The sequence below is a fragment of the Onychomys torridus genome, chromosome 19, assembly GCF_903995425.1.
Source record: "Onychomys torridus chromosome 19, mOncTor1.1, whole genome shotgun sequence".
NCBI classification, from domain to species: domain Eukaryota; kingdom Metazoa; phylum Chordata; class Mammalia; order Rodentia; family Cricetidae; genus Onychomys; species Onychomys torridus.
In genome coordinates, this window is record NC_050461.1 from 64,763,579 (window position 1) to 64,835,667 (window position 72,089).

At 43.8% G+C, this 72,089-nt stretch overlaps 1 protein-coding gene and 1 long non-coding RNA gene across 2 annotated transcripts; one reads left to right on the forward strand and one right to left on the reverse strand.

Annotated features, from left to right (window-relative positions):
• Positions 1–18,304: 18,304 nt before the first annotated feature.
• On the reverse strand, positions 18,305–26,388 carry LOC118570409. The gene is made up of 3 exons (XR_004943189.1): positions 26,208–26,388; positions 20,368–20,424; positions 18,305–18,463 (listed from the first exon to the last, which is right to left on the reverse strand). It is a non-coding gene; the product is annotated as an uncharacterized LOC118570409 (long non-coding RNA).
• Positions 26,389–26,672: 284 nt separating this feature from the next.
• On the forward strand, positions 26,673–47,946 carry Ppp2r1a (protein phosphatase 2 scaffold subunit Aalpha). The gene is made up of 15 exons (XM_036168872.1): positions 26,673–26,866; positions 32,480–32,570; positions 35,582–35,682; positions 36,711–36,943; positions 37,691–37,838; positions 37,943–38,098; positions 39,596–39,710; positions 39,816–39,886; positions 40,330–40,464; positions 42,009–42,182; positions 42,509–42,569; positions 43,239–43,393; positions 44,247–44,389; positions 47,704–47,795; positions 47,922–47,946. Exons 1-15 carry the CDS (start codon positions 26,789–26,791, stop codon positions 47,936–47,938), a joined length of 1,770 nt encoding a protein of 589 aa, XP_036024765.1. The 5' UTR covers positions 26,673–26,788; the 3' UTR covers positions 47,939–47,946.
• The last annotated feature ends 24,143 nt before the right edge of the window (positions 47,947–72,089 follow it).

Below are 72,089 nucleotides of genomic sequence, written 5' to 3' on the forward strand. Positions count from 1 at the left end.
AGAAGCGAACTTCTCCCATCCAGGGTGCTGTGGATATCGCTCTGTGTAAATAAAGTTCTGATTGGCCAGTGGCCAGACAGGAAGTATAGGCAGGACAAGGGAGAAGAGAATTCTGGGAAGTAAAAGGTTAGAGAGAGACACCGCCTACCGCCGCCATGAAAAGCAACATGTAAAGACACTGGTAAGCCACAAGCCATGTGGCAAAGTATAGACTAACAAAAATGGGTTAATTTAAGATAAAAAGGGTAGATAACAAGCAGCCTGCCATGGCCATACAGTTTATAAGCAATATAAGTTTTTGTGTGTTTTCTTGGTTGGGTCTGAGAGACTGTGGGACTGGCGGGTAAGAGAGATTTGTCCTGACTGGGCCAGGCAGGAAGAACAACAACTTGTTTAAAATGTTTTACATTGATATAGACTTTAGTTAATTAACTTAAAGTTAATTTTGTTATACTGTGTGCATATTTCTACTCATGTTTAAGGTATTATGTTTGTATAGCTCATTTTAAATTGTAATAGATAATTAAAAATAGATTAATAATTAGTCATCTAGGATAATCATACTTGTACCCATGTTAGTTAAGTCTTCTAGGTATACAAGAGATATTTCAGATAGATAGGTAATCTTCAAATACTTCAAAGACCTACAAAATATGGCATTTAAAGTACTTTTAAAATTTAGACTTTCGGGACAGTGAGACATGTCTGCTCCTGACAGCACCATTTTACTTCAGAGAGGAGGATGGGCATTAAAGACACTTCATATGGAGTTTATCTTCACCTTGGCAAAAATAGCCATTTGGGCAAGAAACTGTTCTTGCCTGTACTGCTTGATCGACTGGACATGCAGGACCCATAAAAAGATGACCACTAAACTTTACTTGACAAAATGGTCCTTCAGGTTCCTGCTTCACAGAGGAAACTGCCAGACATTCTATAGGACACTGAGAGAAGTGACCAAGAGACTCTAGCCCTGTGGGCTAAAGACAAATGCCCCAACTCTACAAAAGAACATTAGGTGACTGTCCAGGCTGCCAGCTGTCTCTGTCTACTCTTATAAGGCTCCTAAAAAATGCTTACATCCTTCTCCCGGTTCTCAGGTAATATTATATCCTTCTGAGGTCTTTGATGTGATTGAAGACTAGATAGTTATAATTTCCTCAGTTATGATACAAGATAAGTTAGATATAAAACTTTAGACTCACAAATATAAGATAGATAGGATATCTTCTTTAATATTGTAACTATAATTCTTGCTTGATAATTGTTTTGTTATATGTAATTGTACTATGTAAAAGTTAAAACCTTCCTTAAAAAAAAAAAGAAAAGGGGAAGTGCTGTGGATATCGCTCTGTGTAAATAAAGTTCTGATTGGCCAGTGGCCAGGCAGGAAGTATAGGCAGGACAAGGGAGAAGAGAATTCTGGGAAGTAAAAGGTTGGAGAGAGACACCGCCTACCACCGCCATGAAAAGCAACATGTAAAGACACTGGTAAGCCACAAGCCATGTGGCAAAGTATAGACTAACAGAAATGGGTTAATTTAAGATAAAAAAAAAAAGGTAGATAACAAGCAGCCTGCCATGGCCATACAGTTTGTAAGCAATATAAGTTTTTGTGTGCTTTCTTGGTTGGGTCTGAGAGACTGTGGGACTGGCGGGTAAGAGAGATTTGTCCTGACTGGGCCAGGCAGAAAAACTCTAACTACACCGGGGTTCTCCAATTGTGCTATATGCCTGTATTTAAGACCTCCTTCCTCCTTCAATAAACGGCATTTGGCATTCAAAAAAAAAAAAGAAGAAGAAGAAAACAAGAAGAAGAAGAAGAACAAAAACAACAACAACTAGGAGAAGAAGTTGAGGGGGTCAAGATCATGATGGGGAAACCCACAGAGATAGCTGACTGGTGCTAGTTGGAGCTCACAGACTCTGGACTCACAGCTCGGGAACCTGCATGGGACCAAACTAGGCCTGCTGAATGTGGGTGACAGTTGTGTGGCTTGATCTGTTTGTGGGGTCCCTGGCAGCAGGTCCAGGTCTTATCCCAGGTGCATGAACTGACTTTTTGGAACCCATTTCCTGTGGTGGGATACCTTGCTCAGCCTTGATACATGGGGAGGGGCTAGGCTCTCCTTCAACTTGGTATTCTAGACTTTGTTGACTACCATGGGAGGCCTTACCCACTCTGAGGAGTGGATAGGGGTTGACTGGGAGGGAGGTGAGGAGGTGGGAGAAGGGGAGTGAGGGGGACCTGGGGTTGGTATGTAAAATGAAAAAAAAAAAAAAAAATAAAAAAAAACTAAAACAAAACTAACATACAAAAACAGAACAACAAAAAAGTCTCGGCATGGAAGCCATGGTATGACAGAGTCACACAGTATACCCTTTGTTCCTTATGTATTTACTTGTAAGTGTTCTTTTTGTTTGTTTGTTTTGTTTTGTTTTGTTCTGTTTTTCGAGACAGGGTTTCTCTGTGTAGTTTTGGTGCCTTTCCTGGATCTCACTCTGTAGACCAGGCTGGCTTCGAACTCATGGAGATACACCTGGCTCTGGCCCCTACCACCACCACCCCCCCTCCACAAACACACCCCAGTGCTGGGATTATGCCCGGTAAGTGTTCATTTTAATGAGTCATTGGTCTGGTTTGAGGCCTCTGGCTTCTGCTACACTCTGGATACTAGGCCCTCACTGGGACTTCTCTTAGATAATCTTGTTGTTGCCTTGTGTTACAGATCCTGCAGCTTTGGATCTGCAGGTTCAGCACCTTCACATGCTCCAGCAGTTCATAGATGAGGTAGATATAGGAGTGGGTCATGATAGGGATTCACATTACGCCCCCATGGTTGCGCATGCCTGATGGACCTAGACACTTCCACCTAGCCATTTCCAGGTCAATATAGCCATTTCTTGGTCAAAATGTCTTCTGTGATAAGGACCCCTGGGCTTTGTGTGGTTTCATAAAGCACGCAGTGCAACCATGTGATCTACTTGCATTCATGGAATAGCCACATAGGTCTGTGCATGCAGGCGCGGCCCAGCCTTTATTAGCTGGTGCCATATTCCTGGCTCCATCTCTATTCATGTGTGTTTTTGCAAGCCTGTCATGTCTGTCTATCTTTCCTATCTTAATAAAACTCTTGTTAGTGGATTCTGTTGTGTTTTGTGACATTTCCTCCAAGGGTAAGAGTGCAGCAAATAACTAACAGGTCAACTTAATAGCCTTGGTACTGGGCCTGTGTGGTAACTGGGTTGCCAGAGTTCCCTCATCAGCACCACCAGAGCAAGCTCTCTAGCATTGCCCTGGCTAAGTCACCCACTGCAACAGGCAGCAAGGAGTGGTGTCAGTTTTCCTGCTCTCATACTCTCAGGGCTAGCTCTCCTGCACCCACCCACACTACCAAGGCCAGCTCTACTGTTTTGCTCAGGCAAGGTTCAGGGCCTGCTCTCCTGGGTGCTGCAGTTAGTGAGCTGTAAGGCCACTCTGCTGTTCTTGTGCCCTTAAGGGCCAATCTCCTGTCCCAGGTGACAAGGGGTAAGACGGGGTCGGGCAGGGAAAGCATCTTTCTTTCACCCATGCCACCACATGGCAGACGAGGAATGGTGTGAGGTCAGCTCTCCTGCTCTTATACCCTCATGGCCAGCTCATCTGTGCCACTCAAATTGCCTCCTCCCACGCCCATCCCACCAATAGTGTCAGCTCTACTGTGTTGCACAGAGGAGGTGCAGTGCTGAATCTCAATAGTACTGTAGCCTCAATGCTGTGAAATGGCGTATTATACCTGGAACAAGGTTGAGGTCTTGGCTAGGGATCAATGAATTCCTCCAGCTGGAAAGTCAATAGAAGCCAGAGTCACAAGCAGGCTATGCCATTTTACCTTATCACAATCCCACTCCAACTTACCTGAGTTGAAGTGTCTTTGAAAGCAAACACTTGTCCAGTAGAGGAACTACAGAAAAACCCACCTGTTAGGCACTAGGTGATGAAGAATGACCTAGAGGATGCCCAAAGCTATCCCCTGATAATTTTCTCTTATCCATGTAGTAAGCAGGTGAAAATAACAATTCTTATTTCTCTGCTTGTTCTGGTTAGAACTTGCTTTGCATAAATATTTCTGTTCACAGGATCTTCAAATACATCACCAATACTCATTGCTACGGTGGGGTGTTCAGAGCAATGACAGAGGGTTGTACCTCTCTGTGAGATGTCAGAGTGAGAAGGTATCTCAGGGAATCAGGTAAGAGGAGGCCTAAGGTTGTGTGCAGAGAGAAGTGGTCAAACAAGAAGGGAAACAACCTAAAGAGAGGAAGTGTATCACATGTGTTCATGGAGTTCAACATGACACCTGTTTAAGTGAGGAGGGCAGGGAAGAACCGTAAGGATAATAAATTCAGGGAGTTGCAGCCACAAGAGGATAATACACAGTTAAAGTGTACAGATTATGAGATAATGTAAAGCATGGCATAAAGTCTGTGGTAGAGAAAAAGAATCCGTAAGTGCAGATACATATCAAATAATCGTCTTCCCCAGGCATTTTTTTTTTTTTTTGAAACAGGATTTCTCTGGGTAGCTTTGAAGCCTGTCCTGGAACTCACTCAGTAACCAGGCTAGCCTCGAACTCACAGAGATTCACCTGCCTCTGTCTCCCAAGTGCTGAGATTAAAGGAGTGCTCTGCCACTACCATGCAAACTCCCCCAGGTTGATGAAAGATTGAACATAGGTAAATGAGGTTAATATTATTGAAAGCTCTCATTGATTAGAAAATGATAGGGTTTAGCTTTTCTTTCACTAAAATAAGCTGCTGGGGAATTTGACTCTGATGGACAGCTGTGAGACCTTGTTCTAGAGTCCTGAGGAGGAGCTGTCATCCAACAGGCTCCTTGAATATAGGAAGGACTGGCATTTAGTGTCTTGGATGCTTCAGTCATTTCACAGACATCTTGAGAACCTTCACCCCTGTTTCAAATGTCAAAGACAGTGGGGCTGCTGCTGAACACTCAGCATTCCCCTTCTCATTCAGGAGGTTCTCTCTATCAAATGCCTCGGGCTGCAGCAGAGTGGGACATATTGATTTGTCCATAATCACCTACTGATCCTGCCTGGAGTTGCTCCCACTCACTGTGCCTCAGCGTCTTTACAACTTGCCATAGCTGTCCTCTGCATGGTTGAGGAAGCAGAAGAACAACTACCCTCGTGATCCACCAAAATGTTTCTTTTCAAGGCTTGTGATTGGTTTTTACATAAAAGTCCTGCTAAAACTTTTTGGTATAACTGGGAGCCATTCATATGTAAGGATGTGATAATTGGTGCAATTACAATCACTATATAGCAGGTTAGGGCCTTTATAGCTATATATGATGCTCATCTCCATTTGCTTAATAAAGTTTTTTTTTTTCAAACATTCTCTTTACTTATGCTGTTTACACTGGATTTATAGGCTGAGTGTTTCCTGAAGGGATAGAAGAACTGGAGCCTTTGGCCACAGTAGCAGCAGTAATGCCAGGGGTGGCAAGCATTGTAGAGTTCCTGTTGAATAGCCACATAGCTGAGACTGTGTATGAGCGAAGATAACAAAGAGGTAACTCTTTAAACCCAGATCATTGAGGAAGGCAAAAAGAGCTCAAAGGAGTTAAAACTGAGGTTCTGTCACCAAGGACCTGTGTCTCATCATCTACTCCATCCATCAAGTCTCAAAGTCTAAATGTTTCACAACCTTCTATCAGTGCTATCAACAGGAAACCAATGGTTAAAAATATAAGTCTCTTTGGGGCATCTTCCTTTCTTTTCAGTAAATGAAGCGGGGTTTGTCAAGACCTGGGTAACATGGAAGTTGGGTGAACAAGCTATAGAGTCATGAGACATGGCTCAGATGTCTGAATTTAAGGGACCAGGTCATTCATTATTTTCACAAGTTCTTGAAGTACATGAAAGTTGAAAATCAAGGCTTTCAAGGTTGCTTGTCATAGAGGACACATGGCCTATTATGAATTGAGATATTTTAACTGGAGGCAGATACTGGGCAAGCAAAAGAAGACAGAAACAGTGCTTTCTGAACTTTGTGAGAGAGGGAGTAAAGACAGCAAGGGTCAAGACTGAAGTCTTTAGGATAGATAAAATGAAAAATTACCTCAGAGAGACGATAGCATTGAGGGGGCAGCACAGATGTGAATGGCCAAGGGGAAGTCAGAAATAGTGGAAGTATTTGGGTTTCTAAAAGTCACATGGTAATGAGATGGAGGATGATGTGGGTTGAACCATTTGTTCAATAGGAGCCTCATTCCATTGCACAGAGCATTTGCTAGGTTGCACATGTGAAGTTATCTAGTGAAGCAGTTTGTGGGATTCCAGCCTGATCATTCCATCTCTGACACAGATATATTAGGGCCTAGCAATAACTGTACTGATTTCTATCACTTATTAGGTTGTTATGGGTAGGCACACAAGATTTTAATCTTCTTGATGCAAAAGGTCAGTTAAGATCAGTGCCCCACAATGACATATTTTATTTCATAGAGTTACTACACTGTAATAAAAATGTCAACACGGTTTAGTTTCATGTATTGGCAGTATCTCCTTTCATAAACTGCAGGAATATGAAAGCCAATAGAAAAAGTAACATTAGATAGCCACAAATCATTCACTGATATGTGTTTCATATTGTGACATGCAGAGCTGCATGACCTCACACTGGCACTGAAGACTCTCAGAACTTTGGAATGAGTGAATATATCATCAGTTCACTCTCACAGATAGGTTAAAGAAGCACATACACCCAGCTCTGAGCTCTCCTAGGCTACTACTAAAATGCTCCATTCACTTCTGCTTATAGAGCTCAACCAAATTACCAGTCTCCCAATCTCACCACAATCATCATCAGTTTTTTCCACAACAACCATCCAATTTTTGCTATTAATGTCCTTATTAGTTACCATGATGAAAGGCAGATAATGTAGGTAATTTTGTGTGTCCAGGTCTATAGAGATGAGAGTCCTTCAAGCTGAGAGACAACCTCTTGAGCCACATGTACTAAATAGAGTAAAAACAATAAAATAAAATAAGCAAAAGTGGAAGTGAGGTGAGACTATGAACCCTGAAAAACTTACCCTGAGTGACAAACTTCCTTCAGGAAGGTTGCATTTCCCAAGATTCTCCAAACAACACAACCACCTGGGTATCAAATGTTCAAATGCCCAAGACTACGGGTGACATTTCTTAGTCAAACCAACACATATAGGTTATTCTGAAGTACTTTCAAACTTTAACACTGACAAAGCCTCCTGGCATGTGTGGTATTTAAACAAAAGGGTCTGGAGAAGTGAGATAGTAGTTTAGAGTGATGCTCTTCCATTAAGACCAGAATTGAATTGTAATACGAATCTTAAAAATGTCTTAATAAAAACAAACCCAGAGCCAGATATTGGGGTTAATGCTGGACGATCAGAGAAGCAAAACAAGCCACAGCTTCCTCACCTTGCCAATTCCTCAGCTGATCCTGTTTACTCAGACTGGAAGCCTCTGAGTCCTCATCCAAATGGATCTCAGCTGAACTGCTGCTCAAAAGCCTAAAAGCTTAACCAGCCAAAAGCTTCTAGTTCTGGTTTTCATGCCTTATTTACCTTTCTGCTTCCTGCCATCACTTCCTGGGATTAAAGGCGTGTGTCACCATGCCTGGCTATTTCCAGTGTGGCTTTGAACTCATAGAGATCCAGATGGATCTCTGCCTTCGAAATGTTAAGATTAAAGGTGCCACCATTTTCTGGCCTCTATATCTAGTGGCTGTTCTGTTCTCTGACCCCAGATAAATTTATTAGGGTGCATAATATTTTGGGGAACACAATACCATCACATTGAATTCTCAGAAATCACATGAGATCCTAAAATACCTGTAAACACCATTCCAGGAGATTTGACACCCTTTTCTGGCCCCTTCAGCACCAGCACAGAGGGGTACACACTTAAGCAGACATGTGCACACACATATAAACCAAAATCAAAATAAATGTGAAAAACCAAACAAAAGGACAGGTGCTTTATTTAATGAGAAATGGTTATGAACCTGTCTTCTAGGAACAAGGCTCTGTTCTGAATTTTATCTATGACTGAGATGATATTTGTAACTTTTCTTGGAATATTTGCATATAACTATTTCTCAGTTAACTTGCATTCAGTTGTATAAATGAGCACAGTCATGGTTAGCGTAGATTGTATCATGTTCCCTTTTACTCATACTTCAGTAGATGTCTGTTGAGACTTGTTTTGTATCTGTTTAAGTGGCAAAATTTGGAAAAAGTTCCATGAGGTGCTCATAAGAATCTATATTCTCTTTTTGTTTGGATGAAATATTCTGTAAACACCTGTTAGGCCCCTTGATTTATAGCATCAGTTAGTTCCAGGATTTCTGTTTCATTTTTATATGGATGACCTGTATATTAGAGAGAGTGGGATATTGATGTCTCCCCATTTCAGTGATGGGGGAAAGTGGATGTGATATAGTATGTGAGAACTTTAGAGAATTAAAGAGCTTGAAAGAAAAAAAGGGGGGGGGATGATAGATGGTAGAATGACATGTGACCAAGGGGTGAAAGTGAAGTTCCACCTTCAACATTAAAAAAAAGATCAAATGGAAAAGGAAGTAACAAAGGTGAGTACTATAGCTATGTAGGTTGTCAAAGTAGGGAAGCATAGCACAAAGACAATATTTTACATACACACACACACACACACACACACACACACACACACACATTCAAAGGAGAAAGTGTATAAAGAATCATTCAAAACAAGGGATAAATTCTGTGGTATAGTGTAAAGAGTTCCAGGTGAAATAGACACAAATTGTAAGTTGTCAAGTCTCCCATGGTGTTTATCAGGAAATCAGTACTTTTAACACTTTAGAAGCCTAAATCCCCCCCCCCCCCGCTGATGAATGGATAATAAAAGTGAGATACATACATACTGTGTAACACCGTTCAGCCATAAAGAGAAATCATGAAATTTACAGGAGTATCTCTAGCTGTCTCATTTGTCACTCTTTGCTGCTACAGATCAAATGGCAAGTGCATTTCTTATGGGAGGGTGGTTACAGAATCATATACCCATATCTCAGAGTCCAGTTAAGCCCTCCAACACACAGAATGCTGTCATGGCCCTGACATTCACTTTGAACCCACCATGAAGGAAATGGGCTGAAATCAGTTGGTGTCATCAGAGTCCATCATAGGTTTATATAATTGCTCATGCTGAAAAATGTGTGTGTGTGTGTTTCAGGTCTCCAGCTATACAAGCAACAGAAGGGACTGCTGCAGGAGTGACATGGGAAACAGAGGTAGGTTTCTACACCCCACACTGACCTGATTTAAAAGGCAGACTCTGCAATAACAATTGCACTTTGTAAATGAATCTCCTATTTGGTGTACCTACACAAATTACATTTGTAATGGTGAGGGCTGCAGAAGGAAGTCTAAAGTACTTCCATGCTTGGCATAAGAGAAGAAAGGCTCTACAGACAGTCCCTAGTCCTATGCAGAATTTGTGTGCTTATGTGCAGTCTTTTGTGTCTTCTAACTTTAGCGGATCACATGTAGAGTGGAGTCACTGTTTCATCATTGATTATGGAGAGATTGGTCCTTCTCAGCATCCAGAAAACAGCCAGCAAGGGCAGAATACAGGATAACTATGTGATTCAAGGGTTATCTCTCAGGCTCAGGGCATCTGCTGATATTTTCCTGCTTTAAAATATAAATCTGAGCTGGGTGGTAGTGGTGCACACCTTTAGTCCCAGCATTCAGGAGGCAGAGCCAGGTAGATCTCTGTGAGTTTGAAGCCAGCCTGGTCTACAGAGCAAGATCCAGGACAGGCATCAAAAGTACACAGAGAAACCCTGTCTCAAAACAAACAAACAATCTATAGCTATATCTATATATCTATATCTAATCTATATCTAGGTACCTAGATATAGATTAGATATAGATATATAGATATATAACATTCTGAGCTAAGCATTGTTGCAGCTGAATGGTCATAGCATATGGAAAGCTGAGGCAGAAGGCTCAAGAATTCCAGACCATCCTTGGCTACACAGTTCAAGTCCAGCTGGGTTACACAAGATCGTGTCATAATTTGCCTACCAATTATACACACACACACACACACACACACACACACACACACACACACTCAAATCCAATGACATGTTTTAATATAAAATCCTCCCAATTTTTGTCCTAACATTCCATTTTTCATATGTGCCCTTCACCTTGATTTCTTTCAAAAATTGTGCTTTATTTAAGCCAATAATTTTGGTTAATTAAAGCACTAATAGATACAGATATCAGTAACCGAGAGCTGGCAGGATGGCCACTGGGAGAGTGGTCTTGTTACAATAATCTGCATTCAGAATCATGGAGAACCTCTATCTCCTCCATCATTACTTCTTCCCATGTTTCACTGGGTACAAGTTGAAGAATACAGATCTGGCTGTGCAGTATCTCCACCATCATTTATTTCTAAAGGAATCACTCATACAGTGGCATTACTTGGATGGCAACTTGTCTTCGAGGATTTTGTATACAGATTCTCTTTATATTTTCTCATGGTGGGGAGAGGTGTGTCCAACAGTAGCACCTATCTGTTGAATGTCTGCCAGGCCATCGTCATCAACCCCAGAGACTCAGGTGGACACAGCGTAAAGTGATCACTCCCAGAGACTTGGGCATCTCTCTCTTTCTGCTGGATTCTACAAATGCTATGTAATGTCATTTTCTCTATGTATGTGTCTGGGAAACTGAGCAAGAAAACATCACAAATACCAAAGATTTTGGAGACTGCTCTGGTGTTCATCATGACAAAACCATGGTCATACCACATACAGTGTTGCTGTTATTGCCAGATGCTAGCTGTACAGGAATCATGCTGTGGCTCAGTGGCTACATGGTTTACTTACCATAGATATAAAACAGAGCAGACGAACATATGCAAGACTAAGGTATCCTCCAGATTCTCCCCTGAATCCAGAGCTATGAAAATGATCCTTCTCCTGGCTGGCACATTTGTCTACTTTGACACACTCTGCTCTATTGTTCAAGCTTGTATGTCTCTTCTTTATAATCCCAGCTGGGTTATGGTGAACATATCTACAGTAATGTCCCCATGATCATGATTGCTATCAATCAGTAATTCTGAGAAATTGTTTCAACATATTTTTTTTAAGTTCTACTTACATTGATGCATTATTTTGTTCTTTTCATTAAGCTTATTAAAAATGTGGAATTATTTTTATTAATCTAGTTATAATTTCTATTTTAGCTACATCTATTGACAAATCCAAATGAATACAATAAAGCTTTGTATTTGCCTTTAAATTTGTAATGATTATGAGGCTGGAGATAGCTCAGGGGTTTAGAGTACTAGCTGCTCTTCCAGACGATCCAGGTTCAGTTCTTAGCACCCACATGGCAGCTCACAACTGTCTGTAAATCTTGTCACAGGTGACCTGTCAACCTTTTTCTGTACTCCTTAGACACCATACACATAAGCAGTGCACAGATACACTTGCAGGCAAAACAGTCATGTACACAAAGTAAATATAAATGGATATTTTAAAATGTTAATGATTGAACAGAGTTGTATTTTCTATCCTACTCTGTAGTTTTTCTGGTACCTATTTGTTTTCTATTTTGATTTTTTTAAACCATCCTGGTTCATACATATTCTCCACACACTGTGCGTTTAGAAGTGCATTGGTCACAACTTAGAAACTGTCTTCCAAACTTAATGGTGTATAAAGTTTGGAATGGCCTTGTTCTTTATACAGACAACCTAAGGATCTCAGAATTTACTTACATACTGCAACTTAGTGTGTGTGTGTGTGTGTGTGTGTGTGTGTGTGTGTGTGTGTGTGTCTATGTGTGCCAAAGTCATGAGTGAATTGCTTGTAAAAATTTTATGAACTGGACATACCTCTGCATGCAAATTGTATGCCAAAAATCAGAATACTGTCACCCACAGATTCTTCTGTTCCCCTGCTGTCACTACCCCTGTGCCATGGCAGAGCATTTGAGATCAGAAAGAACCTGTGTACATACAATGGTAATTAATTTAGTCTTTCCACCCTCAGATGTTTATGTGAGTGGTTTCCCACTCAGTCCTAGCTTAGTAGGGCTACCCATGCCACAGTGCTATTTGGCAGTATTCTGTTGGGAGTGTATGTGTGCAGAGATGGAACTCGAGGGTCATAACATTTCTTGAATCGAGTTCTGAAGATGACACCAAGTTTTCCAAAAAGGATCATACAATTTTCACAGTCAGAAAGTTGTCTTACTCCTAATCCAGTGTCATTTGCACTGTCACCCCACTTTAAAGTTAATATTAATTTGTCTTTTAAAATGCTTTTCCCTGTAATAAAACGGAACTTATTTTCTTTTAAATACTATTTTGTGGCTTGCAAATGTACATCAACAGTCCATTCATTTGTCCACAGTGGGATGTGCTTTATTTTACTTTCAGAGACCTGTATGTATATTCCCATGTGTTCTGAAGCTGGCACCCATGGGTTTGCGTAAACTTGTTGTCACCTGTCATGCATCAGCCACATCAACATTATCTTATTCTCAGAGTTGTCTTTCCAGATCCTGTGGAGCCACATCTCACTGTTATCCCATTCTTCCTCTGGCTCTCTGGATTTTTTATATGCTCCATGGCTTGGGGGCGACCTGCTCTTATGCATAACTGCTTTTCTCCAGAGGTAGTTTTGTGGGTTTGGTGATAAAACAGACTCTGATGGGTTTTGCAAAGTCAAATTTTGCTACTTTTTATTAACTGTGCATTAGTTTTTGCTGACTTATTGTGTGGACCGCACAGAGACCATTGCTGTTGGCATTCTGGCCTACCCCTTGGGGACCTGCCCTGCGTCCTGACATAAAGTCCCCTTTAAAAAGAAAACTTCTCCTCCACCTGTAAGGATTCTGTCCTTAATTACATCATCAGCCTGCAACAGTGTCCAGGCTAAAAAGTGGGCGAGCCCTCTGTATGTCCCCTTTCCCTTTTCCACTCTCTCTCCTTCTGTCTGTTCTCTCTCTCTCTCTCTCTCTCTCTCTCTCTCTCTCTCTCTCTCTTCCCTCCCTCCCTCCCTCCCTCCCTCCCTCCCTCCCTCTCTCTCCCAATAAAGCTCTAGAAAGGTAACCACTGGCCAGGCGGTGGTGGTACACACCTTTAATCCCAGCACTCAGGAGGCAGAGGCAGGTGGATCTCTGTGGGTTTGAGGCCAGCCTGGTCTCCAAAGCGAGTTCCAGGAAAGGCGCAAAGCAAAACAGGGAAACCCTGTCTCAAAAAATAAATAAATAAATAAAAATAAAGTAACCATGGCTTATGATTCTTCTACCAACCAGCACTCTCCTCCATTGGCATGGCTGCTGCAGGCACCGCTTAACCAACATTTGGTGCTGTTCAGACTCAGATAGACCTGCTGACTGCTGCCGATTGTCGCCTCCTCCCACATCCAGCAAGACCCCAAGACTGTGAGCACATGAGTGTCCCTCGCCTCTGCTGGACCCCTACACAGCTACCACTACTGCTACCACCATGATTCTTCACCACAGTGAGTGAGTCTGTCTGAGCTATATTCTTTGCAACGGACACCTTGGGGGTTGTCCTCGGGCTGTGCTCGCAAAGTTAGGCACATTTTCGCTCCTGACAAGGGGGGGTCAATGCTGTCTAGAGTCCAACAGTGGACCAACTCCAGCGAAGCTGCAGCTCTTCCCATCCCTTGACAAAGAGGATGGGAACTTGAGCTGATTCTTAGATCTCTCTCCATTCTTTGGGGATGCCCAAGGTTGGAGTCTGATCCTTGTTTGTTATTTTAATTTTTTATTTTTCTCTCGGCTACAGCCATGGGACAAAGGGGCAGATACATTTACCACCTACATTGGTGGATGGGGAGGGCACTTGACTTCTGCCTGCAGTAGGCAGGCTCAAATTGGTGGGCTTGGGAAGTTTCTATGACTCTAGCCCTAACTCACCTTAACTCCATCCACTCATTCTCAAATCCCTTGAGAAACACAGACAGGTCTGGAAGCGACTAAGATCCATACAAATAAGTTTACAGTAGTCAGGATGGCTCCTAAGCCGAAAAATCAGCTTATAGCCTCAGATAAGTATTCCAAAAGGACAGGTTTATAGTCTGCCTACTGGTAGATCTTCCAAAAGCTGTCCTTAAACCACCAATCATGAGAAAGAAAAACAAAATTCAGGACATGGAGTAAAATCCGTCTCTTGTTCCCCACACCCTCCTGACTAAAACTTAAGCATCTGGAGAGCAAGGCACCTGACCCCACAGACAAAAGAGTCATCTATGGTGTTTAAGGTGTGCCAGGGAAGAGATAAAAGCCCGAAAACAAAACTGCCAAGTTCTGGCACTCCCAAAAGCTGTTGGGTCCGTTTTAAGTAAGAAAAAAGCCACGGGCTAGCAAATGCCCTGCAAGGCCATCAACAGCCTTGTTAAAAGTGCCTCCTAGAAAGACAACTAGTCAGCTAACTGACCCCAGGCACCAAGATGCATGGGTACACCAAGCTAAGACCTCCAACAGACCTAGGTTTGGCTACAGACATGGCAGGGAACCCAGAACGCAGCAGGGAAGTGATCCATTTCTTTCCTTCTGGACACCAGAGCCAGTGACTCAGTCCTGGGAATTTGGGGATGTCACTTCTCCTTTCTATTGTTGGGTACATAGGACAGCCTTACCCACCTCACCATATTTAATTGCACTTCCAGAGTTACTTAATAAAAAAGATTTCCAACTAAGATAAGAGCTCATTGTCTCACTTCAAAGTTATTGTCTGTGTTTCTCATGTGCATACTGATAAGGCCCTGATCTTTGCCTTGTCCCTAATTCCAAAAAAATAAGTTCTCATGTACCACAAGCTTTTCTCTTCCCAGTTCTCTGTTCTAACTCACTGTTCAGCTAATGGTACAGAATCACCACAGAACCAGAGTCCAAAGATCATCAAGTAAGAAACTGTAACAGCTAAAAGGTATTTATTACTGTGAGATGCTTTAACAATTGATCACCTGTCTCCTGGATGCAGAACTAGTAAAGGAAACAGGTACTTTAAAATAATCTGTCTCTGATAAAGCTTAACATGTTTCAAAATCCATCTGGACAGGCTAGATCTACCAACATAAAATAATAATGATTCTTTTCTCTCTAAGCTTTTTTCTGTGTCACCAGCATCTTGTCAAACAGAAAGTTCCCAGCCACAGTCAAGAGGGATACATGTCTCCAGAGCAAACGGGTGACAGACAGCATCCTACAATGCCTGCTACCTCGGAATACTCCCCTTCTCCATTCACCCAAGAGCCAACCAACGTCCAAAAGTCAGCTGGAAGCAGTTTTTGAGAAGACTGACACCCTTATTCCCATCTTCCTGCTTTTTTTTTTTAATAAGCGAAAGTCTGGGATGTAAGGACTCTGTCCTTAATTATGTCATCAGCCTGCGACGGTGTCCCAGCCTAAAAAGTGGGCGGGCCCTCTGTAGTCCCCTTTCCCTTTTACGCTCCCTCTCCTTCCGTCTGTCCTCTCTCTTTCCCTCTCTCTCCCAATAAAGCTCTAGAAAGGTAACCATGGCTGGTGATTCCTCCGCCAACCAGCACTCTCCTCCATTGCAGCTTAACCAACACCACCCTCTCTTCTTTCTCCTTTCCTCCACTCCCTCTCCCCTCCCCTCAAAATAAACTTCCATGCCGAGGCTGTGCCTGGGGTGTAACTTTCCACTGTGCTATGCTGCCCACTGCTGAGTCTGTGTGGTGTGTCTCCTTTATTCATCAGGGCACCTTGGACCAACCCGACAAGGCCTCCTGTGCAAATTGCTGCTTGACAAAGTTCCAGCATTTCAACATTGCAGACCACACTTCTCCAGCACCCTTTAAATTTCATTTTTAATGATTCTTAATATTAATGCCTTTTCCTTTGGAAAATTTTGTGTGTGCTTTGGTAAAGGACAAACATGTGTACAATGGTAGCCTCTCTAAACAAAATAATTCTTTGGAAAAAAAATCCTCAACACCATGGAACTAGTAATCCCATTTTGCCCTCCTATTTCACCAAGAACAGGTAAGTTAAAGATTTACTAGACACACCTGATCCCAAGGATTAAATGCCTATAATTCAGATCCAGAGCCTGAAGCCATTAAGGGCAAGAGTTCAGTTAATAAATATAGAGACATCATAATGGTACCATATAATGGGAAAAGAGTAAAACATCAGCACCTTCCCTTTTGGGAGCATTATGAGGGAACAGGCCCATACTACTAAGAAACTGCAGTACAGTGTCTGGTTTCCAGAAGTCCTTCCCCCAAGGACAGGCATTTAGATAAGAGTCTCCATTCCCTGGGGCCATGAAAAAAGTTCCTGCTTGCTAAAGCAGTCAGTCTTCTATTCCTTGGCAGCAGGAACTTGTGGTCCTTTCAGTAACATATGACTGGTGTCTATTGTCAAGGTCAATGCTAGATTCCTCTACTCCTGATCTCAAGCCACACCCCAGTTCACATGGCCCCTTTTCTCCTGTTTAATCCTATGTGCAACTATAGAGTACAAAAGGTGTATCCTTTTCTCAACTATGCTGCTGTCAGCCATCCAGGTTCACCCTCAGATCATGTTCATCTCCTCCTTCTCTTCCTCTGCGAATCCACACATGCTCTTTCAGCCCCAATCCTTTGGAGGTTCATTGTAAGTCTTGGTTCTAATGACAGTGGTATGAGTTTCCTCCCCAACATATTTTGCCAAACAACATAGGTGTTATGCCCAGGTCACAATACCCCCAAACAAGACCACCACAGAGCCAATATCCGATGCAAGCACACAGGTTTTTAATAACAAAACAAGCAAGCTTGGTCGGCTTCCAACATCTGACACAGCGGGTAGAGGAGAACACCCTGAGCACTCACTTTAAGGGATTTATATAAGAAAGGTTTACATGCAGCTTCAGATTGGAAGAGGAGCCTAGGGGTAAGGTAGTTCTTTGGAGTTGCTGGCTGAACTATAAGCATGAGGTTGTTAGGGTCGGCATACAAAACAGAGAGCTTCACTCCGATATCGGGTCACAAATGAAGCTTTACTTTTAGCACGAGCTCGTGGGACACCAGCGCGAGGAGTAGCTGGTGACCCCGAGTTTAAGGCTCACAGGCCTTTTATGAGGCAGTTCTACCAGGGCAGGGGAGTGGGGTCACCCAGAGTGTAGACACCTCGACGGCAGATGTCTCCACTGTCTTTTCTCAGAGTCTGGGTAGGTAAACGAATTCCATGCTTATCTAGCAAGAGGTTATTTGGCAAGCATTCTTCTTAAGCAATTTATCTTGCAAACACAACCCCAGGGGTTAATTGGCAAGCATTCTTCCCAAGCAATTTATCTTGCAAACACAACCCCAGGGGTTAATTGGCAAGCATCCTGTTAGCACAGCATGGTGGGCTAACTTTTCTGATATGGGGCGTGGGGGCAGAGTGCAGTATTTCCCGCTGAATCTGCAATTAGCAGAGCTAGTGGGGGGGGGCCTTGTTTCCCTTACAATGGCCTTTCAAGGTCACTGATGGCTAACAGGATTCAGGCTATCTACAGAGACATAAATTTTTACTCCCTATGTCTGTGGAGGGGCCCCCAAACAGCCTGACCTCACAGCAGCCATAACAAGCTTAATGGGCCAGACACAGCTTCTGTGACAGTTTTATTGGCAGGCAACATCCAGATCCAGGAAAAGCCTTAAGCAGATAATACCCAGGGGTGAGCAAGTACCTGATATCCCAAACATTCCAACCATTAGATAAGGTGGCCAGAAATCCCTGAGTCTAGCACACACCTATTTTTTGTTTTACAGATACCCCTAGACAATCGGGGTCCTGAACCCTGGAAATCCCCTCACCCAACCTCTGCTATGATAAAAACTTGGCCCCACCTGAGCTCAGGGCAGGCTGCTCTCACCGCTGTGTCTGACAGACAGAGGGACCAAGCTCCGAGCTAGAAATAAAGGCTCTTTGCTTTTACATGCTGGATCCGGTCTCCATGGTGGTCTTTTGGGGGTCCCCGAGATCTGAGCATAACAATGTCCCACTTTTGCTGAACCCAAGATATATGCATTCAGATTTATTGTTTCAGTCCTATTCTCCTCTGAGGTCAGTTGAGCCCATAACTGCCCAAGTCCAGGATACATAGCTTTATTGTCCCAGCCTTATAAGTTCAACTTCTGGTAACTTCTAAAACTGCTGGTCAGTAAATACCTTTGGAGGAGTGGGGAGGGAAGCATCCCTCAAGATGGCTACTGATTTTTTTTCCTTTCAGTGTCAGCTCACGAAAGCTGCAATCTTGGAGATTGTCTGGAGATTCTGCACAGCTTCTACGCAGCTCCATATGTCAGAATGTCTGACCTGAGTTGCTGAGTCAGAGTCAACTGCCCCCAGCAGCTGTTTGATGTTTCTCTAACCCTGAGGAGACATACCAGAAAACCTTGTCAAGTTTGTTTACTTCCTGAGTCTCTAGAGCTTCCCAGGTCCTTCACTAAGGAAATGTTTCAACTCAGAGGAAATTGCTACACAAGGTCTCTCAAATGCAGTGTGACTTACTGTACGTAAATCTCATTACACAGTATCTTCTGACACTTACATAGTATCTGTAACTGTAGGACAGGAGACATGGCACAGGAATAGCCTATGGTCTAGGGAATTAACACCATGTAGCCATTAGCAAATCCTCATAACCAACACTTCCTTCTGCATCTCCTCCCACTTGCTTATTGCTGAGACATAATGCAGGCTACTATCATTCCACTCAGCCGATCAACTACATAAGTGGAGAACAGTCCCAGATTCTCATTTGTCCGCATACACGCTTCCCTGTTTTGTTTTTTTTTAAATAATCATTATCAATTTTACATGAATACAAAAATATACATGGTAGACTTGGTTCTCTGGTAATGAATAACATCACCCTCCCCCCAAAGATAAAACAAAAATAAAAACAAAAGTGAACAGAAAAAAAAAATAGTAAGACAAAAAATGCCAAACCAAGCCAGAAAGCACACAAAAACACGTCTGCTTTTTGGTCAGCCACTTCTGGGCATGAGTCCTACCTTGGAGTATAGTGTGTTTAATAAACTCAGTAATACTCCATCAGAGAAAACTGATTTTCCCTTCCCAGCAGGTAGCAGTTGCAAATAGCTCTTTAGCTAAGGGGTGGGACTCTGTGTCAGTTCCTCTTCTCAGTACTGTGCCTTTGTATGGCTTGAACCTGTAGAGATCTTGTGCATGCTGTCACAGTCTCTGAGAGTTCATATGTGCATCAGCCCTGTTGTGTCTGGAAGATACTGTTTCTTTAGAGTTAACCACCACCTGCCGCTCTTACAATCTTTCTGCCTTATCTGGTTCCTTTTCCACATAGATCCCTGAGCCTTGATGGGAGGAGTTTGATAAAGACATCCCATTAGAACTGAGTGCTCCAAAGCCTCTCATTCTCAGCATGTTATCCTGTTATGGGTTTCTGTGTTAATTGCCATCTGCTGAAAGAAACTTCTCTGATGAAGGTTGAGTTGTCTGTAATCTGAGTCCAGGGACTGGCAGAGGCATTTTGAGGAAAACTGTAGAAAATGACATCCTCCTATTAGGAGTAAAGTACAGGATAACCAACTGACAGTTCACAGCCCCAGAGAGGCTAGATAACAAAGAGGGCCCAAAGAGAGATGCATGGATTTCCCTAACAAGGGGAAATAGAGATCTCCTGGGTAAACTGGGGGGGGGGGGGGGGATGGAGGGAAGGGAATTTGAAGGAGCCAGTTGGATGGGCTGGGTGCAGGAGGTGGGTTGGGAGGGACGGAGGGGGAGAGTAACAAAAGAGACATCTTGATTGGGAGGCACTTGGGGATTAGGAGAATGGTGTCAAGGAAAATCCCAGGAATCCACAAGGATGACCCCAGCAGCTAAGACTCCTAGCAACATTGGAGAGGATATCTGAACTGGCTATCTACTGTAAGTAGATTGGTGACTACCCTAATTGTCACAGAAGAGCCTTTATCCAGTAACTGATGGAAGGAGATGCAGAGATCCACAGTCAAGCATTAGGCTGAGCCTCAGGAGTCCGGCTGAAGGGAGAAGGGATTGTATGAGCCGGGTGTTTGTGTGTGTGTCAAGGTCATGATGAGGAAACCCACAGAGACAGTTGACCTGAGGGAGCTCATGAACTTTGGACCCACATGGGAGTTAGGGAGCCTGCATGGGACCTGCATGTGTGTGACAGTTGTGTAGCTTGGTCTGTTTGTGGGGCTCCGAGCAGTAATATCAGGACCTGTCCCGGGGCTTAGCTAGCTTTTGGGAACCTGTTCCCCATGCTGGATTACCTTGCCTGTTGCAGTAGCGCCCGCGCTACCACCCATTCACCATGTCCGAGCCAGGGGCTGTAGATCAAAAAACAGAGACAAAAGACAGCGTCATTTGTGCCAGGGGATGCCGAATGCCGTTTATTGAAGAAAGGAGGAAACCTTAAATACAGCCTTACTGCATAATGGAGGAACCCCTGGAGGGCAGCAGTTCGTTACCGAATGTTCTACATTCTTGCATCTAAGCTGTTTACACCAAATGCAGAATACACAAACAAGGAACTTCCCTTAAGCATTCAGGAGGGTGGAGACCAGCAGGGAATCAGCATAGGGAGGACATCAAGGTCAAGGTCAGGCAAGCAGGGCGGCAGTTACCCAACTTGGGAATTCCAGGGCACTACACTTGCCCAGGCTTGATGCAGAGGGAGGAAGTGAGTTCTACCTCATCGTGATGTGCCATGCTTTGAATCCCAAGGGAGGCCTGCCCCTTTCAGAATGGAGATGGAAGAGGAGTGGAAGGGGAGGGGGTAGATGTTAGTAGGAGGAAGGAACAGGAGGAGAGGAGGGGGGGGGGGAACCTGTGGTCGGTATGTAAAATAAATGAAAAAAACGTTAAGTAAAATTAAAAATAAGTTAAGTATCTAGGAATAAACCTAAAAAAATAAAATAAAATAAAAAAGAAAGAAAATGATATCCTCAGGCACTGTGGATGTGGGATGCCACAGAAGAAAACAAGGAAAACAAGTTACCCCTGGAGAGCTCAAGCAGAACAAGCAGGATAGTCTCTTCCTACCGCACCCCACTTACAGGATCTCATGTATGCCAGACTGCCTTTTGACTAGGAAGCCAAGGATAATCTTTAATCCCTGATCCCCGAGTCTGTCTCTCCTGCTCTAGGATTACAGGTGAATTCCACCACGCTCAGTTTTATACAGTGCTGAGGTGTCATAGTTAGTTTCTGTGAACTTGACAAAAATATAAATAACTCTGGGAAGTGGCACTATCAGTGGATAAACTGCCACTGTCAGAATGGTCTGTGGAACTCTGTTGAGTATTTTCTAGATCAGTGATTGATTTGGGAGGACCCAGCCCATTGGGAACAGAGCCATCCATGGGCAGGTGGGCATGAGCTGTATAAGAAAGGTATCAAACCCCAGAAATAAGCCAATAAGCAGCTCTTTTCCATGGTTCCTGTTTCAAGTTCCTGTGTTGGCTTCCCTCAGTAATGGATTGTAACCTGTAAGCCAAATAATAAACCCTTTCCTCCCTAGTCAGTTGTGTTCAGAAGGGTTTATCAGAAACAGAAAGCTAACTAGGGCCTCCTCATATGTATTAGGCAAGCACACCAGCCACTGAGCTACACTTCTAGCCTTTACTTTCCAAAGTTCTTCTTTTGCAATTGATTTTCTCTGACAGGTGAAGATCATTAAAGAGGAAAGGCCTATAACCCATTGATAGGAAATCACAACGTGCCCACACGGTTGGGCTTGCCCAGCGGACCACCTAATTACTTCTGGTTCAAAATAGCTATTTCCAGGTCAGAACATCTCACGTGGCTAGGACTCCATGGCTTTACATGGTTGCATAAAGCACGCATGGCCATGTAATCTACGCACATGCATGGAGTAGCCACATGCGGTCCTGTACGCATGCGCAGCCCACTCTTTAAAAAGCCGGCACCATTTTGCACAGGTCTCTCTTTTCTTTCTCCTTTCTCTTCTCTCCTCCTCTTCTTGTCTCCTTAACCACGTGTGTGTTTCACACGGGCCTGTCACCCCTGTCACATTCTCTTTCTATCCTATATTAATAAACAGCTCTTCTGTGGATTTGTCGTGTTCGGGACGTGTTCCTCACAGGTAAGAGCGCTGCTAAATAACTAACACCCATCCTCATTGTCCTCTCGCTAAGCAAGTCACAGATTGTTATGATTATTTGTGTGTATTACTGTTATTCATGGATATTATTATTCATGGATACACTGGGTTTCTCCCATCAAACTAACAAAGGTTTGTGTTCTTTCTCTATCATTCATTTTCAGTGTGTGTGTGCATGGGGGATGGGGATGTTTAATGCTCTCTTTTCCTGGAGAAACTCAAAGAAGACTGACTCACTATGAAACTCAACTGCCTTCCATCCATCGCTTCTTTCCTGCGACAAAGACAAAAGAAAGGAAGAAAAAAGAAAAGAAAAAGAAGGAAGGAAGCTGAAAGCTAGGCTTCAACCTTTCTTTCATTTTCCTCATGTGGAGCTTTGAACCCAGTAACATACACACTCTATGAGTCACCTACAACGTATGTAGAGACTGGAAGTTTTGAACAAAAGATTATTCCTCACTCCTTCTCCTTCCCTTCCCAAGCTTATTTTTTTCTGTAGAAGGATGGTAGGATGATGCTTGACATTTCCCTGAAGTTCTGAACCCAGAATGTTTTATATTGATGCTATGAAGCAGGATGCAGAATTGGAATATCATCTATACTGTCAAAGTATCCTGTTCTCTTACTTATATCTCTGATTTTCTGAACTTTGGGTTAAAAAAAACCAAAATTCTTCTCTAGACAGTAAAAACACAGATGCTCCATACCACACAGGTAAAAAGAGTCAGAGAACCATGCATTGAAGGGTTGAGGATGTGGTTTAGTTGGTAGAGTGCTTAGCTTGCATATATGAGTCCCTGGGTTCCATCCCCAGTACTACATAAATTGGGCACGGTGATGCACACATGTAATCTCAGTGCTGTAGATGTAGAGGTAGGCGGGATCAGGAGTTCAAGTCCAGCCTTGACTATAGTGAATTTGAGCCAGGCTGAGATACATAAACCTGTCTTTGAGAGAAACTGGCATAAAAACAAACAAAAGAAACAGATCATAATATCCAGCTTGAGTTCAGCCATGAGCATTTAGTATTCTTGGAGAGAACCAACAGTTCTCTCATATTTGAGGAGCCCTCCTTGCTGAACTACTATATGAACAGCTAGATGAGGCTGCATTCCAGAGGAGAGTCCCAGGTTTGCATCACAGTGCCAAAACAGTACAGAGAGTTCTTCTGGTAGGAGAGACAGGAAAAAAGAGGGGAGCTGTATTCCACATCCTTCTGTCTACAAGTCCCACTATCCACCCCAAGGCAACTCAACCCATTTGTTCTCTACACCTCCAATGTTCTCCTCCATCCTCTCATCACATCAAATCACATACCTGAAACTCGACTTCATATGGAACTACTCTGCAGTGTCTGGAGAATGATCTGTGATAGCTATGCTTTCAATGTTGAATGTGTGAGTTTGCTCTGTATGTAGTAAGCAAAGTGAGAGAATAAATAGTGGGGCTGGAGCGATTGCTCAGTAGTTAAGATCACGTGACGCTCTTATAGAGGACCAGAGTTCAGTTTCCAGCACATCAAGCCACTCACAGCTACCTGTAACTATAGCTCCAGGGGATGTGACGCCCTCTTATGGGCACCTGCACACATGTAACATATACATACACATAGACACACACGTATACATGAATAAAGATTAAAAAAATAAATCTTTGCCTGCACTTATTAAGTTAAACATTCTTTTTTTTCCTTTCACCTTACCCTTTTCTTTCTTGTACTGAGGGTTGAAACTAGGGCATTGTGCATCCTAGGCAAGCACTCTACCACTGAGCTACATCCCCAGCCCTCAAGTGGAATTTTTCTTTTCTTTTCTTTCTTTCTTTTTTTTTTTTTTTTTGGCTCTTTTGGTTTTTCGAGACAGGGTTTCTATATGTAGTTTTGGTGCCTGTCCTGGATCTCGCTTTGCAGACCAGACTGGCCTCGAACTCACAGAGATCCACCTGGCTCTGCTTCCCGAGTACTGGGATTTTTAGTGAAGTGGGACTTTTCTTAAGGACAGAAAAACCATAAACACATAGCTGGGTGTGGTAATACATGCCTTTGGTCTTAGCACTTGGGAGGCATATTTCCATGAGTTCAAGTTCAACCTTATTTATATAGTGAGTTCAAGGTCAAGAAGAGTACACTGCGATACTGTCTCAAAAACAAAACAAAACATAAACACATTAGGCTATAACTGGTAGGTTGATTAATAATTCTACTGATCACTTAAAACTACTAATCATATGCTTTTTACCTAATTTCCTAATATACAGAACCTTCAATTATATAACATACATTTCTATTATACATTGTATATAATTGTGTTGGGTCCAGATAGTCTGTAATTCCTTTCTCAAGCATAAACCCTGACCAAGTTGTGGTCTCCTGACTGAAAAACTGCAGGCATGAGATAAAGCCAAAGAGGAAGCCAAGGGCAGGAAAATGCAAAAGAAGAATTCGGGTAATACAGCCAAAGAGACTGTTTCTCAAACTCTGCTTGCAATTTCCAGGTAATAGCTAAATAACATATAAACAGCAATGGGAAAAATAACAATTGTTCACTCTCAAAGTGAACCCTGAGTCTTGTGTCTCTGTCTTCCATTAGCCTTCTTTCCAGGTCCCTGTGATGCCCAGGTGTGTTGGCCACGGCATAACTGTTTAACAAGTAACGTTTCTAAATGTAATAATATCCTAAAATATAATCATAAAATTATGTATTTATGATAAATGTCCCCAAATTCAGATATATTATTATATCAATGTCACTAAAAATTACAGATTTTCAGCATAAGAGATAAGGAGTACAAATATAAAATCAAAATACTGCTAAGTAAAAGCCTTACCTTTTATTTGAATTCTCATAATTTATATAAATTGATTAAAAGTACCGATAAGAACTCAAAACTTCTATATAGTGATATTTTATTTGTATTGAAATGTGATTTTATTTGTATGTTAATAAAGTTGCCTTGAGGTCAGAGCAAGCCAGAGCAGAAGCTGGGCGGTAGTGGTGCACGCCTTTAATCCCAGCACTTGGGAGGCAGAGCTAGGTAGATCTTTGTGTGTTCTAGGACACAGCCAGCCTGGCAGACACATGCCTTTAATCTCAATAACAACCATAGAAGACCTGGAGGTCTGTACAAACAGGCAGTGACGAGGAGGTCATGTGGCTGCTTTTGCAACCAATAAGAAAACAGAACAGAAAGTCTATAAGTAGACAAGACACACAGAAGTAGGTCCCTGGCGGAGAGGAAGAACAGCAGAAGCAGTGAAGGGTAAGGTTTTCCCGCTCTTGCTCTGACCTTGTGGTTTTTAACTCTGCAATAGGTTCTGTGTTTCTTATTTAACAAGCTGGTTACATCTACACTTCTAAAAAGGCATACTCACACTAACCCCTTCAGAGCCCAGTACCAATTATAATCTTGTAGTAACAAACACAACTTACCCCTATCTTGTGATAGTTAAGGAATCCAGTATTTCCTAAATTGTCTCACCCAGGACAGTTCAAGATGGGACTGGAAATCATTGTTATGTATGAAAGGAGATGAAACAGGAAATGGGGGAAGATTTCTACAGAGATCGTTCAAATTAGGAGGGACAGCACTTTAAGAAGGCACTGTTAGGACCATAGTTTTCCCTGAGAGTCCCAATTCTTGTGTCTCCACTCAGGACCAGAGACACAATTTAGATCCAAATGCACATCACTGATTATAAATGCTCACTCTCTGTGAGAGTATTTTCTTCTTTAATTGTCTCTCTGGTCTGAGAGAGAGGGAGAGAAGGGAGAGAAAAGGAAACAAGTATAAAAATAGCCATGCGTTGCTAAGAGAAGTCTTTCCTTAATAAGGCTTCGACCAACCCTGCTACCTCCACCTTCCTCCCTTTCATACGTTCATTTTTCAATATCAAGGAGAAATGACTGTGATACTTTATATTAGCCTGCAAGGGGGTCACAGGGTTGGGCGCCCAATCTCTTCGTGAGACAGGGGTCCATCCTCAAATACCTTCCACTTCGCTGACTGCTAACTAGCTCCCAAGAAGCTCCTCAGCCAGATAAGGGCTCGCCCTGTCCGCTCTAGTTCCTAGGACTGATCCAGAGTAGGAACCGCAGGCCCCTGGTCGCAGGAAGCGAGCAAAGAAAGTCTCCCAGCCTGTCCTTCATTACGTCACACACCGCTCCCAACACCCAGGTCTAAGCCTTCTCAAAGCCTCCCGACAGAGCCACTTTCGCCACCTCCCACTCTCGATCCTCATTGGCTCAAAGCCCTGCTCGTTCCTGTGGTTGCTAGCGGCAACGTGGGCGGGAACAAGCTCGGTCGCTAAGATACTCCACTTCCGTTTCCGATCCTCCAGCGGAAAGCCAATCTGGTTCGTCTGGCCAATGGTGAATGGGAAGTAGGCGGGACTTGGTTGGTTCGGACCAAACAGACACGACCTTGTGCGGAGAATGGCGGCGGGACAGCCCCTGTAGCCTGGCTCGGGCGTCCCCACACCCTCTTTGCGTCCTTCTCCCGGCACCGCCCCGCCCGATCCTGGATTCCGCCCGGCGCTGGCCGCAGCCTGACACAGACGCCAGGGAGCCAAGATGGCAGCTGCCGACGGCGACGATTCACTTTACCCCATTGCGGTGCTCATCGATGAACTCCGCAATGAAGACGTTCAGGTGTGGGGAGCCTTCCGTTAAATGTGTGGGGGAGATCGGGGACGGGGATGTTCGCGGAATGCGGGAGAGATGGCTCCGGGTTCTCCGGGAGTGGCGGAAGGCAGCGGCGGCCAATCAGAATCGAGGTCTCATCATCCGTGGTGGCAAGATTCGATGAGATGGCGCCCTTGATTGGGTCTTGTCCCCGGCGGAGGGCAAGCCTCGAGGGTCCCTTCTGAGTGCGCGCGGCCGCCCGGGACCTGTGCCGGGGTGGCCCGAGATGGGCTGGGGAGCCTGCGGCCGCCTGCTAGTCGAGTGATTGGCGGCGGACTCAGAATGGCCCCCTGGGGAGATGAGATGGACGGGGGCGCGTGACCAGCCGAGTAGGGGAAGCCCTCGTGGGTGCTGAGGACCAGGGTACATTTCCCATTGCTTTTAGTGTTTCCTGTACCTGGGCCGGGTGGAGACTGATACCAGCGCATCCATCTGTTCCTCCGAGGCCTGCACCTCGTATTTTGGGGTAGCTCTCCTGAAGGAGGAGGGAGGACGTGAAAGTACCCTCTTCCTGAGATTTAACCAGCCTAATTCAGAGATAGGTCACGTGTACAGACCCCACCGCTCCCCAACCTCGTCCCAGGCCGGACTGCCAAGCGAGTTAACTGGTTCGTGGGAGAAGAGTGACCCAGAGCCTTTTGAGTCGGTCGGCTGTGGTTTTGAAGACCTCAAGGCCGTATCCTCTCACCTGAGGATGACTTTGTGTGCACATTATTTCATCGCCCCTGGCTTCCGTTTTCCACAAAATACCGGCTAATAATAGTCCTGGCTTACCCCGATGGCTGAGGAAATGTAGTAAAATAGAACTGGCTGCTTGTAAAGGCCTCATAAATGTTAGCTGTTATTTGGGGGAGTGGCTATTGTGGTACGTACCATGCTCTGTGGAGCCTCTGTTTCTCCAACTGTATGGAATTGATTGTGGTGTGCACTGAGTAACCTGAGGCTGGGCGCAGCCTCTAAGTCTTCATGTATATTATTCTGGTTCCAATGCCTGACAGGCAGGAGCGTATTCCTGAGCCTTGCACTTTTTGCTGTTTGACCCAGGCAATCGGTGCTTGTCTTCTCTTAAATGGGAATAACAGCCTGGTTTTAGGGATACTCTGAATTTATGTGTTCAGTAAACACATGCAGTGTTATTAGGAATGTTGTTGGGAACATAACGGAGACCAGAGCCAGGTATGGTGGTGCGTGTGTAATCTCAGCACTCAGGAGGCAGAGGCAGGTTCAAGACTAGCCTAGTCTACATAGTGACCCTGTATCAACAAAGAAACAGGCTGGTTGCTGTTCAGGAGCTAGTTGTGAAGCAGGTAAACAGAAGTAAATAGACTACCACCTGTAAGAAGTGATGAGACCTGTCAGTGTTGAGATAATGAATCAGCAATTGTTTGTGTTGGGCTTTCGTTTTGAGCAGTGCTCTGCTTGTGTACAGCTGGGAGAAAAAGGACAAAAACTGGCCTTGGAAGAATTTACCTTGTAGTGAGTGGTGACAGACAAATACATTATTGGGTTGACTATAAAAATAGTAGGGAGAAAAATAAAGAATGTAGGGTATATTATTAGACTAAGTATGGAGGAAGTCTTGTTGAAAAGTCGAAATTGGAGCCAATACCTGCTTGTGGTCAAGGGAAGAGCTGGGCAAAGTGCATAACAACTAAACAGTTGGGTGAGGAATTGGGCCAGTCAAGAGATTCCAGGATGCCGTGTTTGAGAAGTTGGGGGAAAGGCTTATAGAAAGAGGGACTATATCTATGCAATGACTACAGTTTCTCTCTTGAAGCGATTTTTGCCACCAGGGATGTTGAGCAATGTCTAGGGATGTTTTGTTTGTCATTTGTCACAACTGGGAGATTGTTACTGTTTTTGGTGAGTAGAAGTCAGGAATGCTGTTATACATGGTTCCGGTTGTGGGGTGGGGAAATCTTACTTAAGAAGACATTAGTGCTTAGATTGAGGGAAGCTGTTGGATGAAATGTACATGCAGAGAAAATAAGGAACTTGGTTAGCTTAGATCAGTGTGTCAGTTTTGTTAGGCTTTTGTAACAGATTCCATAAACTTAACAGTATAAAACAGCATAAAGTTTTATTTATGGTTCTGGAGATCAGATGTCTGTCATAAGTCTCACTGGGTGAAGATGACCTAAGATCTTGCAGGTGATTGATAACAGCATAGCTTTGAATTCAGGCCACATGGCTACACAGCTTTCTGCCTCTTTTCTCTAGCATTCACAGTGCCATCTTCCTGAAGAAAACAATGGACATTGTTAACAAAATCAAAATTAGAGTGGAAGAACAGCCCACAACTGGGGAGGAAGCTTAATACTCAGGATCCCAACTCTCATTTCTGCAATGACTGAGTGGATAGTCAGAATGCTTAGGTTGGGGATTCATTGCTTTCCATAAAGTGCTTGCTTTTTTGTATCACCATCCTTGCCTTTTAAAATAGTGTTTTCAGAACAAGACCACAAAGCACAATGCCGACTTTGTTAATAAACTGGCTGAGCATACAGTTCTATGCTATTAATACTAACATTAAGATCTTGAATGTGATTGTGGTTGCTCACTGATAACATCCGTTGCTCTTAGGACTGCTGCTCACCAGTTGTGGCCCTGGCCCCATGCATTTTTCCGTAGTCCATCTGGGAGAGGAGCACAAACATCTGTCTACCTTAAACACACAGGGGAAAGGAAGCAGGCTACTAGGACAGCCATTTCTGTAGAATTTCATTTTTAAAAATTGAGGCAAGAATGTTGAAATCAAAACTAGTTCACAGGTCAGTAAAATACAGGCTTTGGACCATATCCAGCCACTGCCAGCTTTTGAATGATTCAGAGACAGTGACTGTAAGGCCAGGAACGTTTACTGGTAATTTAAAGAATAGTTTTGCTGGGTACTCAGCAATGCACTGATCACCTGCAGACTACTGCCAGCATCTAGGGATTATTAGTGTTTGCAGTATTCGGTTTTTTAACATTTTCATAGATCTCTGCACATTTTTTTTTCCCCTGAGACAGGGTTTCTCTGTGTAGTTTTGGTGCCTGTCCTGGATCTCGATCTGTAGACCAGGCTGGCTTTGAATTCACAGATTCACCTGGCTCTGCCTCCTGAGTGCTGGGATTAAAGGCGTGCACCATCGCCGCCTGGCAGGTCTCTACACGCTTTATAGTTTGGCTGGAAATAAGTTTTTTGGGTTTATAGTACTTCATCCTGACATCTTTTTACTACTGAAATGAGATTTAGGGCTTCCTTTGTTCCTTCATTCCTCCAAAATTCCTGGTGACATTGAATGAAAAGGTCGTTGTTTTTTTGTTTTTGTTTTTCAGGTAAAGTATTGTTTTGTAGACCAGGCTGACCTGGAACACATGATGTTCCTCCCATAGCCTCCCAAGTTCTGGGGATACAGGCTTTACTGCTGTGCTCGGTACAGTTTTCATCATAGCATTTTATCAGATTCTCAGTCTGTGCACCCAGAGACACCCCCCCTTCGATCCCCTTATTTGAGAATCATACTTGCCTAGGATCAAAGTTATTTGTAGATGTCTTTCCAGTTGTCTGGGGCCTGAAAAGAGAGCAGCTAGAGAGCACCCACTCCTCAGCTCTCCCTCAGTCTCCTCTGTTCTCTTTTTTTCCCTATAGGAAGAGTGTTCCCCTGTGTGATAATGGTTTGTATCCCTCAAGCATTGTCTTCTTCACATTATTACATTCTTGGGACAGTTCTGGACCTGGGTAGAAAAAAAACACTGTGTAGAGAGGAAGAAACAGACAGGGAAGTTGTTATAGACAGTTTTCAGGGCTAGTCTAGGCAGGTGTTTCCTTATCTGAGCCTCAAGTTTCTGTGGAGTGGAGAGACATGGTCACACATGTTCTTCCCTAGTGGGAAACCTATCAAGTGAGAACCTAGCGTGTAAATGCTTCAAGACAGACCAGTTGTATGTGTTAGCCAGACAGTCATTTGTTAAGACTGATACAGTAAATCACCACAAACAGGGTGGGTTAAAACAATGAATGTATCCTCTAAAAGTCCTGAAAGCCAAAAATCTGAAATCAGGTTGTCAACAGTTCTTCAGAGGTTCCATGGGAAGACTGCCTCATATCTCTTCTCACTTCAGGGAGCCATTGACAATTCTTAGTGTTCTTGGCTTTGTGCATATGCCACCCGAACATCTTCTTCCATTTTTACATGACCCTGCCTTCTGCAAATATGTCTTCTCCATTTCTGTTGCTTATAAGGATACTCAGGGTCTAGGACCGACTCTGAATTGCAATGGTTTCATCTTAAGATGAAACATACTACTAGCAAAGATGCTCTTTCACATTCTCAAGTACAAGAGGTTAGGACTGATTTGTGTCTCCCCTATGCTGTGCATTGGAAGAACAAAACCGCTTGCTTTTCCTGGGCTCTCACACCACAGTCAAAAAGTTCCATGATCCTAAATGGTGCGTGAATTTCCTGATAACAAACAAGCATTCCATTCTGCAGCAGCACCCACCAGCCAGTGTTCTGTAACCTAGTTCAGTTGGGATGCTGTCTCACTTGGTGAGTGTCAGATCTCACAGTTGAGGTCTCATCCCTAAGATTATCTCTCGACCTTCAGATGCTAGTTGTAAGCCCCAGGTCTTTTACCTGTGCTTCTTTATCAGCTGGCTGTAAATCAGGGTTTCCATATTCCCTGTTTGGTAATGGACTGGATGAGGAAAACCTAGAACGGTTTCAGCATTCTTCTTGGCCTCTGCAGCATTCCTCCTTCTAGGGTATGGGACGGGACCCCTTCTGAAATGGTATTTATAGTTGATGGTCAGGATAAATCCTTTATGGCTACTGTAGTACAGGAAGGCAGGGAAAGATGAGCCTTTCTGTGACTAGCTTTGGGCAAGAGACATTCTTCTGGCTGTTATGACCTATGTGAGAGGGAAGCTACAAGCCAAAATCAATAAGCAAAAACACATGCTTACATAGAGACAAGAAATGAACCTTCATATTGTGGGTCAGCACCACTGAACTAGAGGGATTAGCACTGTTAATGCTAGACTTGCCTTTTGTTGTTGTTTTTAGCATATATTAATTCTACGTAATAGTGGTTTCATTATGATATTCTCCTGCATCTACATGATGCATTTTGATCATAATCCTCTCTGTACCCTGCTATTCCTACTGATCCCCATTTTCCCATAGTCCTCCTACATACAGTCATCTTAATTAGGGTGGCTTATAGGAGGACTAGTAAGGCATTGTTGCAACTGAGGCTGGCCTGGAACTTGGTATGTAGTTAAGGGTGACCTTGAACTTCTGATTCCCCTGCTTCCTCCTGCTGCCACCTCCCAAGTGTTCTCTGCAGTAATGGTAGGGGAGTGGAGTTCATTTTAGACTAAAATTGGAAAAACCCAGGGGAGGTGCTGGCTGTATTTTTTTTTTCAGGAACACAGAGTTGCTTGGTAAAATACTGTTACCTACTGTGGATCATTGAGCATCTTCATGAATAGCATGGATCAGTCTGGGTATTGACCTAAAGGTTTCAGAGCTGTGGAACTCCTGTGGGTCTGAAATTCCTAAAGGTTCTGTCCTTTGCTTGTACTCCCGTTAGCTTCGCCTCAATAGTATCAAGAAGCTCTCCACCATCGCCTTGGCCCTTGGGGTTGAACGGACCAGAAGTGAGCTCCTGCCCTTCCTTACAGGTAAGGATTTCTGGGGCCCAAATGCAGTGAAGACAGTTGGGTGGTTCTTGCTATTGAATGAGAAGTCTCACTGTAGATTAATAAATTGTAAGTCTTCCCTATGCCACTGTGGTGGCATGGGGCAGTACTCCAGAGAAGCCTAAATGCAGTCCTCTGAGAAAATCATCTGGAATGATGGAGCAATAGAACCTAGTTTATAAATCACAGCTACAGCAGTAGCATTGACTTTAGATAAGTTTCTTAGACTTTTTTTTTCCATATCTAAAATGAAGATAATCTTCTCCACACTGTATTGTTAATGTGAGCATTAAAGAGCAATAATCATTAACATTTATTACATAGTTGTCACGTGCCAGTTCGTCCCTCAGGTCTTGTTTTGTGATATTGAGTTAGCTCTTAGCTCACAGTATTTATAATGGTGCCTGTACTCCTAAATGTCTATCGCCATTGCCATTCATCTCAGTCTCATAGCAACACCTTAAAGTAAGGAGCACTACTGTTGCTGACTTATAAATGAAGAAACTAAGGCACAGAAGTTGAAGTAACTCATTTCCCTGGGGTTTTTCTGTCTGGAGATGACCAAAGAGAGTTTATATTTAGACTCCATAGTAAGCAGTATTAGCTAATTGTGAAGAACTGTGATCTGATTTCACATCTGCCTGCATCAGAGGGTTCATGGGTAAGATAGGCATGATGCTGTAACAGGGCCAGGCGTGTGACAAGTAGGGCTCTCCTAGCTTTTAGCAAGTCCACTCTCTGCAGTTACATATCGAATACTCAGTACAATGGCTGGCACAGTGTGGACCACCTTACTAAATCCCTGCTCTCGTTATTCTTATTTCACCCCTACTACAGTCACCTCTAGTCAGAATTGGAACTCAAGGTTTTCAGTGCTCTGTTACTGACAGAGTGATTTGTATTCGATCATCTCCTGTGGATGACCTGGGAGAAGTAGAAGGCCAAGCCCTTTGGCTCTCCCTTGTTTGGTACATGGGTAGCTGAGGCCTATTGAGGTTCAGTGCCTTGTCCACAGTGACACTGCTAATGACCAAGTGTGCAGGTGTGACTGTGCGTGCACTCAGCCTGAAGAGTAGATATCTGCATCTGGCATGAGCAGATGGTCCCAAACCAGTGTCTTCCTTTGACAAACCATCAGAGATACCCGAAGGTTTTAGGATGCTGAGATAGAGGCAGCTTATGGGGCAGCAGGATGACAAGAAGAACGGTTACATGAATAAATGGTATAGGAGAAGAGCCAATGATCCCTGGGTTTTGAAACAAGCTGCTGTGGCTTTACCCTGCCCTCCCAACTTGGGCTTAGCTCCTTAATTGAAAGGCTGTTCTATAAGAACTGTGTAGTAAGTGCTGTATATATTATAGGTGATTCTTTGAGGAGGGAACTGTGCAATTAATGAGAAGGACCAATGTGAGTGACTAGTGAATGGAGGTGGGATGACAAGGCCATCAGGATTAGGGGCACCCAGAGAGTCACATAGGTTATAGTGGGTTGCCTTTTGCTGGCCTTCTGTACCATATGGAGCCTCTGAGGTTTAATTCTGTAGATGGGCAAGGTGCCATGTGGCTAGCTGCTGGAGTACAAAGGGAGTGAGACTTAGGACCATCGTGTGGATATATAACGGGTGTGACGGGAGGCACAGAGGCAGCAAGCCCGCCATCAAGGGAATAGCTGAGAGCAAAGACTCTGTAGTCAGATGCCCAGGTTCCGGCCTGCTTTGCTGCTGTTCTTCCTCGCAGTGTCACAAATCACATAATGGGACAGTGACAATTCACTAAGCTTGGAAAATAACTACTCAGATGTGTTATCTGAAAATTGCGTGTGGCATTTCAATAATGCAGATGGGAAAAACTATGGGAACCGGAAAGTGCAGGAGGCCAAAGATTGAAAAGGAATTGTGATTCAGACAGCTTTTTCTTTGAGCTGTTAGAAATCTAAGTAAGTCAGATTTCTTCTGCTCTGGGCTCAGAAAAAGTGTTCAGAACAGCAAGCAGCAGACACATGACCAGGACAGTGATAGTGTTGTAGAGAGCACAAGCTAAAGGCCTCTAATCTCATTATCGACAGAACGTTCAGCTCTTTTTTTTTTTTTTTGAGGGAAAAAAAAAAATCACCGAATTCTATTAGTTTACTAGGGACATAGGCCTCAGACTGGGCATCTTCAACAGCTGTGTTTTTGTAGTTCTAGAATCTGGAACTGTGAGGTCAAGGAATCAGTAACGTTGGCCTAGGTTTCTCCTGAGCTACTCTGCTTGGCTTCCTCATGGCGAGTCCAAGGTGGAGAATGTTAAAATGCTGATGAGTAGCCAATAACTGCACATTGTGGGAACAGCTAGCATTTCCCTCAGGAGAGGCAGAACCTGAGAGAGGCCCTTGAGTTGGGCAGAGCAGGCAGTTTCCCTGCTGCTTGGTCACTCATTTTTTAACAGACGGATTTAAGCACGTGCTACTCCAGCTATGGCAGGAACTGGAGCACATGAAAGCAAGTCTTGGCTGCAAGTAACCATAGCTCATGATAGGGTACTTGGTAAAGGTGGAAGTAGGGGGAGAGAATGAGTTCAGGGAAGGATCTGACTTAGTCTAGCGCCTTCTTGGAAAATCTGCAAGCAACAGTGAAAAGGTAGAAGAGAATTTCCTGCCTGAAGACTTAGGAGTTTCTGAAAGCAGTTCTGTGTGTTTATGCTGGACGCAGCCAGAAGTTCAATTGAACATCCTGTGCTGCATAAACATGGTTGTGTTTGCCCCCATTGAGAGGGAGCCAAAACTGGGGTTTAGAGTAGTGGTGACACTCAGTTGCCACGCTCCATCGAATCTAGCACAGAAAAGGCAGTTGTGGGACATGGGCTCACTCTGCTCTCCAGGTAGAGGATGATGAAGAAGGTGGGTAGGGAGATAGGGATGCTGACAGTGAGGAGGCAGAGGGCTATTTGCTTGTTTGAAGCTGGGGTTACTAGTTTGGCTTGAGTCTTTGATGGACTTGGTGTTTGTCCCACAGACACCATCTATGATGAAGATGAGGTCCTCTTGGCTTTGGCCGAACAACTGGGAACCTTCACCACTTTGGTGGGAGGACCTGAGTATGTGCACTGCCTGCTGGTGAGTGAAAGCTGGGAAGTCCCCTAATCCTCTTTTTTACCTTGGGGTCAAAACTGTGGTTCTGCCCTTGGGGACCAAGAAGGAGAGGAATTAGGAAGGCTGGAGATCACCTCGGAATAATGGATGGGTTTTGGGTGTCACTTATGTCTAGTCATTAGTGGCAATTAAACTACAGTTACCATGCATTCTGTATACTTACCCATACTAGGGCCAACTGGCACCCCACTTGTAGGGTTGTGGGTTTGGGGTTAGGCAGGGTTCTACAACTTACTGATAAGACTTTTAAGAGTGCTAACCTTTGTCTGCCTCTGTAAATTGAAGCCACTGAAACCCACCCTGATAACTGTCTTAGATTCCCTCACAGCATTTGGCGTGTAGTAAGTACTCATAGTTAGATGCTGTGGTTGTCATGGTTGAGTAGGAAGGTATACCTGATACATGAGTCACCTAGAGTGCCAGGAGGGACTCGTAGCTAGTCAGTAGCAGAGCTGGGTTTTCAAGATGGTTTGCTCTAATGTGCCAGGCCATGCCATACCATACCATACCATACCATCTCATCTCTGTTGGATAACGGCCGGGAGCACAGAGAGGACCCAATACTGACAGGACCTGTTATGTATGGAAGGAGAGCCAAATGGTCTTTTAGATCTGGGTTGTAGCTGTTAGCCCCTTAGGCAAATTACATAGCCTGTGTACTTCAGATTCCTGCTCTGTGATTAATGAGGACAGTATCAAGAGTGTTTCACAAGACTCCTAAAGGAGTGACAGATATGTGAGCAATACAATGGTGTTGCCTAAATCCTGGTACAGGGATTTTGAAGTCAGCATCAGCAGTGATTATTGTACATTGAGAGCTACACACATGGTTCTCCATGAGAATTGATTGGTTCGTGGACCCAGTGAAGGTCTTTCAGGGATGCTCATGGGATGCTTGTGATGAAGGATGGGGTGGGGAGATCAGGCCATGAGGTAGGGTACCAAAGCTGACAACGGGGAAAGCACTGTTTTCTAACCTGTTCTCATCACAGCCACCCCTGGAGTCACTGGCCACAGTGGAAGAGACAGTGGTGCGAGACAAGGCGGTAGAATCCTTACGGGCCATCTCACATGAGCACTCACCTTCCGACCTAGAGGCTCATTTTGTGCCTCTGGTGAAGCGGCTGGCGGGTGGAGACTGGTTCACCTCCCGCACCTCGGCCTGCGGCCTCTTCTCAGTCTGCTACCCCCGAGTATCCAGTGCTGTGAAGGCTGAACTTCGACAGTGAGTCCTCACTTGCCCCTTGGCAGCCTGCACCCCTGTCAGCTCTTCTAACAGTCCTCGAAGCCTCAGGCCCCTCTAGGTCTTCCCAGAACCTAGTGTTGCTGAGTTCTCCTTACTCCATCCTCAGCTTTTCTCAGAGGCTTGACCTTGACGGTGGCCTCTGGACACCACAGGGTGAATTTGCCTGGCCTGCCTTCATGGAAATTCATTCCTGCCATATGTTACACATGGCCTGCTTGGAACAGAATCTAGAACACCACATAACAAATGGTGTCTGGTGTTACCTCCAGCCTGCCCCTGGTCTAGACCCCCCAGTAGATGTTCCTGGCAATTGCACCGCCTTGTTGCTCAGACTTGGGAAGCTCAGGTCCTGATCTGTCACTTCATAATACTGGGTTATAGCCAGATGCACATACTGCATGTCTCCAGTAGTTCCTTCGTGTCTCTGACCAAGGCTCCTGACAAACAAGGAAGGCCTGTTAGTGGCATTTTAAACAGTTTTATGGCCATGGCTAGTTGTTAGTACTATTTTGTACTCTTTCAGTGAGACCTCAAGTCTGTTGTGCGGGTACATTCCATTCCCGTTGGTCCCATTTGTAGGACTGGGAAGACAGTTCACTAGTTGTACAAAATCACCATTGTCAGCAGCAGAGTTTCCAGCAGAACCAGCATTGCTTTGTGCTGTGCTGGGCTGCCAGCTGCTAGGGTTTCCCAGGATCCTAAGCCCAGGCCTCCCATCTATCCCAGGTACTTCCGGAACCTGTGCTCAGACGACACCCCCATGGTGCGGCGGGCCGCAGCCTCCAAGCTGGGGGAGTTTGCCAAGGTGCTAGAGCTGGACAATGTCAAGAGTGAAATCATTCCCATGTTTTCTAACCTGGCCTCTGACGAGCAGGTGAGTCAGTCCCTGGCTCTCACCATGCCCTTACTTGCTCAGGCAGGGGACCTTCAGAGCTCAGTGGGCCTCTGCTTCCCCACCCTACTCCCTGTTCTCCCCAGGACTCGGTGCGGCTGCTGGCAGTGGAGGCATGTGTGAACATTGCTCAGCTTCTGCCCCAGGAGGACCTGGAGGCCTTAGTGATGCCCACCTTGCGCCAGGCTGCTGAGGATAAGTCTTGGCGTGTCCGCTATATGGTGGCTGACAAGTTCACAGAGGTAAGTTGGTGTGAGGTTCCCTGAGGGGAGAAGTGAGACACATGTGGGAGCTGGCATGCTTTATTAAAGTAATCACAGTCCTCAGTCTTAATGAGCATTCCATTGATCTTGAAGAGCCAGCCCAGGGTACATGATTGGCACCTGAGAGTGCTAAGATAAGAATGATTGTGAAGCCAAGTTCCAACTCCATGAAAGCATGTTCCCTGACCTCGCAACTTCGTTAAGAAAAACATGGTCCAAGAGCTAGTTGTCAGAGCAGTGCCATAAGATAGACAGAACAGGGACAAGATCAAAATTTCCTTACCTGGCAGCATGACCCCAACCCCACCCCCGTGCTGAGAGTTGATCCCAAGGCTTCACCCATTTGGCCCATGCTAGGCAGATGCTCTACTGCTGTGCTATGTTCCCAGGCCCATAGTTACTAGCAGTGCCTTTGGTGGAGGTACTACAGTCAGTGAATTACACACTTACCTTGCCTTCAAGGAGCAGGCTAGAGGTCAGCCTCAATAGAAAGTACTGATGGAGTGTGCTATTCTCTCTGCCTCGTGGCATTGAAAGGAGGAGGTCCTGCTCCAGCTGGTTGTGAGCATGAGGAAGTGGCATCTAGATAGGAACTGTCCAAACAAGAAGACAGCCTGTGCAGAGAATGTAGGAGGTGAGAAACAGAATGAGCAGTGGGGTCTTGGGATTCATTGAGAGAAGGGGCAGAAGTGACGGACAAGAGCACCCCCTTGTGATGATTACGGGGTCTGCTGGAAGGCTCAACCCTTCGTGGGCATAGGAAGTTGACACTTGGCCGTGCTGAAGTCTATGCTCCAGAAGGGCTTAGAACCACTGTAAAGGCAAGAAAGCCAGTCTCCTGCTCCTTCTGTCTCAGCGGGAAGTAGGCTTACACTAGGCCCTGGAAGATGGGACGCTTGGGTTATGGAAATAACAATCTGCCCACAGCAGACCACAAACATTTTCTTAAATCAAAGGTAATGTGTGCCCAAGATAATGTAAGGCCTTGCAAAATTTTTACGTATTTGTTCTCTTAGTAGTAGAGAGTCATCCTGCTTCCAGCTGGTCTTCCAAGCAGGTAAAGCAGACCCACATCCCTTCTTATCCTGAGTCCTTGAGATGTCTTCCTCTTCACTCATTTCATTTGTAATGAATACCTGCTTCTTGTAGCCAATTAAATAAAACATAAATATTCTTATATTTTCATGTCAGATGAAAGTGGGAGCCACTTACTATGTTAGGTAATGGAAAAATCCAACCCCAAGTAATCTGAACAATAAAAGGAAAACATACTGTGGTAGATGTCCTAGAGCCTTCCTTCTGTTTCTGAGGAAGCAAGAGTTCAGCAAGGTGACGACTCCACTGGGGATTGTGTTGTGGTCCTGGGGTGAGACTCCTGGTGCTGTGTCTTAGCTTCACTCTGGTGCCTTCACCTCAATTTTTGCCTCATTAGCAAAATTAGACTCTCAGAGCTGCCCCTCTTCTCTTTGTGTACAGCTCCAGAAAGCAGTGGGGCCTGAGATCACCAAGACAGATCTGGTACCCGCCTTCCAGAACCTGATGAAGGACTGTGAGGCCGAGGTGAGGGCCGCAGCCTCCCACAAGGTCAAAGGTTGGTGATGGCGACCAGAACACAGCTGGGTGGGTGGATGCCTGCAAGGCAGAAATGAGACCCAGCTCTCAAGTCTCAACAGCACCTTCCTGTCTTTGCCCACAGAGTTCTGTGAAAATCTCTCAGCTGACTGCCGGGAGAATGTGATCATGACCCAGATCTTGCCCTGCATCAAGGTAATGAATGGAGTGCTTGGTTGTAGGATTTGAGACTGCCACAGAGGGGTGAAGATTTGGTTTTGAGTACCATCAGATCCAAGCTAGGTTTGAGTCCTTTTGAGACAAATAGTAACTGGGTTTAACAGCTACGGGTTTGGCTGTAAGCAAAATCTGAGGGTTGCAGCTAACCCTAAGATCTAAGGGATGTGTTTATCCCTCAGGCCACTGAGTTCCCTCACTCACGGAGCTTGGGGAATAGGGCAATGGCTGCTGGAAACAGGGCTCACTTAATAAACAAGGGAGGCCTTGTGAATGAGTGCAGTGCATGCCTGAGCTGCTCTGACCATGTTAAAAATAGGAGAGTGTGATCTCCTTAGGCATCAGGGCTGAGGTCTCTGTAGCCACTTGTCACTAAAAGGGTTTTTCTGACCCTGGGCCATTTCCTTTCTTCTCCTCCCCAGGAGCTTGTGTCAGATGCCAACCAACATGTCAAGTCAGCACTGGCTTCAGTCATCATGGGCCTCTCTCCCATTCTGGGCAAAGACAACACTATTGAACACCTCTTGCCACTCTTCTTGGCTCAGCTAAAGGATGAGGTAAGAGCACCAGGAAGGTTTTCAGCTCTTTGCAGAGATGATGGACTACAGTTGCTTTAGAATCTTGACACCACATACTACACACTGCACTCCCTGCTTGATGACAGGCATGCGTGTCTATGTCTGTTCACTCACTCTTGTTAGACATTGCTTCATGTGCCCTTAACTCTGCACTCATCCATTCTCTAGTGTTGAGGATATGAACAAAGATTAAGACAGTGGTGATTCTTAGGGATCCACAGAGTCTGCCAGTGGAGAGGAACAGGTGGTAACCTGTCCCATAGTTCCATTTAGACACTGTAGATACTAGAGGTACGCCATGATTTTTAGGTTCATGTGCCATAGAGACCTTAGTACAGTAGCATAAATAAGTTATTATTTGTCTCACATCATTCGAACTGTTGCTTTCTTGAGGGGTTAGTTTTGCTGGCCTGGCTTTCTTGGTCTGATTTTTTTTTTTTTTTTTTAATCTCTTGGCCCATTGAAGGGTTTGGCTCTAGCTTGTGTCTTCTACATGTTCCAGTGAGCATAGCCAGTCAGGTCACCATACCTGACTGTGCAGGTGGCCTAGACCACAGGACAAAAGATGTCACCATGGTGACAGTTCAAGGAATTGGGATTGATTCTATAGGCAGATGCTGTAGCTGGAAGAGATCTTGTAAGGAAGGTGTAGCCAATGTTATGATTGAGGGCCAGAGGTCTTGGGAAGCAAGCCTAGAGTGCTGCTGTCCATTCAAATTCTTTCATGGAGTACCCAGTAGCTGATTCTGATTATTTTTTTTGTTTGTTTTTTTTGGTTTTTTTTTTTGGTTCTGGATCTCGCTCTGTAGACCAGGCTGGCCTCCAACTCACAGAAGAGATCCGCCTGGCTCTGCCTCCCAAGTACTGGGATTAAAGGTGTTCGCCACCACCGCTCGGCCAGTGGCTGATTTCTATAATGGAGACCCAGGCAGGCCAAAGATTCCTCATAGGCTGTTTCTGCTCTGGAAGTCTTTCTTTAGAGGTGTATGAAGTCAGTTGAAAGGTCTAACATTCACAGCTCTGGGTTCAGTTTCTGTCAACACAAAAAAACAAAAAAAAAACAGACAAAAACAAGAACAAAAAACCTCTTTCTGGGTTTTGGGTTTTCCAAAGGACTTGCTTTTCATGGCCTCTGGAGCTGGCTAGTCCATGTATTTATTCCTATAGATGTCTTTGCTCTATGGAATGAGTGAATGGATATGGACTACCATGCTTGGAGTCAGGCAGTTCAGAGACTTGTCACATGTGCTCCCTGGTCTGGCATTAGCAAGTTGAAGTGATGAGAATGATAGAGAATGAGCCCTACACATTCACTCCTTGGTGTTCCAGACACTAGATACTTCAGGCTGTCAGAGGGCTCCCATTTCACTTCGCAGAGCCTCAGCTACCCTTGAGACTAGATGGATATTTGGTTATTTCATGTTACAGGATGATACCCAGAAAGGAGCGCTTGCCTGCTCCTATCACCCTTCTACGGCTGCTGTATGTAGTGTGTTCTCTTAATCCCTCTTCCTTTTCCAAAGTGTCCTGAGGTGAGGCTGAACATCATCTCCAACCTGGACTGTGTGAATGAGGTGATTGGCATCCGGCAGCTCTCTCAGTCTCTGCTCCCTGCCATTGTGGAGCTGGCTGAGGATGCCAAGTGGCGAGTGCGGCTGGCCATCATTGAGTACATGCCTCTGCTGGCTGGACAGCTGGTGAGTAAGGAGCCAGCTTTTGTTGGTCCTGAGTTGATAGATTTCAGATAGATTTCTGGTCTGGCATAGCCCTGGTGCCACAGCCATGGTGCTGTAACTAGGGTCTTGGAGCCTCAATGTAGGCAGTGACAGCTGCCCATGGTGGGAGGACTGGATTCAGGAACTGGGTCCTTAGCAGATGCGTGGAGTTTAGTCAGAGGAAGAAGTCTGGCAGCTCTGATGTAGTTCAGAATTGCCTGATTCTCTGGGACCCCTCCTTCCCTCCCTCTCTTCCTCCCTCCCTTCCTCTTACCCCCTCAAGCCTTACCAATCATTTTTTCCTGCAGGGTGTGGAATTTTTTGATGAGAAACTCAACTCTTTGTGTATGGCCTGGCTGGTGGATCATGGTAAGTATACTCAGCAACACGCAGGACAGGCTAGTAGCCACAAGGACAGACAGGTGAGCTGGCATGTTTCCCTACTGTCAGTGCTCACCTGTACCCACTCTGTTGCTGTTTAAAAAACAAAAACAAAAACCTAGAGAAGTGTAGATTAGGGGTGGGGTGGGATGGGGTGTCTGTGGAGTGGAGTTGGAGAGGCACCAAGAAGAAATCCTTCACTTTGATGAACCATAAGCAAGTTCCTTCCTATCTTGCTGCTTTATACTCCTACATAAACAGGAAGACTTCCCACTGTGGTCTCATGGGCCCTTGTGAGACTTGTTCCTTGTTTTTATTAAGTGGTTAAAAAAAAAATGAAAGTTACTGTTTTGTTTTTGTTTTTTTTTTTCTGTCAGGCAGTTTTAACTACTATGCATTAAATAACTTGAGATATAATTTGCACAAGCAGACTCTCAGTTAGCACTTCTGAATAATGAAGCAAATAGCATCTGTCTCTGGGTGGCCAGAAGATACTGTATGAGAAGAAGAAACTCAAAGCATAGCTAGTGCTGTTTCCTGTTTTGGCTGAATTGACTGCGTCAGGGGCTCAAATGAGGCAGGAACAGGTGTGGCTGTTAACCCCTCCTGGTTTGTCTTTCACCTTGAATCACCTCGCTTGCTCTTTTCCTACTACAGTCTATGCTATCCGTGAGGCTGCCACCAGCAACCTTAAGAAGCTAGTGGAGAAGTTCGGGAAGGAGTGGGCTCATGCCACTATCATCCCCAAGGTCTTAGCTATGTCTGGAGATCCTAACTACCTGCACCGCATGACTACACTCTTCTGCATCAATGTGAGCACCTCAACTGCCTGTGAACCCCAGGGAATGGGAGTGCCCCTGAGATGAAGGTGGAGGAGGGCCATATCTACCCAGGTGTTTTGCTTAGAAATAGAAACCTGACTTGGTGCCAGAGATGAGTGTCTGAGGACTGTAGGCCAGAGCTTGAGTCTGCAGTGTCACATCAGGCCTCTGGGGGCTGAGGATTGCATGGTGAGAGCCAAGATTGGGAGGCTTGTAGTGTGAGAACAGCAGTCTCAAATTCTGAGCACCCTCTACTGCTTGCTGAGCAGGAGAGGAACTGTGCGGCTCTGGAGTTCATCTAGTTCACGTCCAGCTGTGCCACGTATCAAAGGACCTAACCAGTCATTGCTTTATTTTGCTCACCAGACTGTGAAGAGTAATGTAATAGACACAGAGGGCATAGAACAGCTCTGATTCTGTGTCAGAGTATGCTTACAAATATTCATTAGTGTTATACTGACCTGTACTGCTTTAATGATATATAAATCCTACCTAAACTAGAAGCTAAAGGATGGGTTGGAAATGACTAAGTATTTTGCTCATTTCCTCCATACTACAATTTGGAGACTCCTGTATTAAGAAGGGATTTCAGGGATTAGGAATCAAAACCACTTAAACCCTGAGGATGAAGGAAATCTAGACATAGAGCCCCAAATATCCCCAAATGAAGACTGTGTTAGGGAGATTGGAGCTACAAGAGGGAACCTCTCCCCCAGGGTGATGCCTCTGGATCCAGTTCCTCAGGAACCTGATGATGACCCAGGTAGCCTGGTCAGATGGGGAGACATGGGGACTTAGCAGTGAGCCTTGCATAATCATGCTTCTGCCGTTCACTGGTCTTCAGGTGCTGTCTGAGGTCTGTGGGCAGGATATCACCACCAAGCACATGTTGCCCACAGTTCTTCGTATGGCTGGAGACCCAGTCGCCAATGTCCGCTTCAATGTGGCTAAATCCCTACAGAAGATAGGACCCATTCTTGACAACAGGTAAGGTTTGGGGCTTGTTCTAAACATCTTAGATATTTGAAGATGTAACCTAGGGTTTGAAGACCTCTTTTTATTTTTGGTTTTTCGAGACAGGGTTTCTCTGTGTAGCTTTGCGCCTTTCCTGGAACTTGCTTTGGAGACCAGGCTGGCCTCGAACTCACAGAGATCTGCCTGCCTCTGCCTCCCAAGTGACTAAAGGCGTGCGCCACCACCTCTAGGCTGAAGACCTCTTGCTTGTGACCCTAGCCTCTTCCTTCCTCTCCACAAAGCCTGTTTGCTGTATTGTGGAATGAGAATTCATCCCCACAGAATAGAGTGGAAGAAAAGAGAGGGTGGTAGTTGCAGGCTTACACTGCAACAAATTACTGCAGAACGAAATTAGCCAGCATTTATTTATGTACTATGTAGATAGTTAGGATTGTATCTAAAATTTATACTTGTACCACAAATATCAAATAACCAAAATACAGTCAATGAAATACATTTAACATTTCTAGTGAAGCTATTAAACTGTCCTGGAAAGCTTGGGAAACATTTACATACATAATTAAGAAACAGTGTGATGGACATTCATGTCTCACTGGAACATTTTCCAGAGCACACAGAACACTCCTGTGTGTGGAACAGTGGGTACCATTGTAGTTAGATGGAGAAATGTCCATTTTTAAGAATGACTGGATCACTTGGATGCTCATGTAAAATAAATGGAATTCCTACGTCTGCATAATCAAATTAATTTGAAATTAGTTTTCAAACCAGAACCAGAATGATGAGTGAAACTTATAGAAAATATAGAAGAAGTCTTCATGACTTGGGTGGGACATAGACCAGGGAAGTTGTGGAAGGAAGAGAGTGGTAGGGCAGCCTTTGTGCAAATGAAAAGCTGTGTATCAGAAGGTGAACCCCTGACAGGATGGAGATATTTCTATGTGTAAAGAACTCATCTGGACTCTTACAGGTAGGAAGACAAGGAAACTCTAAGATACAGATGGGAAGAAGACAAAGGGAAGTAGGGCTTGTGGCATTCACGTGGGAGTATTGGAAGATGCAAGTTGGGAGGAGAGAGAGGCGGCAAGTAGTCCATCAAAACAGTATGTGTGACAGTATCGTGAGGGAACCTGAGTTTTTGTGCTAATTTAAAAATTGGATCTTCACATGCTCAGCTCGACTAGGTGCATCTGACTAGGTGCTGAGCATCCCAGGCTGTTGGACAGCATAGGTTACAGCTGAACTACTCTAACTGGGAGCTGTGGTACAGCTGTGATGCCCACTGGCAAATGGCTTAAAAGGCTGAGCATTAACTGGAGGGGTGCGGTTAGGTAGACATAGAGCCAGGCCTTGCTTTTAGAGAAGTGAGTACTCCTCCCTCCACCCCCCACAAATACAGTGGCTGTGGGTGTCCTTTTTCTTCTGTCAGCCTGTTGGCCACCAGGTCAAGAAGGGAAAGAGGCAGGTGGGGTGACAGAAAGATTTGGCGGCCCATGAGCACGAACAGAGCCCTCCAGGAGACAGATTTCAGGGAATCAGGTCAATTTTATTCCAGAGTATCAGAAATATATAGGGTTGGGGTGCCTTGGGACAAACCCTGATTTGCATTAAGTGGCACGCTTGTATCACAAGGCTTGGTATGTGGCGGTAAGGTCCTATAGCAGAACCCCTAGCACAAGTCTCAGCAGGGATCTGTGTCAAGCAAGGGTCAAGCAAAAGATGAATCAAGCATCTGGTTAAAGACAATTTTTAGGTAAGGTCAGCCCTCCGGGCAGGGACATCTCTAGATAAGGGCAGGTAGAAAGCAGAAAGCTTTGCTGCAAGGAGGGAGCTCCATGATGCTGAGCTTATTGAGATAAACTGCTAGGCCATGGGGAAGCTTTGACCTCTGACCAGCCAGCAATGTCTTGCAACAGTGGCTTTATGTATAACAGCCATAAGACAGAAGCACCCAAATTAATGCCTTCACACAGTGAGTATGTTGTGGCTTATTCACAGGACAGAAAACTTAGTAATGAGAAAAGAAATGCCTGTTTTCAGTAGCGACATGGATAATTATGGATGATTTGTTGGTACCATGTTGAGGGAGAAGCTAGAGTCAGGAAAATAAGCCATTTATATTTTGTTCAAAAGAGTCAGATGGGGTCCGGGAGAGATGATGGCTCAGTGGTCAAGACCACTAGCTGCTCTTGCACAGGACATTGGTTTGCTTCCATGCACTCAGACAGAAGCTCACGAGTGCTTGTAACACTAGTTCTAGGGTATCCAATACCACCTTCTGGCTTCCAAGGACTGCTCTACACACACTGAAGACCATGAACTCACAAAAATGCATGCACACACACATAAATAAATAATTTCGGGAAAAGGAAAAGCCAGGGTGCTGGACGGTGGTGGTACACACCTTTAAATTCCAGCACTCAGGAGGCAGAAGCAGGCAGATCTCTGTGAGTTCGAGGCCAGCCTGGTCTACAGAGGGAGTTCCAAGACAGGCTCCAAAGCTACCCAGAGAAACCCTGTCTTGAAATACAAAAAACAAAAAAATGGAAGAAAAAAAAAGTAATAACCAGGCATGGTGCACAGCTTCCTATAGTCCTAACACTCAAGGTTGAGGCAAGAGGGTCATGAGTTGTAGACTACCCTCGCCTACTTAGTTTGAGGTCATATAGTAAGACCTGCCTCCCTCAACAAAGGATCAGGCAAAAAACAGAAGCAAAGCAACTCTAGGTGTTAGAAATGCTGGCATTGATTGTACGGAGGGAAGAGGAGCTGACTGCTAACCGAAGGGTATCTCTGATGCCTGTATGTATGCTCCATGGCCTTTAACCTTTGTCTCTGAGATGAGCCTTCATGTCTCCAGCTTACAGGACATGCAGACACCCCGTGTAGATGCCACTTCTAGGCCCCTTGAAATCAACAAGCCTTTGATCTTCCTGCCATACCTATTATTTATTGTCCCTGTCTTTTGGTCTGGGCTCATCTGGACATGAATCTAGAGGGCTGTGCCTTTGTATTCAAACCAGACACACAGTTCCTTGGTGAATATGTTTGCTCAGCTCTTAACGCCTGTGGGCTCTACTCTCCAGCCCTTGCTCACATCCTGTGCTAGCTAGCCCCAGAGCTGTCCTTGTTTAACTGATACCAAGCCTAGGGATCAGGGATTCCTCATTTGTATACTTGTGTGTGTCCTTGTTTTTACTCTGCCTAGTGATTTGGTGTGTCTCTGTCTTGATGCTTACCTGCGCAGGAGCCTTCTTCCTGCCTGTGACCCCCCCCTGTCCCAGCCTAAGCCGGCTCACCACACTTCTTTTCTCCTCCCTTTCCAGCACACTGCAGAGTGAAGTCAAGCCCATCCTGGAGAAGCTGACCCAAGACCAGGATGTGGATGTCAAGTACTTTGCCCAGGAGGCTCTAACTGGTAAGGGCCTGAGAGTATTGAGCCCCTGGAAGAAAGGTGGGGGTTCCTGGGAAGGGGGCAGTGCTTAGCAGTGTAGGTAGACAATGTGGTTTGGTTCTGAGGCCTGATTGTTCCTTGTTTCCCCAGTTCTGTCTCTTGCCTGATGCTGGAAGAAGAACCATTGCCGGCCTCTGGTGTCTACCCTCCAACCCCCACCAAGTACCTCCCTTAGGGAGGTGGTGGAGGCCAATGACTGTCACTCCCTGTGCATGGTCTGACCCCAGGCCCCTCCCCCAGCACGGTTCCTCCTCTCTCTAGCCTGGGAAGACTTCTCTGTCCACCTCCCAAGGGGCTGGGGCAGTGCAAGTTGGGGCAGGGCAGCAGCCTGAAAGGAAGAGTTGGCTGTTCCTGCCCATATTGGGAGAGATGGAGCATCCTAGGTCACTGGCTCCTGCTGCTGTAATCGGGACCCCTCACCCATCTACTTACCACCTTTCTCTGACCCCCCAACCATGTGTTTTTTTTTGTGTGTGTCAACTGTGCCATTTTTATTTTATTCCTTTCCCTGCTCTTTACACAGAGAAATAAAGGTGTAGAAATAGTTGGTTGTCTAGTCTTAGTCATCTGAAGGGAGGAAAGAGCACTGCCTGGGGCTTGTTTCCTGCTCTTTTCCTGAGGAGACCGTCCTGCAGCTTTCACTCCTGATGTCCTGAGAGGAAGAAGGACTTGGGTCAGCAAGAGACACAGGGCGGAGGACCAGAGGCTGCTTGGCAGTTCAGGTTTTCAGGCACTGTTGGCAGAATTTCAGGTTTGAGTATTGCTAATTGTGTTAGTACCTGTGATACAGTCACAGGCCGTGTGAGCCCTCACTGGGATAGCACTCATAAGCTCTGTGGGCCACTTGCTATGCAGCCAGGTTGGCCGGTGAATCCATGTGTAAGTCTGTAGACTAAACCTTGCTATGGGGAGATTTGGTTAGGGCTCTTTACATGAGGAGACTCAGGTCGTGGCTTTGCAATCTGAAATTTGTATGAAGACAAAACCATTTGTTCTCAATATCTGCCCTGCCTTTATTATTTGTTAAGATTTTTTTTTTTTTTGCAGGTTTTTTTCCCTCGTGTGTGTGTGTGTGTGTGTGTGTGTGTGTGTGTGTGTGTGTAGGCCAAAAGAGGGTTAGGAATAAAGGCAGTTGTGAGCCTTCTGACATGGATGTTGGGAACCAAACTTGAGTCCTCTGAAAGAGCAACACTCTTAACCACTGAGTCATCTCTCCAGCTTCTGCTCTCCCCCTTAATATGGAGAGGACCGAACCCAGGGCCTTGAGCTTTCTAGGCAAGCGCTGTACGACTGAGCTAAATCTCCAACCTCGGAAGTGATAATTTCTAGCTGTCTATATAGCTTCTTTGATTCAAAGCATTTTCTCCTGTGGTGTCTAGTGGTGTGACTAAATTCTGGCCAAAATGACATGGAAAGAAATAGTACTCACAAGATACCACAGGAAAGGTCTGACCCTCCTTTCTGTTCTCTGGAATGTAGACCAGATGTCTGGAGTAGGGGCAATCATCTCAGGCCAGGGAACTCTTATTGTAAGCTAGGCAGGGCAGAAGAGTAAAACAGAGCCTAAATCCCTCACACAGAACAGCCAACCGTCACTGGTGACTGTGGAACTGTTACATGACCAGTGTCTTCTCTTGAAGGTCACCCCAATGCCAAAAGCCCCTGAAAAAGGAACAAAGGACTTACAGATAAACTGTCTACCAGGAAGGGTCTCACAGTAAATAACACTTGCGTGACACATGACTCACCTGGATGGGAAGTAACTGGCATTGGGTGACTGATTTTATCATTTCTGTCCTCATTTTCCTGAGCCCCGATTTTATTAGACCATGTTGGCTGTGGGGGACAAGGGCAAAGAAGACCAGCAGGATCCTCAGACCATGCTGTATGCCCCAGAATAGAGGTTTTCTCAGGTGAGAACTGGGCACACACACAGTCTGACATTAATCCAGTCCTTCCCTCTTTTACAGACTAATGCACAGAACTTGGAATCTTGTTACATACACTGTCTGCAGGCAAGTTAGAAATGCAGGAGCGCTGGCCCTGGCCTACATTTTTTTTTTTTTTTTTTTTTTTTTTGAGACAGGTTTTCTCTGTAGCTTTGCGCCTTTCCTAGAACTCATTCTGTAGCCCAGGCTGGCCTTAAACTCACAGAGATCCGCCTGACCCTGCCTCCTGAGTGCTGGGATTACAGGCTTGCGCCACCACCTCCTGGAGCCTATGTCTTAATCTCCCTATTTTAATGAGGTCTCCAGGGACCTACCTCTTCAGTAACATTTGTGTGACTCTGCCTTAAACACTATCCCTCAGTTCTCCTTTCTTGATAGTGATTTTAAAGACAAGGAACATTCCACTCAGAGAAGTATCCATTTGGGTGAACATGTACACAGGGCTACAAGATTTGGTGGTGTTAGGATGGGGATCAAGACTGAGGTCCAGGTGTAATTGCTCCCTAGGATGGGCTAGCTGAGGAGGCGGTCACCCTGGTCATGAGGTAGGGACATTGCAATCCTACCAGGAGTGCTTTGGTGTCTGGTTGCATAGTTTAGAAGCAGCCAGAGAATACTGAAAGGCCCAGCACTTAGAGTTTTGTTAGAAGCAGCAACTTCCATGTCCCTAAGAGATGCCTTCTAATCAAGGCAGTGTTGGGCATGGGTGAAGCTTTGTTTGTTCAGTAATCTTGTTCCCGGGACCTTGACCCTGGAGCTGGTTTAGGGTACAGACACTATGTGGAGCTAAGATGAGCTTAAACATCCCACTTTCACCTGTGAGGCTCAGTCTACAGAGCTGCACAGTTGTCTGCTGGTCCCATTCATAGGACACATGCACAGGTTTTGCCTTCTTTCTGGGTAAGCCCAATAATCTGGCTCTTAGACATATTTTGCTGGCATCTTTATTACTCAGCCCTTCTGCTTTGACCCAAGAAACCCAGATGCAGGCGAAGGTGTGGCCTTTGACTAATTAGTAGGGTTCGGGTGTAGAAAAATTGTTAAACGGTCTTATTAATAAAAATCTTGGAGTCAGAAATTGGGGTTAAAGCCTGAGAGAGATCAGAGGAATAGGAAAAACCACAGCTTCTAAAGTGAGCTACTTCCTGTCTGCCCACACCTATATGGCTTTCTGTTCTCTCATTTGCTCTCTCAGCCCAGTTATATCACTTCCTCTTCCTTCCCAGCTCTGTCACTTCCTGTCTGCCTGTACAGACCTCCAGACCTTTATTGTTAACTAGTGTTGGAATTAAAGGTATGTATCACCATGGCTGGCTCTGTTCCCAGTGTGGCCTTGAACTCACAGCAATCCGGAGAGATCCTTGCCTCCTAAGTGATAGGATTAAAGGTGTGTGCTACCATTGCCTGACTTTTATGTTAATATAGTGGCTGGCTTTTTCCTCTGATCCTCAGGTAAATTTTATTGGGAAACACAGTATATTGGGGGACACAATACATCACCACATTCAGGAGTAGTGCTAGCTAGCATTATAGTATTTTCAATTCCCACACAAGATCTACTTGTGGGGAATGAGCTGCAGGTGGTGTTGGAGAGAATTACCATGGCTCTCCCAGTGGATGAAGACATGTGGCACATGTTCACACACAAGGACCATGTACTGCTTCTCATGAAGATGGATGTAAGACATCAGGTCTCTCTGTCCAAAATGGCAACAACAGGTCAGAAAACAGTCTCCATCAGGCCTTGCATGTGCCTGCAGTCGAGCATGGTGCATACCTCTTCAGGATATCCAGTGTGGTATGGATCCTCACCAGATAAGATCTAGGTCAGTTTGTGTCTGGGAGTTTAGCTGAGGATGAGGAAATTTGTGCTCATTTTCATCTTGCTGACAGATTTCTCTCTTTTATTTGCTTCTGCTCACTCTACTCCAGCCTTATTCTCCCATTTCTCCTGAGGCAACTAGAGTTGCACCACAGACATCAGCACATTAATGTGGGATTCTGTTTTGTTGAAGCCAGCAAGCCAGGTACCATCTAATCTTTGCCAGCAGGATGTCTAGGCAGGTGGATCTGAATTACAGTTCAGCTAAGACTACATGGTGAGACTCTGTCTCAAAACCCTTTTCTCTCTGTTCTGCAGGGGTCTATTTGGGAAGTATAATGCATCTCACCTGCTGGAACAAGAAACTGTGTCAGACAGGATAATGCTTCCTCAGCCAGTGCTCCCCTCTGTAACATGTTTTCATGGCTTCCATATTCGCCAGATCAGCACACTATCGTGTAGGGTAGAAAGGAATAACCTGCCCCTGACTTGACCCCAGGACCAGGACTTGAAACCCCAGCAATCCCTGAGCTTGCCTCAGAATCTGACTATAAAAACCCACCAATCCCAAACCACCCTGGAAACCTCTTCCCGCCCCAAGAAACCCTATGTAAGCTCTGTACTCTGTTCAGTTTTCTGCTGCTCTTCACCCTAAAGGCAGCCACCCTCCTAGATTTTTCCTTCCCAATAAATCTCTTGAATGAGGTTTGTTGTGAGGTGTTATACTTTTTGCTAGAGCCCAGCTGTAACAACTTTTCCTGGAGCTTAGCAAAACTGTAACACTTTGTCTGGGGAAACTTTCCCCTACAAGAGCTGCCGTTGAGCTTACAGTGACTGATATTCCTTGTCATCCAACTGGCCAAGGAATCCTTATGTCAGAGCCGCATCTAGGTTTGCTGCAGAATGCAAACTTTACAGCCCAGATGGAAAGGTATCTTGACAGTCAGGAGCCAAGGAATACCACGAAGTCACAAGCATTGCAGCTCGGAGGGGAAAGGTTTACCCAACAGAAGTGTTTCTGCTCCGTGTGTGTGTCAGGGGTGGGGGGGGGGGGGATGGTTGGGGAGGCAAAAGTGTTACAGCTCTGCTCCCTTCTGCTGAGCTTAACTGCTCTGCTTGGCTGGGTGGAAAAGTGTCAACTTGGTCTGGTGAAAGTGTCACACCACACAAACCTCACACGAGATTTATTGGAAGAGAAAAAACCCAGGAGGGTGGCTGCCTCTACTCAGGCAGGATGCAACAGCCAACTGAACAGAATGCAGGGCTTATATAGGGTTTCTTGGATGGGGGTGGTTGGTGGGATTTTAAGTCCTGAACTTGGGGCACGCAGAGATTGGTGAGTTTTCAAGTCCTGAGCTTGGTGGGATCTTATGGTCAGACTCTGGGGCAAACTCAGTGATTGGTGGAATTTTGTGCTAAGGAGTTGGTTGGATTACATGCTCAGGTATTGATGGGATTTCAAGTCCTTGGCCCTGGTCATGTGCAGGATGTTTTTCCCTGGCCCTAGTATCAGGGCCAGGGTGTTCTTTCCCTGGCCCTTTTACCCCACAGAGAAGCCTTTATTCCTAAAGGGAGTTTTTCTCCTTAGTCATGCCTGGAGCCAAGGAATCATTTTCAGGAGGATCTGCCACACACAGATTGAGAGTGTTGGACAGAACCTATTTCTTTCTCTCTGTTTCTGTCTTCAGACATGATGTTTTAGTGTCTCCCGAGATCCACCATCTATCTCTTGTCAACATAGTAGATCCAGTGTAACAGGAAGAACAACAGGCAAGTGTTTCTGTGGTTGGCTTTCCTGATTTATGTCTCTGAGTATTTAGTGTTGATGAAAATAAATTTATCTCTGTGGTAGAGAAACAGAAACCCCAAACCATACATTAAATAGAAAATATCCTTGGTGTCACTTAGATGGAGTACTGCTTTGTCTAATATACTCTTGTCTCAAGCAGCCTGATATGAAATGCCTAGTCACTTTAGAATTCTATGTCACCATAGAACAATGGAACAGCCCAGTATCCCTTAATAGTTGGGCCTGTTGGTGGTGGCACACGCCTTTAATCCCAGCACTCAGGAGGCAGAGCCAGATGGATCTCTATGAGTTCAAGGCCAGCCTGGGTCCCAGGAAAGGCACAAAGCTACACAGAGAAACCCTGTCTTGAAAAACCAAAAAAAAAAAAAAAAGTAGGAAGAATACAAGAAAGAGAAAGTGAAGCCTTAGACCTACCATCTTATTTTACTTGGTATTTCAATCTACTTCATCGCTGGCTCTTCTTGTTTTCTAATCCAATCCCTTCATCATATTTTATGAAAAATTCAGAGCAACTCCCTTGCTATTCCACGTAAGTCAACTGTTTCTGTCTTTAGAAAGTGTGACTAAGCACCCCACTAAAAGTCACAGGCTTAACAGTCTAACATCTTCCCAGGAATCTTTGCAAATCCCCAGATCATATTCTTAGGGCTAAACACTGCACTTACTGTTGGCTTCTTGCAAAATTTCTTTACTCATGTCAACTTCTACACTTAAGACTCAGGGATCATTGCAAGGGTGTAAAATGTGTAAGTGCTAATGGGACAGGAAGTTTGCTATGAGATTGTGTCTCCTAGAAATGTCAGAGAGGCTACACCCATGAGGTCTCATCAACGTGACTGCCTAAACAAGCCGTAAACAACAATAGCACCAATGGATGATAGCATGGAAAGGAGAAGTCTCAACCCTAGAGAAAGTACTGTGAACTGGTGAATGCTGAGTAAAGGAGAAATGGTCTTCACAAGGGACAAGCACACCAATTTTCTATTCAATATTAAGTGGTCAGTGCTGAGATCATATACATAGACGTAACACTATATATGGACTAAGGAGGTTGTATTTATGTATTTGGAATAATGGGTAGATATATAGGTAGATAGATGATACAAAACAATAATGAAAGGAAAAGAGGCCATGAATTTGAGAGAGAGAGCATGCAGATGTATGAAAGTGGTGGAGGGAGAAAAGGGAAGGGGGAAAATGATATAATTTTTAAAAGTGTAGAAAAATGTATGTGTCCATGTATGTGTGTTCTGTATGTTTGTGGAGGCCAGAGGTAAACATTGTCTCCTACAGTTATGTTTCACCTTATTTGAAAAGTTATTTTTATTTTACATATATGAGTGCCTACATGTATGTATGTGCACCATTTTCGTGCTTGGAAACTGCAGAAGCCAGAAGTAGATGTACAGGAATTTGGAAACCTCCCTGTGTGTTGGAGATCACACACAGGTCCTTAGCAAGAACAGTCAGTGCTGTTAACCACTGGGCCATCTCTCTATCCCCACATTTTGCTCTTTCTCTTTGGCTATTTATTTATATTATGTATAATTTTCCTGACATCAAAGATGGATAGTGCACATAAGTGCACGCTTAAGTATATACATTCATACCCATATCTGTCTATACTATAGAGATACACACATTTTTCACATAGATACTTATTTTTATAAACAACCATCCACATGTGGATTTAGTGTTCACTGCTCTGAGAATGTGACTAAAGAAATAAATAAGAATTACCCAAAAGCTTACAATTAACATGTAGGTGATGTCAGGAGAACTTTCTGTTCCTAATGCAATCAGACCAGCTCATTAGGAGAAAGGGGCTGACAGTTTGGAAACAAGAGACCATTACACTTACGTTTACCAGCAACTAGCTGGGATGATAAGTAAGACCTCAAAGTATTTGAAAGATATAGGAAAGCATGGAAAAGCAGACAGATGCGCACAAGGAGAAGGATAGTTTTGGTAGCTCTGGATTCAGGGGAGGATCTGGTGGTGACCTTATTCTTCCACATCTATTGCGTTCTCTGCTTGTGTCTGTACAGAAGAACTATAGAGCCACTAACCCAAAGCATGAGTCCTATCCACAGGACACCAGGAAGTGACAGGTACACTTCATGTAGCAGTATACCAATTTTGTATGTATATTGTATACAGTTGCGGTATATCAATTCTGTGTGTATATTGTGTACAGCAAAACATCAAAAATCCTTTAGGTGTGTCTTCTGTTGCAAGGAAGTAGAGGATCCAGATCAGGTATATAGATGAGCCAGTGTACCTGTGAGACTTCTGTTTAAGCTGTGCCCACCAGGCAGTACTAGGGTTGGTGTTGGTGGCCTGGAAGAAACTCATGAGGCAGATGCTTCCAAAGGAGACATCCTTGCCCTATCTGTGGAGACAGAAAAGCTGTTTGCAAATAAAGTCACTGAAATAAACCTATCCAAAGGCTGCCATTGTCTGGGGTACCCCTTTACATAGTGTGAAGAAGTTAGCTGTAATTAAGTGCTTCAAAAATAAGATTTGTGGGCTTCAGCCTGCACCCCCATAAAATAAGGAAACATAATAATAGAGGAAGAAAGAATTCCCAATAACTCCAACCACTGTCTGTAAAAAAAAAAAAAAAAAAAAAAAATCATTCTAAGAATTACCTCATTGGTTACCCATCATGTCTGTTTTCTGCCTTCTGGACCTGAGAAAACTGAAAGGGAAGGATGAAGCATGGGTTTCATGTCCCAGTCACCTGGAACCCAGTATTCCCTGTCCACTAAGCTTCTCAGTTGGGATATTTCTGTTAATTTTCCATACTAAGAAGCTCCTGAGAGTTACATTGTGAGTTTAGATAGCATTTCTGATGCATACAATCTCTATAGATGAATCAACACTTCTTCACTCTTCATAATCCACAACATAGTCATGCTTGTACTAATTGCAAGAAATCTACGATGTCTGCTTAAAGGGCAAAGGAATTTATAAAGAAAGGAAAACTCACAAGATGGAACAGAGGAATTGTTGCAGGGTCCTGGAAAATGTGAGGTAAGGTCTCACCCTGTTCTTTTGTGCCTAAGATTGTAACAACTTCCAAGTCCCATGAAGAAGCAGAGAGAGTCTGCCTACAAGCATTTCAGGTACTAAGGGTCGCCAAGAGGCCATGCTCCAGGGGCATGTACTACAAGGTCATAGGCAGGTAGAGCAGTTACCTGCTGCATCTCTAGGGTGGTGCTTCAAGGTTGTAGACAGAACAGCTATCTAGTACATTATACCTTAATTACAAAGATGAGAAAAACTAGAACTGTATTGAGAAATTGTCCCGGCCAGCAGGATCTTCAGCAGAGACCCTAGAAGGGGGAATGGCTAATGAAAGGGACAAGAGACATAAAGAACTGACAGCAAGACATTATTCTGATCAAGCTGCAAATTTTTATTTTTCTCAGGTGGGTATTGTTGTAAGCAGACCAGGAAACTTTCTTTGGGAAAAGATCAGGGGACTGTTGAGTTGCCAAGCAACCCAACCAAGAACCTAACCACAAAACATTATTACTAATGGTCACTGTAGCAGAAAGATAAGGAAATGTTAAGTTATTTTCTAATAACTCAGGACTTGTCCAGGCGTGTCAAAAGTTTCTGGTTAGTGGACAAAAGAAACTTAACTCAGGCAGGCAATATGGCATGGCTCTTACAATTGTCCTTGGCAAGAAATGAAGTATTTATAAGTTACAAATTGCTTATGGATACACCAGGCACTTGACAATTGGCTGAGGTTTAACAAAGAACAGTCCACCAGTCTCTCTGACAGCTAATTAAGTGGGTTCTTCAAATGAAGTAATTGGATATGCATGTTTGTAGACATTCCTATTATGTTCTAAATTGGTGGCATATAATAAATTTCACAGCAGTAAGTTTGTTTTCTTATAAAAATGTATTGTGAAATCCAGTATCAATTATGACTGAATATTGAGTTATTATTTTCAGTTTATTTTATGTGAATGAGTGTTTTGTCTGCCTATATATATATGTGTGTGTACTGTGTGTGTGCCTGTTGCCCATGCAGGCCAGAATCATATACTGGATCCTCTGGAACTGGTTGTGAGCCACCATGCGAGTACTGGGAGCCAACTCATGTCTTCTGCAAGAGCAGCCAATGTCTTAACTGCCTAGCCATCTCTCCATTCCCAAGAATATTGAGACATTTTAAAGAAAGTTTCCAAGAGAAAAAAAAATGTATCAGGAACTTGCTTCATGAGAAGATATGGATACTGGAACACCTTATCTTGAGAGCAACCTATGATTCACGAGGATCTACATTATACACAAGAGTTCTAGTAGACCTATCATATGAATCAGTTCAATAATCCTGTGTTCTACCAAAATCTCAGCACAATTATTACCCTCATCGGGTAAAACAGTTCAGGGAAGAAGTAAAAGTTTTACTGATTTGGTTTCATATGATAAATATTTGAATTGAGTAAAACTGAGATTTTTTGATTGGTATTATAAGAGACATGAGCAAACTGGTAAATGTATAACCTGAACACTGAAATAATTGAAATATATGTCAGGCTTTCATTAGGTAGTATACAATTAACACAATTTATTATTTAGAGCAATTATAGGTTCATAGTGAAACTGAACAGACCATATAGTTCCCATGTGCCCATGTATACTTTCAGACTCTTGTTAAATTCCTTTAACACAGTGGTCTATTTTAGACAATACGGATAATTCCATGAACAAGTAGAAATAGCTGATACTTCTCTGAAGGGTCTTGTTGGAAAATCAGGATTGCCAGGCATGGTGTCATATGCCTTCAGTCCCAGCACTCAGGAGAAAGAGGCAGGTTGATCTACATACTGAGCTCCAGGTCAGTGAGAGCTGCATAAGTCTCAAAAAAAATGTCAGGCTGATGATGGTAACTTTTAATAGCTGGTATTAACAGAAAGAGCTTCATCATAATCAGACAGTGACATTTTCAGGATGGATTCTGTTTATCTCTATACTCAGCGCACTCTGACCAGAGTGAGAGTAGCCATTCTCCTTGAGCAGTTTCCATTTCTGTACAGACTAAGTAGATCTATTGGTTCATCCTCTTCGCTAGCCTGGGAGCTTACTTACAGGCATGGCCTTGGGAAACTTGAAAATCAGGGCTAGGATTGTGGGTTGGAGACAACAACAGCAGGCTGATATTAATGCAGCCATAACCACCTTCAGCATCAACTCTCATTTTCAAGTAGATTTAATCCCAGCAAGAACTGTCAGGGACGGGTATATTAAAAGAGAAAACATCTGGGTTTGCGATGTATCTAGGACCCCACTGCTCTTGCTGCCTAATCCCATTCCTCCCCAGTTTCTCTACTTCCTGTGTGACTTTGTGATTCATTTGCTTTTAATCCAGCATCTTATTTTCTCATATAAAGAGTTACCCAGATTCTAGACACAGGTTTCCTCTGTCACCTTGCCTCAGACTGCAGCTATTGGTCTTGCTGAAATGGAGATTTCAGTGTCATGGTCTTTATGCTCTGTCACCTGGGGAAGTCATTTCCTGACATGTATGAGATATTAAATTCATGAAGGAAGTCTGCCTTGCCATTAAAATCAGAGAACAGAAGTGTTAGACTATAATCATTCATTAAATATAATAACATTTTCACAAACATTTTTCATTCCATAAATGTCTTCACATTCTTGGTTTCTACACAGTATGAGGGAATTCTCGTGATTTCATCCTATTCTTTCTCAAAAGCCCAAAGTCAAGGTAAACATATTGGTTGGCAGTAATCCTGAGGATTTATCTTGTGAGATGTAGAAATTGACAATATGACTGCTTTATGGTGTGGTTAAGGGGAAGGTTTTATAATGGATGGATGGATGGATGGATAGATAGATAGATAGATAGATAGATAGATAGACAGACAGATAGAAATAGAGAGAGACAGAAATAGATCAGAGAGACAGAGAAACGGGCATCTGGCAGAGTCTACGGGAGTCCAGAGCAGAGAGAGAAAGTAAAAACAGACCACCTGGCAATGAGAGAAGCAGGAGTGCTGGAGGAGTGGGGTGTGGGGTGGGGGTGGGTTAGGAAGAGCAGAGAAAGAGGAAGGAAGAAAGCATAGCTGAAATAGCTGGTTTATAAGAGGAATGAGAAGAGCTGCAGGGAGAGAAGCCTGTGAGCTGGGGGAAGTTGAGGGTAGGGGAGGAGGTGAGAAGAGCTAGGATGCACATGAACTGTGTGTAACAGGTACTTGTTACATTGAAGAAGCTTGGAGGCCAGCATATGCTTTGGTATGCTAATACGCACCACAGATAACCATTTGTCCCCTCTGCTTTTTAGAATTTAGGGAAATGGAGTTTCCTTTGGACCTGACATGATGTTTGTAAGGTTACATGAACAGACATATCTGTCTATTCAAGTCATGTAAAGCCTTCCTTGCCCATAACTTGCATGGTTCAGCTGTGCCCATCTCCAGAGTCCTTTCATTAAGTTGCCTTAACAGCCCAGCTTACAGAGACCCTACATGGGATCTCTCTCTATCCCCAGAGACCATTTTCCAAATGTCAGCACTAATCCAAACTTTCTTTCATTCCCTCCCATGTTCTGCCTCACAGACTACAGTAAAAACATTCCCATGACAGCTTCCCTTTTCAGGACTGTGGGATAGGTTCTAAGGTCACAACAGCCTGTGTGTTTGGGGAAAGCAGGTAGGTCCTGAGATACAGGTGTCTGTCTCATTCTGTGACCTCTCCCAAGAGCCAAAATTAACTTTTCATCTATTAGTGGCAATGGCATTTCAGGTTTGGAACCCAGGAAATGTTTTTGACAAAAGATTTATCCTAGTTGCTAATTATAACTCACTCCTAAGAGACCTCTGAAGTGTTTAGAAGTGGATTTTACTTTTTGCTCTCCATGAATGCTGATATAGGGAAATGTGGAGTTCAGATTCTCAAGAAAAGGAGAACACAAGCATCTTTGTAGATACCTACTTCTCTGACATTTCATTAAAATTGAGAGTATGTCATTTTCAATGGGCCAATCTAACATTTCTGATGATAAAACAGAAGTAAACTTTATTTCAACAAGTCATATATATATATAAAATCTCTGGCTATTGTAACTGTATGTGGAACTTTGTTTTTGTTTATTTTAATTAAAATCAAATTGTATACCTTTTCTCTCTCTCTTTTCCTTTCCCCAGCCCCTTTCCTTCAACCTATATCATTTTAATGACTAAGATAAAAAACCAAATTTGCATACTAAGGAGTTAGATGTGATTATTTTACATAACTAATTACATTATGGCCAATTGTTTGCTACTTCATAATGTGGGAAACAGTGTATTTTAAAATAAATCCATGATGTTATATGCTGGGGGCTATGATTCACCATGTGCGTTATGGACATAAGCAATTCTGCACTAAGAATGTGTATTTATTCTAGAGTGTCAAAATGCATGTGTGAAATTTTCCATGATATGAGGTAAAGACTGGAAAAAGAGCATACACTGATACTTTGTAAGGCAAATGCTCACACAAGGTTGGATGCCAGCTACTTTCATCTTAAGATTCTTTTTCAGGGCTAGAAAAATGCCTCAGTGGTTAAGAGCACTAGCTGCTTTTATATAGGGCTTCGGTCTCAGCAAACACATAGCTGCTAACAACCATCTGTGACACCATTTGGAGGATATCCAGTACCTTCTGGACCCATGGACCTTGTACATGTAGTGAATATGCAAACATGCAAGCAAATCTTTCATATACAAAATAAAAAAGAAATCCAAAAACTTCCTTTCATGTTTCAGTTTTTTTTGTAGAGGTCTTTCAGCCTCCTCAGTCAGCATGTTTTGTGTTTTATTATTTTCATATCTGCTGTAAGTGAGATTATGGTTTTTTTGTGCCCAGATCATGACCCCCAGAGAGACCACCAAGGATGAGTGTACCAGAATGCAAAAGCAAGGTTTATTTCTGTTACAAGTCATGACAGGGAACTCATCTCAAGCATTCACTGAGCGCAGCACAGTGAGGCGGGAAGGAGTCATTCTTTTCTTGGGGAAGTTAGTTTTTATAGGCAAAAACCATAAAATGTCTTAGGGGGGAAGGGGTTAGTCTGGGTCCATCCTTCATCGGTCCAGTTTTTCCTGGGCCTGGACTTTGTCTTATTTCAGCTTATCTGTTTGCCCTGTCCAGAGTTTTACCACCCATCTCCGGTACGGTCATGTTATCTCCAGAGAGGGGCATCTCATGGTTAATATCACTAAGGTCACCACCAGACATCCTGGCTTTGTTCTTTTGAGAACACCTGACTTCACCTCTCCAGGAAGGGGAACTGACTCAGTTCTGTTTGCTTTAAGATATCTGTTCCCTCAGCTCCTTTTGGGTTACTGGGGGAACTGGGCCTGCGACTTTGGTGGGTGTCTCTCATTTGCCCCTTCTATTGGTCCTAGAGGGGCTCAATCACGGGCCCCCAGCTTGTTCTAATTCAAGAGATTCCCATGTCCCCACTTCAGGGCTGCATATGACTCATATTCGGTGGTCCTGACTTGAGCATAGCTCCATTGTACCATGAGCTGTATGGTGCCTAGCCTCTGTTTTATACATTGTACTAGTCTGTTAAGGATACAGGGCCTGAAAATGAGTAAGGTAATAAAATCACGGCGGGCCCTATTAGACTAGAAATTAGTTAATAATGGCCATTTTGCCTCTATGTCAGGGAGTTCCCTTTTGACCCAGCATTTCAGCCTTTTTTGAACAGGGAACATGGGATGAGACATATTCTCTTCTGGAACTGCTTCAAGCTGGCAGGGGGCACCGTTGTCAGCTTCCCCAAAAGGCTGAAAAGCTAGTCAAAGACTGGGCAAGGGAGCATTTGTCAGAAGCATGTAGCTGCCTGACTCCATAGAGACAGGGAAGAATCATGTTAGAGGGGCTGGTCCACGTCAGCTTTCAGCAAGTCCAGAGCTCACAGTCATCTGGAGGAGTGTAGTTAGCAATTGAAGCTTGGAAATGACTGCTAGCCAAGTGGAAATCTGTTGAGACAAATTTAAACTAGGAACAGAAGTTAAAACTTATGAACTTATTTGGAACCCTTAGGTCCATACCCTTAGTAATTGGAAAAGCAGGAGTCCCAAGACCAGGAGAGAGGAAAAATATCATCTATAGGAATACTTATCTGGGGTCTTTTTGACCTCTGTGAAGTGAGTCTAGGTTTTATGACTCTTTTGATCCTTTGAGGCCTACTTACAAAATGACATAAAAGTTTTAGATACATTAGCATTACCAATCTGTACTGAAATCCATATTGTAGACAAAGCAGGTGATGGGTATCTGTAAAACAGCAGAAGTGGACTCATTCCTTTGAGTCCCAACAAGAACTACAGATTTGGGTTAAAAGCTTGTGCATTTTCCTTCCTGTCCAGAAAGCCAGGTACAAATTAGACAGAGATTTTTGACCTGATGAGAAGCACTTTTAGGTTTACATTTAGATATATTTAGATGACATCTAAAATAAATCTAAAATGTTGAGCTTGTGGCTGAACAGTAAGTAGTCATTGCTCTACCAGCTTATCAGGACTCTTAAATGTTAAGCTACAAGCGGCACTTTACTCTGCTGCATGGTGGATTTAGCCTTTGCTAGTTTAAAAAAAAAAAGTTTCTGGGCTATGCACTGCTTTGATAGAACTGCTTCTGATAGTTGATGGTACACATGGCTCCAGACCCAGAGCTGGCAGTAAACTGTATCACCGCCATGTTGGGAAGCTGACAGGGGTGGAGCCAGCAGCCACAGCTGCCATTTCAGTCTTATAAAGAAGGATATTACACAGAGAATCTGGTTTTTCTTGTCTTTGGGATTTTTAACTGCAGAAAAATATTTGATTATAAAAGCTATTGAGTTCAACAAATACGTAAATTTTAAAGGTACCTTGACTTCAAAATTTGGATATAAGGATATGTTGCTTTGGAAAAAAGTCTCTGCTTTTGTTTCCACAGAAATCCAGAGGCTGTGGATTTGTTCCAGATTAAGATACATCAGGTTTGATCAGCTAAGACCACCTGAAAGGTCTCCAATGACACCATGGCCCAGATGATCCAACATCCAGAATGGTTTCAAGGCAGCTGGCTCAGAGGTTTACCCTCACAGACTACTCCATAATCCTAAAATTTTCTTTGTGTCCCCATAAGATACAGCACCCCCCTCCAGCAGGAAGTAGTAAGAGAAACTACGCCCAATTTCCCAAAATTATCAAGCTGGCTTTGGAGATGGAATTGGCTCACTCCTCCAAACCCAGACATATTGCTAAAAGAAAAGGTTAAGAGATTCTTGTGTCCCAAATCAGAAGAGCCCTCTGATGTGGGACAGAGAAAAACTAATATTTTTATTTAAATTAGATTGATTATAAATCTGATCTCTTTCTAAAGAAAATAAAGGACATATGATATAGATATAATAAGATGAAAGGGTAGATTAATGAACTTACTTTTAAAGAACAACAACTTGTTTAAAATGTCTTACAATGGTATAGATTTTAGTCTACTGACACAAACTTAAAGTTAATTTTGTTATTCTGTACATATATTTCTACTCTTGTTTGAGGTATTATATTTATGCAACTCATTTAGATTGTAATGGATAATTAAAAATACAGATCAATTAGTCTTCTATGATAGTTAAACTTATAGTTATGTTAAGTTTTCTAGGTATACATAGATATATTTCAGATAGACAAGTAATCTTCAAACACTTCAAAGGTCTACAGAATATGGCATTTAAAATATTTTTTAAAATTTAGACTTTCTGGACAGTGAGACATGTCTGCTCCTGGCAGCACCAGATTTACTTCAGAGAGGAGGATGGGCATTGAAGACACTTCATACAGAGTTTATCTTCACCTTGACAAAAATAGCCATTTGGGCAAGAAACTGTTCTTGCCTGGACTGCTTGATCAACTGGACATGCAGGACCCATAGAAAGGTGACCACTGAACTTTGTTTGACAAAATAGTCCTTCAGGTTCCTGCTTCACAGAGGAAACTGCCAGACAGTCTACAGGACACTGAAAAAAGTGACCAAGAGACTCTAGCCCTGTGGGCTGAAGACAAATGCTCCCACTTTACAAAGGAACATTAGGTGACTTCAGGCTGCCAGCTGTCTCTGTCTACCCTACAAGACTCCTGAAAGTTGCTTGCATCCTTCTCCTGGTTCTCAGGTAATATTATATCCTTCTGAGGTCTTTGATGTGGTTGAAGACTAGATAGCTGTAATTTCCTCAATTATGATAAAAGATAAGTTAGATATAAAACCTTACACTCACAAATATAAGATAGATAGGATATCTTCTTTAATAATGTAACTATAATTCTTCCTTGATAATTGTTTTGTTATATGTAATTTTACTATGTAAAAGTTAAAACCTTCCTTTAAAAAAAAAAGAAAGAAAAGGGGAAGTGCTGTGGATATCGCTCTGTATAAATAAAATGCTGTTTGGCCAGAGGCCAGGCAAGAAGTATGGGTGGGACAAGAGAGAAGAGAATTCTGGATGGTGGAAGGCTGGGGCGGGGAGATACTACCAGCTGCCACCATGACAAAAAAGATGTAAGGTAATGGTAAGCCACAAGCCACGTGGCAAAGTATAGATTAAGAGAAATGGGTTAATGTAAGATAGAAGAAGTAGATAACAAGAAGCCTGCCACAACCATACAGTTTGTAAACAATATAAGTTTCTGTGTGTTTACTTGGTTGGTTCTGAGCGTCTGTGGGCCTGGCGGGTGAGAGAGATTTGTCCTGACTGTGGGCCAGGCAGGAAAACTCTAACTACACCTCCCACCCCACAGCCCTCCCTCCCAAGCCACCCCACATCCCCATGTACCCCAAATCGAGGTCTCCCATGGGGAGTCAGCAGAGCCCAGCACACTGAGCCTAGGCAGGTCCAAGCCCCCTCCCACTGCACAAGACTGTGTACGGTGTCACACCATAGGCACCAGACTCCAGAAGCCTGTCCATAGACCAGGAACAGATTCTGATCCCCCTGCCTGGGTGCCCCCCAAACAGTTCAATCCAAACAACCATCTTCCATATCCAGAGGGCCTAGTCCAGTCCCATGGGGGCTCCACAGCCACCAGTCCACAGTTCGTGGGCCTCCACTAGTGTGGCCGGTCATCTCTGCACATCCTCCCATTGTGATCTCAATGTCCCTCACCTGCAGTATCTCTCCTCTCTCTCATCAATTAGATTCCCAAAGCTCAGCCTGGTGCCTGGCTGTGGATCTCTGTATCTACCTCCATCTGTCACTGGACAAAGGCTCTATGATGACAGCTAGGTTATTTGCTAGGCTGGTCACCAAAGTAGATTGGTCCAGGCACCCTCTGGACCACTGTCAGTAGACCAAGGCGGGGTCATCCTCTTGGACTTCTGAGAGCCTCTCCAGCACCCTACCTCCTCCCACACCCATGATGTCCCCATCTATCATGGTATCTTCCTCCCTGCCCTCTCACTCTGTCCCTGCCCCAGCCCAACCCTGTGGGGGTGGCAGAGGTTGAGGAATAGGGGATGAGAGCATGAGTTGCTGTTTTTTAAGGAGGTGACCACTGGCAGATTCCTTATGCTCCTGTGGATGATTCCACATCTATGAGTATATGGCCAGCACAAGTTGGACTCCACTGGTTTTTACAAATAAAGGGATAAAAGAAACAGGGAGTAGAACTAAGGGTATCTAGGGGGAGTAGAAGTGGGTGAATCTGACCAAAATTGATTGTATAAAATTCTCAAACAACTAACAAAAATATTAATGATTTACCCTTTCCTTGTCTTTTCTTGGGATTTTATTACTTCCATTTTTTTAAAAATCATTTTATGTGATCATTCTACCTATGGGGATCAATTTTAGGTGTAAACTTGGAAGTCTTCCTTATTTTTGTCTGAGACTGTGCTTTTTCTTCAGCATGCACAGTAACATTCTAAATACCAGTATATATGCTCCCATTTTTTAATATGCTAGAGTTTAAATGATTGCTTCTTAAAAATGGGAAGGACATAACACAAGGAGGGAGTGATGCAAAAATAAACACTGCCCCTTACAACTGAGGAGAGACTAGTAAGGGAGGGTAAGGGGCGGTGATGGATGGTAATGGAAGGAATAGGACAGTGTGGTGGCTCTGCTCTGGAGTCAGCCTCTACTTGGGTAAGTCAGGAACACTGATCAAGCAAAAATTGCCCATGGGGATGATATGAGTTTCCATGTGATATCATAACAAGGACAGTATATAAACTCCCCTTATGCCTAAAATGAAGTATAACTTTGAGTTTATAGCACTCCCCACTCATTTCTAAATCTACATTGTGTACCCTCCAATATATCTACCTTATATCTTTTTTTGCAGGAGGAAATTATTTAATCTTTTGTTTATTTATGTGTATTAATGTTTTGCTTGCATGAATGTAAGTACACTGTATGCATTTAGTACCCAAGAAGACCAGAAAAGGGCATTGGATCCTATGGAACTGAAGTTATAGATGGTTGTAAACTGCCATGTGAGTGCTGGAAACCAAACCTGGGTTCTCTGCAACAACAGCCACTGCTGTTAACTACTAAAGTCATCTCTCCAGCCCTGACATTCTTTAACTTTGAATCATTCATTATAAGCTACAGTCTTTATAATCCTTGAACAATGTTAAAGAATGAAGTGGGGCTTTCTTAGCCATCTTTAGTGATATAAAATGAAAGTCACTAAAACGTCTCTCTCTCTCTCTCTCTCTCTCTCTCTCTCTCTCTCTCTCTCTCACACACACACACACACACACACACACACACACACACACTGCACAGTAAAAACAAAAAATGAATTGTCCCCTTTCCCTTGAGAAGCACACACCCATCCTATTTGATAAGAGTTTCCTCTCACACTAAATTCCTTTCTTTTTGGTTTTACCAAATCACACTTTGCTTCATCCCGGCATGCTCTGAAATTAATTTCACCATCAAAGCCTAAAGTCCTATTTTTATTTGGAGATCTCTGAAAAGAGCTGCTCAGACATCTACCTGTGGTACTCTTTACTCAGAATACCAACCTTTGGACATGGCCTGTCACTGTACAAAGGAGAATAATAATGACCTCCTACAACTGGGTCAATACATATAAGACTACATGAATCAGAAATCAGAATAAACTCAGGTATCGGACATGCAGTGCTCATACATCTTCGTTGGATTTATACAAGGTGTGGATCTTCTTCTCTAGAAGACTATGCATAACCACATGTTTTGAGGGATGAAGTCACAAGTCATTTGTTGCCACTGTATTGCAAACACTGACATTTACCTAGTAAACTTTTCCTAGATGTTGGAAGCAGCACTCCAGGGATCCAGACCCCATTCATCAGATATAATCTAGAGCATATTTGTTGCTTGTGGGACTACAGACCTTGATGTTTTCTTGGCCTTATAATGCTACCACACCCCTCTCTTACTGATTTTTTTGACCACATGTGAACCCTCAGCTATGAGGGGCTGTGGCATTGGTAATATTGTGAGAGACAAGAAGGGCTACCGTGAGTGGTGCACATAACATGAATGCCAGATAAAAGGACACATGACATTAGCCAGAGTGAAGAAATAGGAGGTAGCAGGAGAACTCAAGACAATGTGCTCAACTCTAAATTAGAAATCTGTAATCACACACACTCTCCAAAAGCTCAAGGATCATTGCAGAAGAGGACAAAGAAAGAATATAAGAGCCTGAGATGATGGATGACTACATGGAACATTTTCTGGACACAGCAGGGCAGTTGCTCATACAAACTCACAACAGCATGGCAGCATACATAAGTCTTGTGCAACTTCAAACTAGACCAAAACCCAGTATGGAGAGCAGAGGTGGCCATGATGTCTCACCCAAATGAGAAGCTATTGACAATTGATAGCTGGTAAGAAGAGAGGCACTTCCTTTTAAGGGTGTTGCTGATAGTGAGTTAAGCATGCACCAGTGGAAAGTCAAGCATCCAGGAATATGTGGGCAGCACAAATGAGACTTGATGAGTTTAAGAGAAAATAAAGAGGGTGCAAAGTTCACCAGGTAAGGAGGGCAGAAGTAGGAGCTAGTAAATATGATCAAAATACAAACATGAAATTCTCAAAGAACTAATAAAAATGAGAAAAAAAATTCTTTAGAATATACTGAATACTGGGGCTGCAACTTGAGGCCTTGGTGGTATCTAGGAGCCATGCTACCACCAGAGCCATCCTGAGCTGAGGGGCCAGTGCTTCCATCCAGAGCAAGGATGTCATCAGGGCCCAAGCTGTTAACAAGGGCCTTGTCTGGGTATGAGATCTTGTTGAAGCAGGGGTCTGTGTTGATGTCTGTGGCCTGTGTTACCTCATGGGGCCATCGGAACCATGTGTGATGAAATCAGAAGGCCATGCTGAGCAGGCCCCACTCTTCCCTGGTCTTGGGAAAGCTGTACCTTGCCTCCCACTGGACTCCTCCTGCAGTATGAGAGCTGGCCCCTGCACTTGGGAGAGATGGTCTTATCCTTCGCCATAGTAGAGGAAGAACCAACCCTGATGGTGTGTACATAGCGGGGCTAACTCCATCCGTCCCCCTACCTGAGGGGGATAGACCCAGTGGCCTGGACTGATCAGCTCAGCTATCATCCAGGCTGACAACTGGAACTTGAGTTGGCCCACCCTAACATCTACCCCACCTAGGACCTACTGGAGCTTGTGAAGGGACTGGTTCTGTGGAACAATATCTTATTTTTATAAATATTTTTATTTTATAATTAATTTAATTTTACATATCAGCCATGGATTCCCCTGTCCTCCTTCTTCCCATCCCAGCCTTCCCCCCGAATCCATCCCCCATTCCCACCTCCTCCAAGGCAAGGTCTCCCCTGGGGATTTAGCCCAGCCTGGTAGATTCAGTAGAGGTAAGTCCAGTCCCCTCCTCCCCTCACCAAGGCTGAGCAAAGTGTCTCAGCATAGGCCCTAGGTTCCAAAAAGCCAGCTCATGCACCAAGGACAGGTGCCAGTCCCACTGTCTGGGGGCCTCCTAAACAGTTCAAGCTCAGCAACTGTCTCACTTATCCTGAGGGCCTGGTCCAGTTTCATGGGGGCTCCTCAGCTATTGGTTCATAGTTCATGTGTTTCCACTAGTTTGGCTATTTGTTCCTGTGCTTTTTTCCAATCATGGTCTCCATATCTCTTGCTCATACAATCCCTCCTCTCTCTCGCCAACTGTACTCCTGGAGCTCCACCTGGGAGTGAGGGGGGGAAGGTAATGTAGGGCAACGGTCAGGGGAAAGAGAGCTTAGGGAAGCGGGAGGTCCCAGCTGGATCAGGAACAGAGTGGGCAAACAAGGAAAGAGACACCATGATAAATGAAGACCCCATGGAAATAGGAAGAAGCAGAGTACTAGGTAGTTCCCCAGAAATCCACAAAGATACCTCCACTATAGACTACTGGCAATGGTCGAAAGAGTGCCTGAGCTGACCTGCTCTGGTGATCAGATGGCTGTCATGATAGAACTCTCATCCAGTGACTGGTGTAAGCAGATGCAGAGATCCATGGCCAAACCCCTGTGAAGCAATATCTGCAGGATCTCCATGACTCAGGGCAGCCTCAGGATATCCCAGAGGAGTTTGGTTGTAAGTGATGTGGTACACCATCAGTGATGATGTTGTGTCAGAAACCATAGGCTTTGAACCAGACCAAGAGTTGATTGCAATGAGCATTTGCAAGTAAAGCTGATTGGACAAAGGGGTGTATTGTATGACAGCCCTCTGCTCCCAATGCCTCCAGGACTAATGAAGAAATATTAGAGAGGCGGGAAAGAAGAAATGAGTAAGTTTTTCTGTTTCTGCTTTTTGTTTGTTTTGTTATTGCTTTTGTTTGTTTGCTTGTTTGTTTTGTCTTGGTTTGCATCTTTAAAAATTTTTTTGGACACTGCAGGGGTGAGGGGAGGATATGAGGGTACTGGGAGATGAGCAGAACTAGGATGCATGATGTGACATTCCCAAAGAATAAATAAAGAATTATGTTTAAAGAAAGAAAAAAGTAACTAATAAACCATTTAACACCCCCCAAAGCAATACATTGTCCACTTGAAAGTCGAACTTAAGTCATTACCAACATGTATTACAAACTGATTCTGAATGCAGCACTTATAGAAGGTATACATTGATGTGTTAGAAGGAAGTGAAGGAGAATCTCTTACAACAGGAAAGGATGTTCAATAAAGCAAAAGTTGACTTACAACGGAACATGTCCCATGACATTTTGTTAAAATAAGAGTATTTCCAAGGTAAGAAATCCAAATCTCTCAGGGCTGTTTGGCTCTACATCTGAAATCCAGAAAAATTTGTGATTCTTTAAGTGCAGCCACACTTACATGCCAAACAGAAATCAATACCAGTACCAGTATGCACTTTGGAAAACACACAAGACACTTACGATTCTCCATTTTGAAAACAGTGAATGCTCCATTTCTGTTTTCAAAGCCAAATGCCTGATTCTGAGCACTTTATGGGGGAAACTAGCATCTTACAGGAGGGTATCTTCAAATCCATGTTACAACAATGGCAAAAATCAGTGGAACTCATAGAATCAAAGCACCAAAGGGAATCAAACACCAAAATTTATTTCTCAACAATTCATTATTGTGAAAGCTCATGCAATCAGGGGACCAGTGTTAATCCCATGTAGGACATAGCCATTTTTCTTTTTGTTTGCCTCCTAAAAGCTGCCTAAAACCATATCTTTATTCTGGTGACAAAAGTTTTAACAAGTGGAACTTTGTGGAGAAACTCAAATCATGTGTCAACCACAACACATGAGCCTCAATAGAGTAACATTAAAGTAATTTTATATTTATGTAGTATAATTCTGTAACCAATATAGGAAAGTATAGAAGAAAATTAAAGCACATGGAATTTTAAAAGCCAAGTGTAAAAGACTTCACATTGAATGATATGATTTATATAAAGTAAAAAAATGAGAAACCAATCTATGCTGTGTTTTGTCACAGTAGTTACCACCCTTAGTATGACAGGTGCCTTTTGATGCTGCAGTATTTGTTTTCAATATAGGAGTTGCATGCATAGAGGAGTTGAGGCAGGGGATTTTATTGATGAATGCATGTCTGATTTGGGCATGGATATTTTAAAATTGGTCAGTGCTTACCAAATGCACTATTTCATGAAAATATCAAACCCATTTCAGTTGTTGAGCTGAAATACTCTGTGCCTAAGTTTTCATGATTTGCAGAGGACCTGGGTTCAATTTCCAGAACCCACATGGAAGTTGATGACTACTAGTTCCAGTGGACCCAGCTCTCTCTTCTGGACTCCTCAGACACCAGGCACAAATTTAATGTGCAGATACACATAACAGACAAAACAGCCATGCACATAAAATAATGAAGTATTTTTAATATACTTTGTCAAGGTTATAATTAGCATTCTTTTGAAGTCTAATATTCACACTTTTTCATTTTCCTTTGAAATGCATGTATGTTACACTCAATTTTCATGTAATATTTCTGTTTGGAAAATAAACACCTGAGTGAATACATGCTCATGTATTCATGCACAGATAGATACACCTGTGTATTCATACACAGGTACATTTAACATAAAAATTTCTTTGTAGAAATCACCACTCATGGATGTTAAGATTGCTTATATTGTGATTAAACTT

Coding starts and splice junctions, on each gene's coding strand:
- Ppp2r1a (XM_036168872.1), top strand. CDS start 26,789: ATGGCAGCTGCCGACGGCGACGATTCACTTTACCCCATTGCGGTGCTC. Junction 36,944..37,690: donor GTGAAGGCTGAACTTCGACA/GTGAGTCCTCAC, acceptor CATCTATCCCAG/GTACTTCCGGAACCTGTGCT. Junction 38,099..39,595: donor TGGCTGACAAGTTCACAGAG/GTAAGTTGGTGT, acceptor CTTTGTGTACAG/CTCCAGAAAGCAGTGGGGCC.